This window comes from Peromyscus leucopus, chromosome 13, assembly GCF_004664715.2.
Source record: "Peromyscus leucopus breed LL Stock chromosome 13, UCI_PerLeu_2.1, whole genome shotgun sequence".
Classification (NCBI taxonomy): Eukaryota; Metazoa; Chordata; class Mammalia; order Rodentia; family Cricetidae; genus Peromyscus; species Peromyscus leucopus.
The window spans coordinates 64,131,153-64,193,154 of NC_051074.1; the positions used below are offsets into that span (position 1 = coordinate 64,131,153).

At 41.1% G+C, this 62,002-nt stretch overlaps 1 protein-coding gene and 1 pseudogene across 1 annotated transcript; both read right to left on the reverse strand.

Annotated features, from left to right (window-relative positions):
• Positions 1–5,540: 5,540 nt before the first annotated feature.
• Wdr75 (WD repeat domain 75) lies at positions 5,541–37,044 on the reverse strand. The gene is made up of 21 exons (XM_028887032.2): positions 36,612–37,044; positions 33,536–33,665; positions 31,810–31,875; positions 30,851–30,941; positions 28,789–28,913; positions 27,297–27,367; positions 25,923–26,042; positions 24,972–25,060; positions 22,845–23,003; positions 21,908–21,967; positions 21,712–21,827; positions 20,406–20,581; positions 19,117–19,274; positions 18,306–18,486; positions 17,201–17,295; positions 10,167–10,262; positions 9,424–9,593; positions 8,876–8,935; positions 6,950–7,099; positions 6,568–6,659; positions 5,541–5,876 (listed from the first exon to the last, which is right to left on the reverse strand). Exons 1-21 carry the CDS (start codon positions 36,692–36,694, stop codon positions 5,672–5,674), a joined length of 2,493 nt encoding a protein of 830 aa, XP_028742865.1. The 5' UTR covers positions 36,695–37,044; the 3' UTR covers positions 5,541–5,671.
• Positions 37,045–56,192: 19,148 nt separating this feature from the next.
• Positions 56,193–58,076, reverse strand: LOC114704321 (annotated as a pseudogene).
• Positions 58,077–62,002: the final 3,926 nt, after the last annotated feature.

Consider the following 62,002-nt stretch of genomic DNA (forward strand, 5'->3'; position numbering starts at 1 on the left):
ATTGTACAGAAAGGGCCAGGGCAAAGTCAACCTTCTGACTAGGTTCATGCTCCAGGTGTGCCTTCGAGTTGGGGATGTGTTTAAGAGCCCAGACTCAAGGTAGCAAGAGGTGTGGATGGAGGTTCAGGGAATTCAAACCATAATCTGTTTGGTTTCAGCCCATAACTCCACCAGCAGAGTTCAGGGTGGGAGTCTGAAACATCTCCTTTGCTCTGTCCTGTCAATGGGTTTAAAAATACTAAACACATACACACACACACACAAAACTGGCAAACAGCAAAAATAAAAATAAAACACAACCTAAAGCTGCCATGACTAATCTTTTGGATGATGTTTGTTCAAGAGAAGACATTACCACTGTTAATGGAACCTCACTCCTCATCCTCAGGTACAGTTCCTACTACAATACTCAGAGGTCCTCAAACAATTAGCAAGGCCAGACAGAAGGAAAATAAAGGGACACTGTTACAGACTGGAAGTTGATATTACTTTCAGGTTCATATGTTGAAATCCTACCACAATATGCTGGGATTAGGAAGTAAGGCTGGAGGACTCCATGATGGCTTTCTAGAAGCAAAATAGAGTCCCACAGTGCTTCAGCTGGCACTTTGGCTTTGGACTTCCTGGTTTATGGGAATGCTGGTAGACAGCCACAAAGAGACAAGACAAAGCTGTGGCAATTCATTTTCTCCACAATTGTTGAATGCAAGCAAAGGATCATCCCTGCCTTTTCTTCTTATATGTCTCCTGTGTCATCCAGCCTGCTCCTAAGTCTTTGTTCTCACCTTCCACATGATTTCAGAGGATGGAGTCCATGAAGACTTCTGACTCCAGTCTTGTTCTCTAGGGTACGATCACCATAGCTTTGGGTCAAGCACACGGATCTTGTCTTACTCAGAAATTCAGACTTCAAAGCTGCCCTGTTCTGCACCAAAGGAGGCTGCAATTAAGGATCAAGGCCATCCATAAGTTTTTATAAAAGGCCAGAAACTTTCTGTGGACTTTGGAAAGCCAGAATTTGAGAGTAAAGCGAGGGCAGTTTGAGGATCATCTGGTGAAAATGAAAGTAGAAGAGTTAAAGTCAGGTAGAGCCACAGACTGTCTGTGGCCCAGATGAGCAAGCTGCCTCCTGATCCTTCGTGGAGTTCATTCTGGCGGAGATGCCACTCACTACATCACTGAGCTGGGCAAGTAGGCATAGGTGCCATAAAGGCAGACAGGCATTTTTGAAGGAACAAGATGTTTGCCTTCCTGTGTGGACTAGAGCACACTATCAATATTTGTATTTCAAGTGCTTGTTTTGGGAGCACATATTCATTCACCCTTCCGTTAAGGCAGGCGACGACAGAGTGCCAGGGCTTATCAAAACCCCACGAAACAATAGGAGGAACTGGTGTGCTTTCATGTCTGATTGTTGCGTTTTGTGGACCCAGTGCTCTGATCTCCCAAGGAGTTCCTAAGCCAAAGGTGTGTCATATTTGAGCAGGCTAACTAACCAGAACTGTATTTCCACTTTCTACATTCAGATCACGAATTCAGCATGACAGACCAGTTTATTACTGTGGGGTGGGATGGGAGTGGAGCCATACTGCAGTGCGGTGGTATCTAATTTAACTTTGTGGTCACACAGAAGCAGAACTGCAGTTTAGAGGAAGGAACTGATTCAGAGGCAGTGGCTTGCTCATGGATTTTGGAAAACAAATGGAGCAAAAACAATGATCACTGCTCAGGTCTCTGATCTGCTGCTTGTTTTGACTTTCTTCTAGTCAGGCCCCACTGGGTACACTGTCAACCCTAGCTAGGGCTTTCTGCTTTGTTTTCATCTCAGAGCCATTCTCCGGCGACGATTCTCTTGGGTAGTAAGTCCTTCCCAGGTCTTACCTCTTGCCATTTCAGTTAGCCTCGTAGGATGATACAGAATCCTGTTTTTAAAACGACCTAGATTAAACAAGGGGTTATTAAAGGCTTTGCTCTTGAGTATGTGTGGCTTCCAAAAAATCAGAAGACACCTAATGTGATACTTTCCTTATTGAGCCAATTAGACTTAATGTTTCTAACTAAAAATATTTGATACTATACACATATTCACTTCTGTCATTTGAAATGATCTCAACTACTGTTTCAATTGTTTGAAAGCTGTAAGAAGGCACTGTGATTGACAGAGGGGCTTCAAGGAAGGAAAAGTCTGGAGAGGAAGAAGAGTCACTGTGAAATGCCATTGCAGAGAGCCTGGTAAACCCAGCTTCAGAGGCCCTGCAGGGAGACCTCAGGAGTGCTGCAGGCTGGAAGAGCACCTTCCTGCAGGTGGCTCTCCCTTCATGATGGTCCACTCTGCCCTTTCCTTCTCTTTCATTACTTAATATATTTTTATTTTTAGCTTGCACAAATCAGTTGTTTGTATATGTGGGCATGGTGTAACTTTTCAATACAGAATACATGTATAATGACCAGACTGGGATAACTGATGTATTTATCACCTTGTACGTTTTACTTAAATTTTCTGGGTCTTATTTCTTTTAGGAACATTTTTAAACTATTTGCTGTTTTCAAATTCAACCAACCATTGCCAATCATTGTTATCTGCATGTGCTTTAGAACATTAGATGTTACTCCACCCACCCCAGTTATATCTGTGCCCATTAATCATTCTTTCTGTAAACCTCCACTTTGAGAATTTAATTTGGCGTTACAAGGTAATTTGATCATTTTCTTGGCTCCAAGTAACAGAGTTAAGAAACAAAAACACAGTTTCTAAAAGTTCAAATAAGGTAGCCTTACAGAATAACCAGTGCATCATGAGACTTAGGTTATTTCAACCAGATGGTTATATTTGACTTGGATTCTATGAAAAATTCCTCTGCAGTCATGGTACAAAGACTTGGAAAACATCCACAACATTACAACACACTTTGTAGTTTTTATTTGGGTGCTAGAAAACAAACCCCAAAACAAATCAAACCAAAAAAAATGCAAGAATGGTGTTTCAGCATATTAACAAAAAACTTGTTTTCGTTAATGTGCAACTATCCAAAAGCTTAGATTCTGTTTTAATCACATTTTTTGGTTATTTTCTAGTGCATAATATCATATATTACTTTCCCCTTTCCTATCTGCAACACGATATGACACAACTAATGAGGAGAACAGAGCCATCTGCCTGGGGAGGGGACTCTGTAGACAAAGGGGTCGCAGCTCAGACAGCTTAAAGGACTTCAGCTGGTTCAGAGCCACACGGAGCACTTGTTTTCAGTTGGGATTAGCCCTAAATCTGGGTCACTTTGTTTACTTCACCTCTTTCCCAATGATAGGTGGCTGTTGTGTTTGGAGACAGTTTTATTCTAGAAGTGCTCAGCACTTGGAATTTGTCAGGCATAATTCTTGTGCTTTAATTCCACTTTTGATAGACCAATGATCTAAGTAAGTTAATCTCTGGATCTGGAGCAACCCTCCATCCCGTCAAATTAAGGCAATAGCAGAGACACTGCACTGTAAGCGAAGAGGAGTGTGTGAAGTACATGCCACATGTGTATGTGGTTAGCCTGCGACTCATCCGCCAGCAAGGATCAGGTTCAGTTCACGTACTTCTAGACATGAAAAGCTGTACCTTTCGTCTCAGACACGACAGTGAGAGTGGAGTTCATGCCTTGGTAAAGATGAGCAGAGGAAGGAGTTATTCTTGTGGGCCTTTTATGTGATAGTTAATGCAGGTCCATCAGCTCTAATAAATGTTATCACTGCCAGTAAGTTGATAATTCAGAACTTAACTCATGTGTAGGGGAGGGGAAATTTCTTATTAATCTTTTCCTCGGTTTTACTTTGAACTTAAAGTTGATTAAAAATTATGGCTGGAGAGGTGGCTCAGTGGTTAAGAGTGTGTGCTCTTCTTGCCGAGGGCTCTCGTTCAGCTCAGGCTGCTCACAACCCTATGTGACTCCAGCTCTGGGAGTCAGATCCCCTCTAGTGGCCTCTGTGGGCATTGCATTCGTAGCTCCCTACACCCCAGTAAACACACAATTACTTTTTAAAAAGTCTTAAAACATCAAAGAACAACTTGTTGTCCAAAGGGACATAAGATTAACGGATCAGGCTATGAGCAACGCTCAATGGTACAACTGATTTTTTAGTTTAGTATGGTGGCATTTCAAAGACGTGAAGACGAATGAACAGTACTTCTATGCAAGAAAACTGAACATCACAGAAGGAATGAAGTGCTAATGCCAGCTCTCACACGGAGGACAACGGTCATGCTTGAAAATGTACGACAGGCTCACCTGTTGGCCTGCTCTCCAGCCAGGGAAACAATCTAGGTGACAGGATCAAGGGGCCTGAAACTAACTTCATCCATGAACTAATTCACCAATTAACAGCTGAATGGCCAGTAAGATGAGGCCCAGCTGGAGGGAAGTTACTTGAGGTGTCTTTGAAGGGTGTATCTTGTCCCACACCCTCCTCAGCCAAGTTCTTCTACTTCACCTCAGTTCTGTGGCAAGGGACCCAGCTGGCCATGGACATAGTGAGTCTAAACAAAGTCTTCCATCCTTTCAACCATGCTACAAGGAAGAACAGTAGGTGAAACAAGCCAGTTGCAAGAGCTCACATTGCATGACTCCATCGAGAGGAACGGTTCGTAAGTGGCAAATCTGTCAAGTTAGATTACTGTTGCCCAGCAGGCAGGGTGTGGAGGTTGGAAGAATTGGGTGGGTTTTTTTTTTTTTTTGGTGGGGATGGGGAGATGAAACTGCTCAAAAGTTGGATTCCACGCTGGTGTACAGTTCTGTAAAAATACCAGATCTCATTGAATTGTTCACTTTACATGTGTGAGCGAGGAGTTATATCTCAGTATAATTGGTATTGAGTATTGATTAAAATATAGGCCATTTGTGCTTAATATAACACAATGCTACTGAACTGGGTGGCTTATACTTTGTCTTGAGTGGTAGAGACTGGGAAATTCAACCAAAAAGAATCAAGTCTGGTGTGCGAATAAATCAGTCACATCTGGCAAATCAATGAATTGTGGTGTCAAATTTAAAAGTAACAGCAGCAAAGCCATCTTTTCTTATCTTCAAATTAAAGACGACAGTGTACAGATAAATTACAGTCAGCTCTGTCACCTCACTGAGAAACAATACCTACCAAAGAATAAGGTTCCTCTGTGACTCAAGAGAAACCTGGAGTGATAAAGCATATACCCACAACTGTACAGCCTAACACAAATGGAGTTGGGCCAGTGATTTAGACTACTTGTTTTCCTCACAGAGGACCAGGGTTTGATTCCCACTACCCTTATGATGGCACACAATCATGGGTAACTAGTTCCAGAGGCCTGATGCCCTGATCTGACTTTGGTAGGCACCAGGGAAGCCAGTGGTACACGGACATACATGCAAGGAACACCTTCATACACATAAAGTAAAAAAATCTAAACAAACAGACAAACTTGACCAGACAGGGCAGGCCTATAAACCTACTGACGTGGGAGGCTGAGAGAGTCTCAAGTTCAAAGTTAGCCTAAGCAACTTATTAAGACTCTAAACAAATAAGCAAATAAACAAAAGACTTTTAATATTTTGTCTTAAGAATAAAATAACTTTAAAAATTTTTTTTTGGAGTATTAACAGACAGTAAAAAGTTAAGTACAACATGTCTCTGTGTCATGCATGGCTGCAGCCTACAGAGCAACTAGCCAGCTGTAGTCTACTTTTCTGAACTTTCTCAGCTCTTTCTCTTCAGATTTTGACAGCTGATGTATAACATCTTCCCCCAGATCCGTGATATTTGCTTCCTGGGCTTTTTCAGTAAAATCATTTTCTTCATCTGAGTCATCACTTTCTTTTTTTTCTTCCATATCTACATCATCAGGAATTTCTTCAGTACTTTGACAATAACAGAATAAAATGTAAACACCATTAGATAGTTCTTTTCATTTTTTTTAATTATTAAGAGATTTTCTATTCATTTTACATACCAACCACAGATTCCCCTCTCCTCCCTCCTGCCACCCTCCAGCCTTCCCCCACAACCCACCCCACACTCCCACCTCCTCCAAGGCAAGGTCTCTTATGGGGAGTCAGCAGAGCTTGGTACTCTGGATAGGCGAGACAGGTGATGAGCTTGACCTGCTTAGGGGGCCCCTAACAGTGGGATCGGACCCGTCCCTAGTGCATGAGCCAGCTTTTTGGAGCCTAGTGCCTAAGGTGGGACACTTTGCACAGCCTGGGTGCAGGGAGGAGAGGCTTGGACTTGCCTCAACTCAATGTATCATTAGGTATTTCTAAATAATAACTTTAAGACACTCACATTGAAATACCATATAGAGAAGGTAACTCAACTGAAAACACTGTGATGAGCATCCTCAAGGAGCACGGGCCATGAAAGAGCAAGTGAACTTATGAAACATGTAACTCTCACCACGTCTTTAAGCATGTACAACCTATCTTTTTCAGTTCATCACAAGTATTGAACTTAATAATCTTATGTCATTAGCCACATCTCAAAGCTAAGATACAAATACATTGGACGACATTTCCCAAATGACACAGAAGACAAACCTCTTGGAACTCTTACCTTTTAGTCTCTTTGGACAGCAGCAAGGAGTTCACAAACAGAGAGCACAGGAAAGAAGCCGAGGGCAGTACGTGGGCCGGGGTATGGAGAAGCTGGAGGCAAACGGAGAGGTGGACTTTGTTAGAAAGACCATCCTTCAGCATAGTGTAACTTCACTTCCCAATACCCTTTATTCTAAATGCCAAGCCAAACACAAAAGGCTTCCCTGGAGAAAAACCAAGCCAAAGGAAATAGTCCTTCCAGTTCCCCACACCCGTGCAGGTTCAGGAGAGAATCACCCCACTAAGGTACCATGCTTGTCTGGACGCTACTTGAGACAGTTTACCTGCACTCAGGCGCTCACCGTGCCAACCGTTTCCCGGTCTGCTGCCTGGTCACTCACCTCGTTAATTGCAGGGATGTTCTCCGTTAGGGGGAGCTGCACCAGCTCACTCTCTGAGGTGTCATTTGACCTTGATTCCTGCTGCTGCTGCCTGTGTTTCCCCAATATAGAGGAAAATGGGGTCGTTGGCAGACTTTCTTCTGCCAGCAGCTGTGTGGATGCAAAAGGAAAAGAAAATATTTCAATAAAAAGGTGGAACTTCTTTGACTTAACAGGTCAGTGCTACTGAACCGTAAAATGGCTCTGGTGAAAGGTTAGAAATTACTCAGTTACTCTCATGTCACAAAGCAACTGACACTCGTGTCCCACTTTATACCTGGGAAAGCTAACCACAGACACTGATGAGAGAACCATGGCTTCCTTGCTGGGGGCGTATAAAGATCACAGTGGGCACACACTCCCAAGGGCAGAGTGGGGAAAGGCTACATGGTGACATCCTGGAAGTAAAGCCAAGAAAGCAAGATTCTAAGACAGCTGTGAGAAAAGCAAGGTGTGTGTGTGTGTGTGTGTGTGTGTGTGTGTGTGTGTGTGTGTGTGTGTTTGCTCGTGAGCGCGCGCTCTGTTGTTGATAAACATGAAATAACTGCCTACAGTACAGACACAAAACCCAGGGCAGTTGGGGGTGTGTGGGAGATGGAGTCAGCTCTTCCTGAGTCAGTTCCCTGTTCAAAGCTCTCCACGGACTCCATATCGCATGCAGAGTAAAGATGGCTATAGTCACTAAGGCCGACTTAAAACTGAGACGTACCTCACTCACCCGCCCTGATCTCAACCCTCTCCACTTTCTAAAGTACTCACACTTCACTGACTTGGTACCTGTTGTTTAGCATCTCTATCTTCACAGACAAAGCTGTTTTGCTAACACATCCCAATTGTCTACAATAGTCCCTGGCATATTGATGGTCCACAAATGAAAATTAATGAATAAATTCAATGAGTTTTCAGAAGAAATTAAGCAAGCTATGGCTACGCAATCAAAGATGAGGAATGGCCCTGGATGTCTGGCAACATCAGAAGCTATACGATCTTAAGCCACCATCTTCAAAATGGTTTTCAGTTTACATTTACAGACAACAAGTCAATCAAGTAGGAGAGAATAAAGAATACTGCCCAATCTACAAGGTCCTAACCCCTGCTTCAACAGAACAGGCTTCACCAAAGCAAAGGAGTGACCAAAGGGAGAGAAGTTCTTTGAAAATTCTGAAAGAATTAATTTAATGCTGGAGTAGAATAAGAACAACAAAACAAAAAATAAGCAAATTACAAAAAAGGAGGCAGTCAATAATTCCAGGAGGGGGAAAAAGCTGATCCCAAACATAAAGTATGCGGACTACTTGGCTATGAATACATTTATATCTTAAGATAATATAAACTTTCAGCTTCAAGAACTTCAATAAATTCAACAGATAACTAAATCCATAATCCATAATCTAAACATGTTCTTAGAGATATGAAGTACAAGCATGTAAACAGAACTTTAACCACAATAACAAAAGGTTCTGTAATGATGATGATCAAAGTCCCTTAATGTTCATGGGGGGGGGGGTGTTTCAGAACACAGTGCAGAACAACAGAACCAAGGTCCTCAGTGGAGTGGGCTGGAGTACCATTTAATTATGAGCTCAGCACTTCCACTCATCTACTCTGGCATGTTCCACCCCATCCCAATATTCTTGACCTACCATTGGTTATTCAGCCAATTCCATTTCACAATTAGACATGGCAGGCCATTGACTGCCTACTTAACACACAAGATTATACTTCTCTCCAGTACTCTAAACTGCAGCAGAGCAATACAGTGTCAAAACAGGACACCACTTCACAGGTATTCACTTTACAATTCCTTCTCACAGCTCAGCTAGCCACTGTTGTCACAGCCGAATATAGAAGCTAACTTTCTCCACACGGACAGCAGGGAATGCCTACCTGTTTGCTTGTTGGTGTGAGTTTCTCTTCTGGAGACTTTGTACTGAATGTTAATAAACACTGAAAAGACAGGTCAGTTAATGCAGGAAAATGAATACTATGAGGTACAAATGAAATAAGATGACACGGGTCCTAAAATGTCAAATTTTCATTTTGATATTTAAATCTGCTCACAGAAAAGCTATAAAAGATTTAAATTCGATTAAATGGTCCCGTGAGAGTTACAAGACTATTTTTTGAGAGGCATGTGAGACCTGGTAACAAAATAAATGCCTCCAGTTTCTTCAACAGCAAATCAAATCTTAAAATTAGGAGAAAATGCTAATAAATGCAACAAAGTAATTTTGGTGCTTTTCTTGTGTCAGAGTTAACACAAAGCCTCACAGATGTGGGGTAAAGGGCGAGGACAACCGCATTCACAGCACCGTTGTATTGACATTTGACTACTTCTTTTGGGAAATAAACATTTAATGAGAGTCCTACCTAGAAACAAACTTTCTAAAAGTATGTCTATAAACTGGGCACCCTTTTTTGCGGGAGTCAATTACCTGTGATTTAGTTAGGAAGTAAAACTGGGATCTGTTCAGCCACTGGTGAGCTTCCGAGGTGAATGATTCAGGGACGTCTCGTGGGACAAACACTCCCCACTGGACCTCCTCTCTGGAGACATCCTTTTGAATATACAATGGCCGAGGCTCGCTGGGTTTAAATACAAACACTACAGGGGAAAACAGGAACATGAGGGCATTTAACCTGTGGAGGTTGGTTCTAGCCTCAGGCTGCAGGATCACACTCATCCTGTACCCAGCCCACCAGGTAAATGCACTGCTTAGGATTGTTTCAAATCTCTTGTTGTTTCTGTTTAATCTACCGAGTGCCTGCTATGCACCAAACAGGGTAGGAACGAGGGCTAGAATCTGAAAAAGAAAAGGAATTCTGTCCCAGAGACCAGGGGCATCTGTAGAAGAGATACCAGAATACTGCCCAGTATCAAAAGGAAGATGCAGACACTGTCTTGGAAGCAGACAAAGTCCAGTTAGACATCCAAGGGAGATTTAGAAGGCTGAGTGGACCTGGCCTGTGGAAACGTCAGGGATAAAGCAGGACACTCCTAGCACTAAATGTGAAAGCAGATATTAGAGGTGTTGGGCAAGAGAGGAAGGGCAGGGCCCCGGCAAAGAGCTGCACATGAATTTCTGATTCAAGGAGAGTGCTTCAGCTTACACTAAAGACATTCAAGAGAGGATTTAGGAATCAGGCCTCACGCTATCAGAGCATGGTTAGTACTTACGATCTGAGCCTGTTGCAGACTGAGACACGGCAGCAACGTGGTCTGAGTAAGGGTCGGGTTCCAAAACGCTAACGTTTAACTTCGCACTCCACTGCACTGTGGGAAAGGACACACTTCTGAGAACACATTCACCAAAAGCTCTTCGGTCTTTACAATGAGTGCTCTTCATCTTTCTTGGGACCGCCCCGCACATTATTCTTCTATGGAGTTTATGCTTTCCATAATAATAGACACACAATGACATTTTCTGTAGAGGGGTTTGGTGAAGTGTGCGGGAGAAAGCAGAGCTGCAAAACGAACTTCAGGTCCTTCCACACACTGTGACACAGTCAGGCTCATTCAGACTCTGGAGGTTGCTTTTCTATTCTGACTAACTGTGGGTGAAAGAGGCCACCATACACAGTCATGACAAAATAACATCATACTTTCTCTACATGCAAATCAGTAAAATGCCACCAAAGTCTAATTTTTCAGGAGTACTCTGACAGACTATCAAATCTTACACTGTCTGGGATTCTACATACAACCAACAGAGCTATTCCTCAACTTCTGAAGATGAACATGCAGTCCTGTACTCTGCCTTATTGTTTACAGTATGTAATCTACTTACTACCAGCCCACTGATTCAAAACTTTTGGTCAAGTGAAAAATTACATACTGTGGTAAAGACATGAAAATAGGAGACTTCCTAACCTGTACCTGGAGGAGGACATGAGTCTCTGGGCTCCAGGCTGTACAGTCCTGCTCATGCGGCCATAGCACCCAGGGGCACATCTCATACCCACCTCTCTCCAACCCACCAAAGCCCCAGAGACCGGGCAGCAGCTTCCCCACACCCCCAAACATCCCTGATGCATCAGTGATCACCAGGGCCACAGGCCCCACCTGCATGTGGAGGAAGCGTGACCCCGTAAGTCACAGGCCCATCTGCAGCAAGTGGAAGAATAGGGGCCCCTAAGGAACAGGTCCACCTGCACCAAGTGGAGGAAGAGATGGGTAGACTACAGTGTAAGAATACATTCAACAACATAAAGAGCAATCAGGCACCACCAGAAACTAGTAGTTCTACAACAGCAAGACCTGAACACCCCAGTATAGAAGAAGCAGAAGAAAACAACCTTAAAAATAACTTTATGAAGATGACAGAGGTCCCCAAAAGGAAATGAAATACTCCATTAAAGAAGTAGAGGAGAAAACAAACAAAAAACTATAAGAAATCAATAAATCCCTTAAAGAAAGCCAAGAAAGTCAAGAAAAGAACAATCAAACAGATGAAGGAACAGTTCAAGCCTTGAAAATTGAAATAGAGGCAATAAAGAAAACACAAACTAAGGGAATTCTGGAAATGAAAAATCTGGGAAAACGAACAGGAACTACAGATGCAAGCACAAACAACAGAATACAAGAGAAGAAAGAGAGAATCTCAGGTGTTGAAGATACGATAGAAAAAATAGATTCATCGGTCAAAGAAAATGTTAAATGCAACAAATTCTTAATAAAAAACATCCAGAAAATCTGGGACACCATGAAAAGCCCAAACCTAAGAATAGGGATAGAAGAATTCCAGCTCAAAGGCACAGAAAATATATTCAACAAAATCATGGAAGAAAACTTCCCCAACCTAAAGAGGGATATGCCTATGAAAGTACAAGAAGCTTACAGAACACCAAATAGACTAGACCAAAAAAAGTTCCCTCAACATTAAACATATAGAGTAAAGAAAGAATATTAAGAGCTGCAAAGGAAAAAGGCCAAGTAACATATCAGAATTACAACTAATTTCTCAATGGAGACTTTGAAAGCCAGAAGGTCCTGGAAAAAGACATTCTGCAGACACTAAGAGACATTGGATGCCAGCCCAGACTACTATACCCAGGAAAACTTTCAATCATCATAGACAGAGAAAACAAGATATCCCATGACAAAACCAGATTTAAACAATACCTGTCCACAAATCTTGCCCTCCAGAAAAGTACTAGAAGGAAAACTCCAACCCAAAGATGTTAGCTGCACCCATGAAAGCACAGCCAATAGATAACCTCACACCAACAAACCCCAAAGTAGGGAAACACACAAACATTACCACCACCACCAATAAAACCAAAAATAACAGGAATTAACAATCACTGGTCATTAATATCTCTTAGTATCAATGGACTCAATTTGCCTATAAAAAGACACAGGCTAACCAAATGGGTGTGAAAACAGGATCCATCCTTCTGCTGTATACCAGAAACACACCTCACCCTCAAAGACAGATATTACCTCAGAGTAAAGGGTTCAGAAAAGATTTTCCAATGAAATGAATCTAAGAAACAAACTGGTATATCTATTTTAATATCTAACAAAATAGAATTGAAACTAAAAATTAATCAAAAGAAATGGAGGACACTTCATACTCATCACAGGAAAAATCCATCAAGATGAAGTCTCAATTCTGAACATCTATGCCCCAAATACAAGGGCACCCACATTTGTAAAAGAAACATTATTAAAGCTTAAATCACGCATCAAAACCCACACACTGATAGTCGGAGACTTCAATACTCCACTCTCACCACTGGATATAAAGGCCTTTATAATTTTCCCCAATAAGGTCTGCAGACAGAAACTTAACAGAGAAATAAGGGAACTAATAGATGTTATGACTCAAATGGACTTAAGAGACATCTATAGAACATTTCACCCAAACACAAAAGAATATACCTTCTTTACAACACCTCATGGAACCTTCTCTAAAATTGACCATATACACGGTAACAAAGCAAACCAACAGACACAATACCCCCCTGTATCTTATCATCATGCCTTAAAGTTAGAATTCAACAACACATGTTACAGAAAGTCTACAAACTCATGGAAATTGAACAATGTTCAACTGAATCACTACTGGGTCAAGGAAGAAATAAAAAAAGAAATTAAAGACTTTCTAGAATTTAATGAAAATGAATGGACAACATACCCAAACCTATGGGACACTATGAAATCAGTGCTAAGAGGAAAGTTCATAACACTAAGTACCTATATAAAGATGTTGGAGAAATCTCACACTAGCAACTTAACAGTACACCTGAAAGCTCTAGAACAAAAGAAGCAAATTCACTCAGGAGTAGATGACAGGAAATAAACTGAGGGCTGAAATCAATAAAATAGAAACAAAGAGAACAATACAAGGAATAATGGAACAAAGAGTTGGTTTTTTGAGAAAATCAACAAGATAGACAAACCCTTATCCAAACTAACCAAGACAGAGAGAACATCCAAATTAACAAAAATCAGAAATGAAAAGGGGAATATAACACATGACAATGAAGAAACCTAGAGAATCATTAGGTCATACTTCAAAAATCTGTACTCCATAAAACTGGAAAATCTAAAAGAAATGGACATTTTTCTGGATAGGTACCATATACCAAAATTAAATCAAGAACAGATAAACAATTTAAATATATCTATGACCCTTAAGGAAATAGAAGCAGTCATTAAAAGTCTCCCAATCAAAAAGAGCCCAGGGCCAGATGATTTCAGCACAGAATTCTACCAGAATTTCAAAGAAGAGCTAAATACCAATACTCCTCAAGTTGTTCCACACAACAGGAACAGAAGGAACATTACCAAACTCTTTTTATGAGACTACAGTTACCCTGATATCCAAATCACACAAAGACGTAACTAAGAAAGAAAATTACAGACCAATCTCCCTCATGAACATGGATGCAAAAATATTCAATAAAATACTGGCAAACTGAATTCAAGAAAACATCAGAAAAATCATCCACCATGATCAAGTAGGCTTCATCCCAGAGATGCACGGATAGTTCAACATACAAAAATCTGTAAATGTAATCCACTATATAAACAAACTGAAAGAAAAACACCACATGATCATCTCATTAGATGCTGAAAAAGCCTTTGACAAAATTCAACACCTCTTCATAATAAAGGTCTTGGAGAGATTAGGAATACAAGGAACATACCTAAATATAATAAAGGCAATTTATAGCAAGCCAACAGCCAACATCAAATTAAATGGAGAGAAACTCAAAGCTATTCCACTAACTAAAATCAGGAATAAGACAAGGCTGTCCACTCTCTCCATATCTATTCAACATAGTACCTGAAGTTCTAGCTAGAGCAATAAGACAACAAAAAAAGTTCAAGGGGATACAAATTGGAAAGGAAGAAGTCAAACTTTTGTTATTTGCAGATGATATCATAGTTAGTATACATAAGTGACCCCAAAAATTCTATCAGGGAACTCCTATAGCTGATAAACACTTTTAGTATTGTAGCAGGATATGAGATTAAGTAAAAAAAATCAGCAGCCCTCCTATATACAAATGATAAATGGGGCTGAGAAAGAAATCAGAGAAATATCACCCTTTATAATAGCCACAAACAACATAAAATATTTTGGGATAACTCTAATCAAACAAGTGAAAGACCTGTATGACAAGAATTTTAAGTCTCTGAAGAAAGTACTTGAAGAACATATCAGAAAATGGAAAGATCTCCTGCGTTCTTGGATAGTTAGGAGCAACATAATAAAAATGGCAATCTTACCAAAAGCAATCTACAGATTCAATGCAATCCCCATCAAAACCCCAACACAATTCTCCACAGACCTCGAAAGAATAATACTCAACTACATACGGAAAAACAAAAAAACCCAGGATAGCCAAAACAATACAATATCCTGGACAATTATGGAACTTCTGGAAGCATCACAATCCTTGACCTCAAGCTCTACTATAGAGCTATAGTAATAAACAACAACAACAAAAAAACCAACAGCCTGGTATTGGCATAAAAACACACATGGATCAATGAAACTGAATCAAAGACCCTAATTTTGACATTATTCCAAACACCTATGAATACCTGATTTTTGATAAAGAAGCTAAAATTATACAATGGAAAAAAGAAAACACCTTCAACAAATGGATGTCAACATGTAGAAGAATGCAAATAGATCCATATCTATTCCCCATGCACAAAACTTAAGTCCAAGTGGATCAAAGACCTCAATATAAATCCAGCTACACTGAACCTGATAGAAGAGAAAGTGGGGAGTAGCCTTGAACGCATTGGCACAGGAAGCCACTTCCTGAATATAACACCAGTAGCACAGACACTGAGAGCAGCAATTAATAAATGAGACCTCCTGAAACTGAGAAGCTTCTCTAAGGCAAAGTACATGCTCAACAAGACAAAATGGAAGCCTACAGAATGGGAAAAGATCTTCACCAACCCCACATCTGACAGAGGGCTGATATCCAGAATATATAAAGAACTCAAGAAATTAGACATCAAAATGCCCAACAGCCCAATTAAGAAATGGGCTACAGAGCTAAACAGAGAATTCTCAACAGAGGAAGCTCAAATGGCTGAAAGACATTTAAGGAATTGCTCAACATCCCTAATCATCTGGAAAATGCAAATCAAAACGACTCTGAGATACCATCTTACACCCATCAGAATGGCTAAGATCAAAAACACTGAAGACAGCTTATGCTGGAGAGGATGTGGAGCAAGGGGAACTCTACTGTTGGTAGGAATGCAAGCTTGTACAGCCACTTTGGAAATCAATATGGCTCTTTCTTAGAAAATTGGGAATCAATCTCCCCCAAGACCCAGCTATACCACTCTTGGACATATTCCCAAGGAATGCTCTATCATACCACAAGGGCACATGCTCAGCTATATTCATAGCAGCATTATTTGTAATAGCCAGATCCTGGGAACAACCTAGATGCTCGTCAACTGAAGAATGGATAAAGAAAATGTGGTACATTTACACAATGGAGTATTACTCAGTGGTAAAAAGCAATGACATCATGAAATTTGTAGGCAAATAGATGAAACTAGAAATAATCATCCTGAGTGAGGTAACCCAGACCCAGAAAGAGAAGCATGGCATGTACTTACTCTTAAATGGCTATTAGACGCAAAGCAAAGGATAACCAAGCTACAATCCACAACCCTAAAGAAGCTGGGTAAAAAGGAGGACCCTAGAGGGACACATATGGAGGGGCCCAGGAAGGGAAACTTGTTAGGATCTCCTGGGTAAACTAGGAGGGGCAGGGGATAGAAGGGAAGGATGGGGGATGGCATTAGGAGGGACTGAGATGGCAGAGTAGAGGGAGGGATGGAAAAGAGGTATCTTGGTAGAGGGAACAATTAGGAGAATACGGAGAAACCTGGTGCTGGGGAAATCCCCAGAACTCCACAGGATAACACCAGCCCAGACTCCTAGCAATAGTGGAGAGGGTGCCTGAACTGGCCTTCTGTAATTAGATTAGTGACTACCCTAATTGTCATCATAGGAAGTACATCCGGTAACTGATGGAAGTAGATGCAGAGATCCACAACCAAGCACTGGGCTGAGCTCCTAGACTTCATCTGAAGAGCAGGAGGAGGGATCACAGGAGCAAATGAGGTCAAGATCATGATGGGGAAAACCATGGAGACAGCTGACCTAGGCTGGTGGGAGCTCATGGACTCAGGCTCGTCATCTGGGGAACATGTATGGGACTGAACTAGACCCTCTGAATGTGGGTGACAGTTATGTGGCTAGGGGAGCCCCTGGCAGTGGGACCAGGACCTATCCTAGTACGTGAAATGGCTTTTTGGAACATATTCCCTAGGATGGGATACCTTGCTCAGCCTTGACACAAGGGCTTGGTCCTGCCTCAAGTTAGTATGCCAGACTTTGTTGACTCCCAAAGAGGGGGAGGTCTTACCCTCTGAGGAGTGGATGGGAGGGTGGGGGTGAAAGTGGGAGAAGGGAAGCGAGGGGGAACTGGGATTGGTGTGTAAAATGAAGAAAAAAAGAAAGAAAAGGAAACAGGATCCTTAATTCCTAAAACATCATAGTCTAACTGTAGTGTTCCACATGTGCTCTCCTACGTGACTCAGAGTAAGGCAGCAGTTTACAGACCCACATGTGCCCTCCATGTCACCTCAGAGTAAAGCGGCAGCTTACTGACCCACATGTGCCCTCCATGTCACCTCAGAGTAAAGCGGCAGCTTACGTGAACAACTGAGCAGGTTCCAACAGCAGAGAATGGCATTCTCAGTTGTGCCGAGAAGGTACTTGGAGCACGTCATTCTTCCAAAGCACAGGTGCCTAGGTCGGAACCACACCAGGGTGAGCAGCAGGCAGCATGAGCACATTTACCTACAAACAACTGCAGGCTGTGCCCACAGGGCTTAGTTCTACTTGGTACAGACTTGCAAGCAGGCATGGGTTTTCCTTTTTGTGTTCCTAATTGTTTTGACCTCAATGGAAACGGTACTAAGGCAATACAAAGGGTTATTTAGGTACTTGTATTTCTTAAGGAAACCTTGATGATCAACTCTCTTATATGCAGCATCATGGAGCAATCATCACAGAACACAGAACAATTTATGTAAAATATATAATGACAACAAAACCTTATGTTCTTTACCTACAGGAGGAAATCCGTACTCAGAATTTTAAAGTTTTACAAAGTAAATTCAAAATCAGATATATTTAAAATGAGATGAAATTAGTCACCTGTCAGAATTGTCCTTAGGTCTGGTTTGAGTCTAACATTATGTTTTTAATGGGAACACAGACTGGCACGTCAGGATCAACCAATGCTGGCATAGCTTTAATTGCTACATGACACCCCATTCAATTGTTTACTGTATTGAACAAAGCTGGATGCGATACTCAATGTTAATCCTAGTTTAAGAATGCTTGTAAACTGCTCATGTACTCACAAGTTTCAGTTTTCCAACGTTTTGATTAGCTTTTTACCCTATCCCCTGCAACCTATAGATTACTTCTACTGGGGAAACATACATTATTACTGAAGTTTAAAGGCTTACTTAAATTACAAAGCTATACAAACCCCCCAAGCTAGGAATGGTGGTGCATGGCATGAATCCCAGCACTTGGGAGGCAGAGACAGGCAACTCTGAGTTTGAACCAGCATGGTCTACATAGCAAGTTTAGGAACAGCCAGGGCTATGCAGAAAGATCCATTTTCCACCAAAAATAAAAATAAAAAGGTGGGTGGTGGTGGTGGTGGGCTGGAACACAAAAACGAGCAGTTCTGCAAACAAGCACTCGGTTATTTACCTAGTAGCAATACAAACTAATTTACTTACCTGATTTTCCCAGCTCGTTGGCAAAATGTACATTTTAGTTCCCATGTTTCTGAATCCCATATTGTAACTATTTCTTCAAAACTAACTGCTAGTAAGGAGCCATCTTCAGAGAAACAGCAGTTGGTTGCTTGATACTTATGATAACTACCCACAAAGTCACAAGTCCAGCCAATGGCTTTTTCTGTGGAAAAACAAGCCATAACAAAAATGGCATAAATATTAATAAATAACATTAGAGACATATCATAAGTTGAAAAAGTTAAACATGAAAAATAAAACATAACACAAAGCAGATTCACCAGAACTGTGCTACGTCAAAAGTGTTGCAAAATACTGACTGGTATTTTCCCTTCCTGGAGACCTTGACCTCCCTCTAGTGGAGAAGAGAAAGACCCATCAGCAGCAGCCCTTTGAGCTGCACCAGACACAATGTCATTCATTTACTTCCCCAAGGCACGATTCTGGTGAAAGGGCATGTATATATTTAATACGAAAAAAGCTGTTGAAATTAAGCAATAGTTTATACATTTTTAGAAAACACCTCAAAGAGGATATTGACGATGATACAAATATATCACTTCTGATTTTTTTTTTTTTTTTTTTTGTTTTTGTTTTTCGAGACAGGGTTTCTCTGTGTAGCTTTGCGCCTTTCCTGGAACTCACTTGGTAGCCCAGGCTGGCCTCGAACTCACAGAGATCCGCCTGGCTCTGCCTCCCGAGTGCTGGGATTAAAGGCGTGCGCCACCACCGCCCGGCGATATATCACTTCTTAAAGCTGTAATTTCTCAACACAATCTGTGTGTTAACTTACTATATATATCAGAGTCATCTGCTAACACCCACACTTTGAAGTGGCCGTCTCTGCTAGCTGTGACCAGGGTGGGTTTTTCATGGTTTTCTGCATTATTGAAACGGAGAGCTGTGATGGGGTGATCATGTGGCATGGTGATCTTTGTGTTAAGAACAAACCTAGTAGAAGGAAAATCACAAATTTACTCTCAGAAAAGCACGGCAGGCTCTCTACATCATTCAATACCATCTTTAAAACGGGCCGGTGACGGATTGTCACCCACAATGGCAAAACTTCACACACTCTAACAATCACAGGACAAGTTCTAACGTCACTTGCATCTGGGGTGACTCAAATACTGATTATATACAGTGGCCAGCCTGTTGGTAAAAAGGAACCTAATACAAAACAAACTGAAGGCTTTCATGGCTGAAGGCTACTCCACCGGACTCTGCAGGCTAATGACACAGAACTTAAAAGCCTGGTCTTTTCTAAAAACAGACAAAAGAAAAAAAAAAAAAAAAAGAGGAAAAGAATGGCTCTGAAAGGTTCCACTTATATTTATATTGTGAAAATATGGGATAAAAATGACCTATTCAAACTGCCCCAGTCATGGACACTGCTTGCTCTGTGTCCTTAGAGAGCACCAGAGCAAGCACCTCCAGGAGTAAATGTTACAAGAGAGAACTAGGAAGGATCACTCAGTTCTGGGCTACATTTCTCATCTGGGAAACGTGTGGAATAGGCTCAGGTCACAATGTTTTTAGAAACCCCCCAAGCCAGGAATGGTGGTGCATGGCATGAATCCCAGCACTTGGGAGGCAGAGACAGGCAACTCTGAGTTTGAACCAGCATGGTCTACATAGCAAGTTTAGGAACAGCCAGGGCTATGCAGAGAGATCCATTCTCCACCAAAAATAAAAAATAAAAAGGTGGGTGGTGGTGGTGGTGGTGGGCTGGAACACAAAAACGAGCAGTTCTGCAAACAAGCACTGGGTTATTTACCTAACATGACACATGTCTATACTCCTACTTTGACAGTTAGGGACACATTTGGATTCTAATTCTGGATTTGCCTGGAATGTGTATTAAGTTGTGGGGTTACAATTCTTTCTCATGTTTCATCTCTTCTGTGATGACATAGCATGACCTACATTACACCAATGCTTTCTCAAAACGGAAAGATAAAATAAAGCTTTCTTATTAGACTAATACCCCAAGCCCCATTTCCATGTGTCAAAATGAAACAAGACTTGACCGTTTTAGCTGTAAACAGAAACTCAAATGGGGTGGCCATACAGTAGGATTACCCTTGGGTTTTCTTGCTATAGGTCCACAGCTTCAATTGCAGTTCAAACTCAGTTTCATCTTCTTGCCGTTGTTCAACTGTTGCCAGCCAAGTGCCAGAGCAGTCGAAGGCAGCCTTCGTCAGTTCAATCTGGATTAGGCCGTCATCATTGATGTATTCTTGCTGTATGATATCTAACTGACAAGGTTAAAGAGCCAAATATGTTATTAATATAAGTACCTTTAATTTACATTCATGCTTTTTTTCTAAGGAAACTTCAAGTCTAAATTAAATTCTCTACCACTTTAAGAGAGTAAGAAAGTAAAAAAAGATAAGAAATGCTCTAAGTAGGCTAGCTTTTTATTTATGACTGATCTCTTAATCCCTTAAAATGGGTTGTCTTGTGTTTGCTAAGAAAATTAAGTGTTTCCTTTTGGTTGAACAGCTATAGATCCAAAATGTTTCAGATTTCATTCGATGTTTAGAATGTTTACATAGACATAGGAAGTATTTTGGGGCTAGGATCCAAGTCTACACATAAAATCCATTTGTTTTACGTGCACTTAAGATCTACAGCCAGCCTGTGGGTGATTTTATATAATAGTTTTAGCATTGTGCTGAGATATGTCTTCACATGAAGTCAGGCAAGAGATTTTTCCTTTTGTAGTTTCAGGGAGGTACTCAGAATTTTTAGATCTGGGAACATTTAAGAGTTTGGATTTTGGCCAAGCATGGTGGCGCACACCTTTAAGCCCAGCACCCAGGAGGCAGAGGCAGGTGAATCTCTGGGCTCAAGATTGGCCTGGTCTACAGAGTGAATTTCAGGACAGCCAGAGCTATACAGAGAAACCCTGTCTTGAAAAACAAAAACAAAATGAAAGACTTTGGATTTTGAGACTGGGAATGCTCAAACTGTATTAAGTATAGTAACTGCTCCTTCAGAAGATGTTTATAGGATATGGAAAGAAAGAAAGAAAACGTTAGTTACTATGGCAGTAATGTAGAAAGAGCACTGCACAAAGGTGGGATTGCATCTGTCAGGAATGCAGTGTTCTTGTTTAATGTGCACTGAACTTTAGCATGTGAGTGACAGTTTTACTACACAGCAGACCCCGATCTGTACTGTCAATCCACACAGGCGCATTCCCTTTCACTGTGACTCAAAGCACATGTGTGGGCAGCAACAACTGCACAGAAATTAGACACCATCAGCCGTGTTCAAATACAAAAGCATAGGATCAATACCAGGAGCTTACAAATAACCCCATGACCAGTGGTAAAAGACCATTCACTCGTTTTAAAACTTAGCTTATGGATCAAAATCTTACATTATATAATTGCTTATCACCCTGGAGAGAATAAAATTGCAGGTGACCAGGCTTTCCATTCAGAACTAAAGCTTTGGTTCTTGGGTCAATCATCAAACCAGTAGATATACTCCTATCTGCAAGAGAAGCGACAGACAGTGATTAAACTGGGAGCAGCAGCCAGGTGTAGTCCTACATCCCCTGGAGTCCACCGTACCTTTCACTAGGCCTTGAATTACTGCAGATGCATCGAGATTTCGGTGAATAACTGTTATCTCTATTAAAGCAAGGAGAAAATAATTAAACATAAACAGGTCAGAGTATCAAGGACCAGACATTTACGTCATTTTGAGATATGCTGGAACACAAGACAATCCAGTAAGCTCAACTAAGTCAGTTCTACTAGAAAACCAGGGCTTTATTTTACAAGTTAGTTGAACAATTAGGGATGGGGACAGATGTGCCTGTTGAAGTCTTAACCTTTTCTTTCAAATTATGTGTGTTGATGTGTGTGTGTGTGTGTGTTTGTGTGTGTCTGTCGGGGGGGGGGGGGGGATATGTGCATGGGAGTGCAGGTGCTCAGGGAAGCTATCCAAGAATGCTGGGTATCCCAAAACCGGAGTTACTGGTGGTTGTGAGCTGCCTTATGGGGGTACTTGGAACTGAGTGGGGTTCTGTGTGAGTAGGGGATCTATTATTTGCTTTTATCGATTGTGCTCATGAATAAATGGCAGCTTACAAACTGATCCAGGTGAGAAGGAATGGGAAGAAGAGCTGGTGCTCCTCCTCCTGGTGCTCATTCCCACATTCACCTAGAGCCGCAACAATGGCGCTCACAGCGCTCGTGAAAATGCCATTCCTTATGAAAGTAGGAAGGCCCACTTCAAACCCGCCTTCTATTTCAAAAGATTCTGAAAATATAATTGCCATGGAAATAAACAAACATATTTAGTCTTATGCTTTCATAAAAACAATTTTGAAAGTGATGGATCTGGTGGCATATGAGGCTAAGAGGGTGGAGAAAAGCATAAGAGTGAAGAAAAATCCACGTGTTAATAAAGCTCTCTGCTCTTCACTAGTTTCAGGTCCCTCTGTCTTCTATACAGAAGCTGGTAGCTAACATTACCTCCTCACAGTGAGAAACTCACACTTACTGTTATCAGAGTGAGACGTACAGAGCAAGTCTCCCGCAGGGGAGACGGAGATGTGCTCAATAGTGGATCCTAAGCGAGGGAGAAACTCCTTGTTCTTCTCTGATCCGTCTCGCCACTCTACAAGCACACACTCGCGCCCGCCACTCAGCAGACTAGTGCCTTCACAACCAAAGAAACCAAACGGGCAGAGTGTGGAGGGGAAACAAACAAACAAACAAACAAACAAAGACAAATATAATCAGCATTTAAGTGATTTCTTTGGAAACTTACAAAGTGTCTTCCTATCATTTTAATTTTATTTTTAATTGATATAGCTGTGCAGATATACAGGATATACCATGATGCTTACATATATATATGGTGTAACACTCAAAGAATGTAATTTGAACATCTAGCACCTTGTGATGAAACAATCAAAATCTTCTTTTATAGTTATAATCGTAATAGCTACGGCCACTATATTGTGCAACAGAGGAAACAGAGTAAAGATGACCTACATATAAAACACTTGTCAACCACACATCTGATAAGGGGTTAATATTTATAAGATATAAAGAACTCAAATAATTCAAAAGCATAAAAAAAAATCCTCCCCATCAGTAACTATCAGAAATGCAAACAAACACTCAAAATGAGGCAGAGCCTCACTCTGCCAGCATGTGGAGAAAAGGGATTCTTACACAGTCGTTACAGAAAACAGAGTCTATGCTGTACTTAGCAAGCTCACTCTGGGTATAAACACAAGTGAAATGAAACCAGCATGCTGAAGAAGTAAAGTATCAAACACCAAAACTCGGGCTCAACAATATGAACTAGCTGTGCTCAGCCCAATTAACAATACAGCATCAGCAGCTTTGGGAGGAGATATGATAGGATTTAGTCACCTGAAGTTTATAATGTGTATTATTGTATGTTTGTGATCATTCCTTGCCCTGAGATGGGCAGAGGCCACAGTAGGGAAAGGAATGAAGAGAAAGGATAGGTTAGATTAGCAGAAAACAAAGACATTTCCTGAAACATACAAATAAAATATACACACACATACGCCAGCATACCAAAACCACACAGCACTTAGTTTTTATTTCTGGAGGTGAGTGGGAAAGAGGGTAAAGGTAAACAAACAGTCCACACTTCTTCACCTGTAAGGCTAATTCCTCTTTCTCTTTTATGTCTCAATAATACTCCTGCAGACACTGGCATGGTTCCCCAAGTCCAAAGCTTCAGTAGGCTGACTTTACCTTCTACTTCCTGGCTCTATGGAGCTAACCCTAAGTATACCTCCAGCATCTAGAGAACATGGCACCTAACACCTGCCTGTCAGTCTCCAGGAGGAACAAGTGAAGGACAATCACTTTCCTTCCTGCCCTGCAGGCACATGGGTGTGAGGGCATTAAAATAAAAGACGTAAGGACTTCCTATGTCTGCCTCACATCCAAAACAGGGTCTGAATTTAAAGTAGGGAATACCTGGGCTGGAGAGACAGCTCAGCTGTTAAAGGTTAGGCTCACAACCAAAAATATGAAATAGGGAACACTCACAATCTCTCAATTCAAATACAGGCTTCTAAATTACACCCACGCCCATATTCTACTTACTAGCCATCAGACTTTATGCTAGCTAGTCACCTCCTCAAATCCTCACTTCCTTCATCCATGAAAGGACAATTAATGATGGACTTCACTGGTCCAAAGACAGAGAATGGAAAACACTGGAATTATTTGCATCTGGTAAATAGCAGCAGTTGTTGACTACATCTTTATAATAAGACTATTTAAAAAACTGGCATACACTTTACATAGGTTCTTTATGTTGAGACAAGCACAAATGTATACTCTGGAATCCTGAATGCTAAACTACATACTACTGTGGTGAGTAAAGCCCAACAAAGGGTCATGAAAAGTGTTGACGATTTGACTCCCATAATGTGTTTTTTGTGACAGGGTCTCACTACAAACCTTAGGCAGGCCTTGAACTCATGGTGATCCTCCTGCCTCAGCCTCCCAAGCAAGAGGATTATTGTTGTATACCACATCTGGTGCCTCAATTTTAAATCTATAAATGCTGTGAACCACAACATTTGATACAGATACTTCTAGATTTCCTTTTAGTTATCAAAGTGGTACCCACCTGACACTGTAAAAGCCAAATCCATAACCACATCATGGTGCCAATGCAAACATGTGTATGTGTACTTCTTATCATCATGAAAACTCCTCCTGTTGGAAAAAACAAAATACCTTTTTAACATTTTTTTCCTCACATAATATATCCTGATTATGGTTTTCCCCTCTGTCCACTCTTCCCAGTTCCTCTCCACCTCCCCTCCCATCTAGACCTTTCTGTCTCTGATTAGAATATAAACAGGCTTCTGAGACAGTAATAAAATATAGTAAAACAAAAACTAACACATCAGAATTGGATAAAACAGACAAACAAAGCAGTGTGAAGGAGAAAAGTCTAATAGACAGCACAAGGAACAGAGACCTACTCTCTGGTGCTCAGGAATCCCAAAGAAACATTAAACTGGAAGCCACACTATAGTAAACAGGCAAAGGACATTCTTTCTGCCTCCTCTCCCACAGGGTTCCCTAGCCATGAGCAAAGTGATTTGATGGAGACATGGACGTAGGGCTGAGAAAACAGAATTCTTCACTTGACCTCAGGTGCAGAATAGAAAACAACGGCATGCTAAGTCCAACACATCGCAGTCTGACGTGTTCTGACATCAGTATTTAGAAATACCTTGTTATTCCTAACCAGAACCATGTCTACAGGCAATGTTACTATGGTACCATCATACCACCCACTAGGTACTAAGCGATGTCTCGCTTTCCTGTTCTAGTTAAAAGGCTGAGAGTTAAGTTCTCCAATAAAACGGCTCCGGGTGACACGGAATGCTTCCCTCTCGGAACCCTACACGGCAGCCTGAAGGGAGAGCTCGACAAGGAATGGAGGAGGCAGCCCAGCCCTGCAGCAGCACTGAGCTCGCACTGCCTCCTTTAGGACCTAGAGATGGTGCTGCTCTGCAGGATGAGTGTGAAGCAGTGTGCAAGCGACCCGTTTCCTGAGCTCACTGACCAGAGGCGGATCTTGCCATCCATGTGGCCGGATGCAATGCAGTCTTCCTTTGGGTGGCAGGCTACACAGGTGAACTTGTTATTAGCATTCTTCTTATTTTTGGTTGATGGTAAAGTGAAACTAGGAAAAAGAAAAACAACTTTCCCTTGGTTACGAATCAAGCATTTTGTTTGGTAAACATTTACCAATACACAGTACAAACTATATGTGACTCATATTACAAGACCTGGTCAATGGAAGCCATTACGATTTAAGTCATGAAAACATTCCTTTTAGTTCCTTTTTCTGGCCTGGGGACAGGAGATTCAATTTTCTCTCTGAACCAAAATTTCAGCATAAACTTATGGACATGCTTATTAAGTTCTAACTGAAACAAGTGACCTTATGTGTCCTAAACGGACAATAGAGGGGGACAAATCATTTGTTCTGTCTAGGTTGGTTCCTATTCCACTTCTGAAGAAGTGAGGATCTTTATATAACAAATGATACTAATCTTAGAAGGGTAGCTGGGAGGATGACCGTGACTAGGAAAGACCGACTACACAATGCTCGGCTCAGCACCACAGCCTCTCTAACACGGCATCTTACTTATCCTCACAACTCAGATATCTATCGTCTCTACTTAACATATTAATTTGAAGCACATGGTGGCTGAAATGCACTAGACATTTATATAATATATATATTTATTATATATAAATAAAATTTTTTGTCAACTTGACACAAGATAGGGTCATCCACCAAGAAGAAACCTCAATCGAGACAATGCCTCCAGATGGGCCTCTTGGCAAGACTGTGGGCATTTTCTTGACTGAGATTGATGTGGGAGGCCCAGCCCTCTAGGGGTGATGTTACACTAGGCAAGTGCGTCCTGCAAGTATAAAAAGCAAGTTGAGTGAGCCACAGAGAGCATCAATAAACGGCATTCTCGGCCTCTGCTTTTTCTTCCCTTGAGTTTCTACTCTAACTTCCCTTTATGATGTATTGTGAGATCAAGACGTTAGCAAATATACCCTTTCCTCCCCAGCTGCTTTTGGTAAAGGTGTCTATCACAGCAACAGAACAGCAAACTGCAGCAAAGCCCCAGTAACCCAATGCCTATTTCAGTTCCTACAGCCAATGAGAATCATCAGGCCAAGCCTTGTCAATCTAAACTCGATTTTTATACCAAGTCCACACTTGGTGCATTGTCTACATGGGGTTTGGGATGGAGGAGACCCTGTGCTAAGATCCTCCCGACCACGGTGGGGTTAAAATGTTTGTAGCTGGACACGATGGTCCCACTTCTTGAAACGAGACTCTGGAAACAGGTTTGGACAACACTGTGATAAATGTTCTGGTAACATAATAAACTTAATAAAAGGGAAATCTTACTTGCATGTTTTTTTCTTTTTGAGAAAGTAAACAGATAAGTAAAAGTCCCGCACTGCAGCAATATATTCTCCCTGGTGATTTAAGCAGAAGGTAATATTTAAAAAAAAAAAAATCTTGGACTCATCAATAAATAATGGAGTATTTTTTCCAAATATACCAAGTACAAAAAAAAAAAATCTCTGTAAAACTATATTACTGTGAAATGATATGCTATACTTTGGCCATGGAAAAGATAATCTTACCTTTAAAATTAAGAAGAATTAAGCCCTAAATTCTACACTCTCTAGCTTTAAGTGTAGTGATTTACATTTCCCCCCCATTAGGCATACATATAATACCGTGCCAGGTTTGACTCTGTCTACATAACTGTTCCTTCAACCCAAGAATGTCCCTTCCCCATCTGTCCTTCCTCAAAGTCCCAACTCTCACCAGCAACTGTCATTTTATCATCACAGCTTATCTTACTCTGTACATCGCAACTGTGGCTCAACACTACCCTTCCGAAGTTCACCTTAGGTGTGCTATCAATTTCTTTTCCCTGTTGAGTAGCATTCAGCTGAATAAGTACACCAGAATTCTGTTGTTTAGCTGGTTGGCTCTGGGTTGTAGGTTATGTTTCAGAGCTCTGGAGAAGAGTCGTCACTCCTAGACATACTACTCTGTGGTCATGCTCTGTCTCTGTACACAAGTGGAATCTAGGGCCAGGGGATGTAGCAGAAGTGAAGCGGATTCTAATTATGGTTTGACCCACACTGATGATCAATGAAGCTGAATACTGAACTGACAATAATAAAGCCATCTTCTCTCCTTGAGGCATTAACCATGTCCAGAAGAATGATGAAATAATTCTACAGACCCCAAGGCCAATGCAATAGGTCTTTGGTGGCCTTTTATTTTAAAATAATAAATTATTAACAGGTAGCTAAATAATGGTACAAATATTATAAATTATCTGTCAAAAACATGTTCGCATTCACGAATGTTGCAATACTAAATTGAAAAGAAAAAAATATTTCTGATCCTTCTTCCTTTGGGAACTGTCATCTTCCATGTGTTCAAAAAAAGTCTAGAAAAGTCTTTAAATATCATCACTGGTGAGGCTGAATATTTTCTTTCCTCATTATATTTTTCTGTAGTATCTGAATTTCCTATAATGGGTATGTTAATTATAGATACAGAGCCCATATTGTCTAGAGACAGAAAGCCTAAAATGGAACAATATCAGTGGTTTTTATATGAAACAGGCAAAGAAGAGTACAAATACCAGACATTGTTATTTTGGGGGAGAATTATAAAAGAGCAAAGAACAGAATATATATCATAGGGATGGTTCTAAAAATACACACACCATACTCCAGGAATACTTGTTAAAACGATGTCATAGATTTTTAGTTACTAACGAAAACACAGTACCACAGGATCATCAGTGTTGAGGGAAAACTTTCAGGGAATAGATCTTAACTATAAGCAGAAACTAACAAAACAAATGTACCTCATTTCCGAAGGCAATGCACTTGGGCGATTGGTTTACATAATCCAAAACAAAGGACAGCTCCCTAGCTTCCACGTCCTGGCTTGATGACTTGGGCAGTTTCACAGAAACCAGCTGGAATATGTCTAGCCAGAGGAAGTCATTTGTTACAAAGTTTCTCTAAAGAAGTACATTGAATCAGACAAATCAAATGCCAAGACTGTAAATATAGGTCATCTTAAACGAAATGGACCTAAAGTAACTCTTCCCTTTTTTTGCCCCCTCTGGAGACAAAGTTTCTCTATGTAGCCCTGGCTGTCCTAGAAGAACTTGCTTGGTAGACCAGGCTGGCCTCTGACTCAAGAGATCCATGCTGAACTCTCCATTAAAAAACAAACAAACAAACAAATAAACAAACAGATTTCTCTATTCTTATTTTATGTCTGTGAGTTCTGCCTGCTTGTATAAAGTGTACTTTGTGTACAGCCTGGTGCCCACAGGGGTCCCAGGAGTGGAGTAACAGGAGCTGGAAGCTGCCACTTGGGTGAGGAGAACCAAATCAGGGTCCTCTGCAAAGGCAGCAAATGCTCTTAACTGCTGAACCCTCTCTCTAGTCCCTGGACTCTTCATTTGAATAAAGTCTAAAGCCACAACTCCTTGACACTCCTGGCTATATCTACAGAAATAGAAATCTTACACAGGTATACTTTTGTTCCAAAGGACTAAGCTGAAGTTTAAAATGGGTCTGAGCTGTCACTTGCCTTTAATCCCAGCCCTTTAAGTTGGAGGCAGAGAGAAGCAGGAGGATCTACGTGAGTTTGAGGTCAGTCTGGTCTACACCGTGAGTTCTAGGAAAGCCAGGACTATAAGGACCTTGTCTCAAAAAACAAAACAAAACACCCAACAACTAACTAACTAAGTAAATAAAATGGAACTGAAAATTGAATACACTACTGGTGAATTAAGCAACCAAAAGTAAGAAGCCACCTGAGAACTTCCTGAAATATGTGGCTAGAGAGATGGCTCAGTGGTGCTTGCCATGAATGCATGAAGACCCAAGAGAGGTCTTCACACCAATTACAAAAGCAAGCACAGTGGCGGTTGCCCAGGAGGATCCCTGGGACTTATCGGCACCTAGTCTAGCTGAGTCAGTGAGCTGCAGGTGCAGAGAGAGGTGATGTCTCAAATATTAAGTGTCGAGATACAGAAAACACCTGGAGCTGACCTTTAGTCTGCATGTGCACATTTGGGTACGTGAGTATGTGTATCAGTCAGTTATGTCCTATTACAACATCCACAGATCAGCATAAAACAGGCACACAAACCAAAGAGTTACTGATACTGAACCATAAGCGATTTTAAAGCAATTCTTTGGTATATATATAATTATATCATTTAGTAAAAAATGAAAACCATTTTTATACTAAGGAGATACATGTGCTTGTATTTTACATAAAGAATTAAATCTTGGGCAGTCCAGCTGACTGTCTAGTAACTATATGAAAGCTGCTTTGAACTTCTAATTCTGATACAACTGTATCTTATGGAGTGAGTGGCACTCATGAATTCCAGTATTTGAAATTTTTTTTGGGTAACTCCACATTGGTACTCTGTTATATCAAATTCTATGATGGAGAATAATTATCTGTAATTACTGACAATACTATAGATATTCCTGAAATGCTGATATATGATAGTTTCAATAAAAGCAAATGGAATTAACAATTCATTCACACACTAGTGGTTCTTAATATCAATTTATATTATTTGGTATGACTCAAGATCAACAAATAAAAGGACAGTGATATTAAGAATGACATTAAAACTTAGCAGAAAGACAAATTCTAGCTTGGCTCTAACACTCAGCTCTGAGTGCACTATTAATTAATATATATATGGTAATCACCATCCACTGAAGACCACAGAACAGGAGTCCTCCCCCTGATATAAAGATGACAGAAATTTAAATGCCAACTCAAAGCTGCTATCCTGAGATTAAAACTAGTGTTGAGAAACCTAATTTTGAGAAACTGTAAAGATCCATTTGATGTCCACAAAAACAATGAAGTGCACTATGCTGTACCTGGTTCCTCTTTACTTATTGTAAGGAAGATGGACTCTTCAGCACAGGGAGGAATAAAGAGGGCATGGAGTTTAGGTCCAACAATGTACGTCTGAAAGAGATAAGGAATCACACTATGCACTGTCCAGTTCCTGCAGCAGAACACGGAGCTCAGGGTACAGAGTTCAAGGTCTTCTCAATGCTGTTTCCCTACTGCACGAGAGCACCTGTCTATAGAGGCCATGTACATTATTCGTTGAATAATCTTTTATATGTCTTCCTGACTTTTCAATGATTGCAGTATCTCACTAACTAAACCTATCATAATTGTAACATCAGGGTTATACAGAATTTTTTCCACCATAAATAATTTAAGGACTACAAACATGTATAAGACATTTTCAATGAGAAAATATTTTCTTACAGAGAAAAGTACTGTATCTTTGGTTTTCCTTGCATTGACTGCACATATAAACGCCTCTCTAGACTGTACTCATTACTTGCACTTCTTTCTATAATGTGTATTTTGGCGTGCACGCAGGGAGGCGGGGGAATTAACGACACACACTCTACTATCTGCTTAAATTTACACTTCTAAAATTAATAGGATGGACCATCTCATGGTAACTGGTGCTACTTTTCCTGTTATGTGTAATTCCTAGCTTACGCCTGCCTCCTCTCCCCTTCCTTGAGATGCTGGGACAGAACCCAGGACCTCACACAGACACCCCACCACTGAGCTACATCCTCGGTGTCCATGCTCATTTATTTCCCATCCTGTTGGTCTAACTAGTTGTTTCTTATTGGTGGTTAAAGTATTTTCTCTCGGTGCTTCAATTTGTCTTTTTATGATATAATCTTCAATTTTTACAGTCAAAATCATGCATCTTTTTTAATAATGTAGATTTCTTAACTTGTTCAGGAAGTCCCTTTAAGATTAAGCCTCATACGAGAAGAAAACTAAAGAGTAATACAGGTACCTTTATCAAAATGCCATCCAGATAGTCCCACAGCTTAACTGTGCCGTCAAAGGAGCAGGAGTAGAGCTAGAAGAGTGAACAGCAGGAAACAGATTAAACACTGTTCCAAAGAGGTCAGATGAGTAACTAAGGCCTAGAGGACCGCTTTTTGTTTGCTGTCCATTAGCTCGCTAGCCTTTAAGGGACAGCAGAATTTATAAAATTTGAATATCCCTATTAAAACTTTAAGTGCAAAGCTTCCCGATCCCCAACACAACACTTGAAAAGATTCAGCTTTGGAATTTGGGGCTGTTCAACCAGCAAAGTGAAACAAATGTCCCCAGATTCCAAAGCTCCGGAATCTGAGACACTTCCATCCTCAGTATCTGAGATGAAGGAAACCAACCAGTGCTCTCTGCAGAAAATCTAACTACCGCAACAGCAATTCCAAGTCTCAAGTGGAGACGAAGGAGCAGGAATCAAGCTTCTGTTCTGACATGGGATATGGAACAGTATGAGTAGGAGCGCTCAAGAATTCATTCTGCTTTCTCTAAAGCCCAATTCTTTTTTTTATATTTGTGTCATGGCATTCATCTAACCTAAGTATTTAAAAAAGTTCCTCAAATGACCAGATAACACATCTGTTTTTTTTTTTAACCCAATTCATTAAGAACCAATACTTTCAGAAACACAGTAGGAATTCTTAAGCACTCTTATTCTATGGCAATGCCTCGGTGCCAGCAAGTTCCAGGACTCTGTCTTTGCCGCACATCACCGCAGACGGCACAATAGTGTTAGACCAGTCTGTGGACCCTTCTTGGTGAGTAAAGATCATCTTAATAACACTGAGATTATGACTGCTAAGTAAGCTTAGCTTTATATGGTTACACAGATTTTGTGTTGTAGGTGAAATTAGCTTGTATGAAAGGTTTATAAATAATTTCAATTTGAAAGAAAGTGCCAAATTGACAACTTTTGTGAACTGGGTCATGAATTCAGAGATTAAAAATAAAAAGTATTTGAGTAAGATAGTGTCATCTATTCAGGTAAAATAATTAGGTTAGGTAAAAAATAAATGCCAGTTATTTTATCTAAGAATCATACATATGGATTAGTAGAACAGTTAAAAATATAAGCACTGTCAAAACCACAGAGAACTCTCAGGTTCACACAGTTTTTGTCCCACAGCCTCATCCCAAGCTGATGATAAAGCTGCCCTTGTCTGCCTGGCCCGCAGCAGGTGGGACACACATCGATGGATTATGCAGGCAGCAATTCTCAAAAAAAAAAAAAAAAAAAAAAAGACAAATAAAGTTGGGTGGATCTGGGAGGAGACAGGAGAGGGGTGAAGATGATAAAAATATAATGTATAAAATTCTCAAAGAATTAATAAAATATTTAAAAAAAACTTCTGATTTTATCATTAAGACAAAACTCTTATAAAAATGTGCATATAGTTTTTTGACAAAGGTTAGTAGCACACACTTAATACGTTTTTTATTTTAACTGACAAACACTTTTTTTCATTAAAAGCTTGCAAAGGATGCATACGATGATACAGTTTGTCAAGTTCTTAGAGGACAGGATTAAAAATATACCTGGACCACATGGAAGACTTAGTTGACTGATTTTTAAGAGTAGCTCTCTTAAGAGTGTTACAATCTGTAAAGTAGCCCCTGCAAATTTAACTTAAATGTTACTGTCCACAGAAAGACCAATGCTAGCATGTTCCATTACAGACTGGCACCTGCAGATGGTTGTTGGGGTTGACGAGAATTCCAGACACCAGGTTTCTGTGCCCATGTAGAACGTGCACACACTCTTCTGTGGCAGTGCTATACACCTTAACAAAGTCTCCTGAGACACAGAAGATAAACCTGGAAAAGAGAGAGAAATCTAAGTCTCACATATTACAAAGATGGCATAATCTTTTGGTGGCCTATTATAAAGATAACAACATGCAAATATCTTTTTAAATAGTTTAAGAACTGTACATTCAAATGCATGTGTTGTTAAACTTAGGAGATCAAAGAAGGACTCATCTATTAACACAGAAAAGACTATGACGTAATATGGAATTGTCCCAAAAAACAACTGAATTGTTCCCTTGCTGAATGGCTGCAGACACTGATATCCAATTATTCTTCAGTGGTTCACTGGCGGCATGTGCACCGTGTTCCAAAATGTTCCACAGTTGACTGACTGAAGACATCAGCTCACAAATGTGAGTTAGATGCTCTGTTCTCAATGGTGAGGCCTGGGTTAATCTTATATTCATATCAGTTTCTTTTCCAAATGCTGAAATGCTAATTTTGTTTACACCTTTTGGAGTTATGACTTCCCACAAAGCAGATGCTCCTTCATAATCTTCATATTCATAATAGAACTTATCATAAGGAAAGTTCAGAAAAGAAACTTGCCCTGTGCCAATTATATCTCACGCTTTTCTCACACGGTGGAAGGCTCAAGCCAGCAGGACCAGTCAGACTGTTCCCCATGCTCCCAAAGCACCTGCATATGATATCCTAAGAGGAAATGTGATGCTGAGGAGTTGCTATTATCCTGCTTTATCAAATCTATGACACAGAGTTGCTTACCTGTTCTCATCTTTAAAGCAAGACCGTGGTTCATAATTGATGGTATGTCTATGAACTATTGGCCAACAGGTGGTTCTGTGTGTGATCAGCTCAAGAAAGGGATCAGCACAGAGCACCTACAGTCTTGATCTTCTTAATGCCTAGACCCAGACCTTGAGTATCTTAGTTCAGAGGCTAATGTGTCTAGCCTGGACTACTCCTAAGGTGTTCTTAGCTTCCATGAATGGTTGATACAGTCAGGCTTCATAGTCACATCAAGTTAATTCTGCAAAACGACCTTATCCCTCCTCAAATAAAGATACAATGAAACCAAGTTTTTCCCCTTAACAGCAAAAAAGAACTGGATAATCTCCCTTCCAACCTCATTCTCCTCCAGCTCTCATCACATACCAATGATAACCATACCCATCTCTTCAATACCAACACATTTCTAAGCTGGGCCTCATGGCCCAAGGCTATCACTCCACCCACTTTGGAAGCTGAGGCAGGAGCATCACAATTACAAAGGCTATCTACTACACAGCAAACTCAAAACCAAACAGGGCAACTTAGTGAGACACTGTCTCAAAAGAAAAACAAACAAACAAACAAACAAACAACCCCCCCCCCAAAAAAACCTATCAAAACCAAAAAGTAGGTGTGTACATGCACCTGGTGGGGAGTGCTGGGAGGCAGAGCTCAGTGATAGTGCTCACCTAGCATGTGCAAGCTCCTAGGTCCAATCTGCACAAAGCTACCCTTTTGGATCCTACTGAAAGGGAAGCCTTCCACTCATATCCTCAATAAACAACCTTCTCAGTCTAGCCTAGCATGGTAGTGTCAATGAGAATGGAATGGTTCCCATAGGTTTAGATGTTTAAATACTTGGTCCCCAGTTGGAAGAACTGTTCCTGAAGGATTAGGAGGCATGGCCTTGTTGGAGGAGGTGTCACTGGGAGTAGGCTTGAAGGTTTCAAAAGCCCAAGCCATTCTCAGTTAGCTCTCTGCCTGGGGATGTCTCAGGTACTGCTCCAACACCATGCCTGCCGCCTCCGCCATGCTCTCCACCATGATGGTCATGGACTTCTGGCCCTCTGCAACTGTAAGCCCCAAATTAAACATTTTGTTTTATAAGTTGCTTTGGTCATGGTGTTTTGTAACAGCAACAGAAAAGTATCTATGACACCTAGACAGTAGCCCTCTGTAATCTTCTCCACCTTTCTCTCTATTGAGAAATAGAGTCTTAAAAGCGCCTTGGGTTTGAAACATCTGCTACTAACTCTTCTTCACCGTACAGTGAGTTTCTTGTCTTGTTTTTGTCAGCTCAGCTAGTTGTACACAAAACAGTTGACAAAACAACAAACCGAACCATCAGACTAGGCAAATGAAATGGAACATTCACCTCATTCTAACAGATAAGGTAAAAACTGATCAAGAATGAGTCTGAAGGGGCAGGACTGTGACAACTCCTCTAAGCCCATTTTTCCCCTCTTTAATTCATAAAACAAAGCCAACAAAATCCTTTATATAAAGATTATCTTACAAAAACCCTTGACTTGTGTGTGTTAAGTTCCCTTCATCATGCATGCACTGAACAACCAGCTACCATACACCCATAGGCATGGTATTGCGGGAGAGTACACCGTCCATAAACACCCTTCTAAAATAGAATGGGTTTTTACTAAGAATCTCTAGTCATCGAGCGCTTTGAAGAAATAGATACTAAGTAATAAAAAAAAAAAACTGAGTAAATACTTAGTAGTTACTAGTAGGCATCTCTTCTAGATGATACCATGACATGCAGTGAGCTACTGAGGCCAGACACTGTTGTGGAAGTTGCGTACGTACAGACATTTCATTCTTCCCAAACTGTGTGAGACAGATTACCTCCCATAGCGCTAACATCGGTTTTTATATAAAGTTCCAGGGGAAAAAAAGGCTGGTAATAATGACGTTTTTCTCCGGGAAGAGGGGAGAAGGCGAAATCATTAAAGGTGCAAAGATCTAAAACGTTTCGTCGCAGGAGTCTGGGCCGAACGGTACACAGCCTGGACCTTTTCCAGCCGCGCGGGCCTGGCCGAGTGCAGACACGCGACCTGTCCCCGCACCGCCCATGCCCGGGCAGGTCCGGCGGGGAGCCCAGGCTCACCCGCGCTGCAGCAAGGCCAGGCTCGCACTCGGCCACGGGCCGCGCCTGACAGTGCCCTCCCCGCCCGCGGAGCCCGGTACCCCGGCCGTCCCGCGTACTTAGAATCGGCCGAGAACACGGCTCTCCTGAAGTTCAGCCGGCTGCCGCCGCAGCGGACCACGCGGACGCTCTCCTCCACCATCTTCGCGCAGTCGCAGGAACCGCCGAGCGCCGGCCCCACCGCGAACTTCCTTCCCCAGCCGGCGAGCCTGAGTGTGTAGGCCCGCCGCGGTCCGCCCCGGGCCGCTCTAGCTCCGAGGCTCTATGGTCAGCTCAGCGCCCGCGCCGCCATCTTTACTTTGGGCACTGTCCAATGAAGATGCTTGTAGAAAGAGGGAAGCCAAACAGACACCCATAGAAATTTAAATCATACCAGATGCCGCCAGGGCTATTTAAGACAAAGCGCTTTCTCGTCGGTCTCTTCAACCCGACTCTATAGCCTCGGCCAGAAGCGGAAGTGAGCGCCACTCCGCCTACTGAAGGCCTCGCTATTTCTGTCTCTATGATTGAGCGACAGGGAGATGACGCAATCACCCCGCGCCAAGTTTACATCCATTGCCTTTTTTTGCTGTTGTTGGTAGAACGAGCGCTTTCTTTAGACGCAGTAGTAACTAAAGTGGGCTTTTTAGCTGCCATTCTGTGGCGTTTTTGTGAGCATCGCCAAGTTCCTGCAGCATCTCTGCAACTCTCAGCGCCACGTTCTTTTCTTTGGCGACGGAGTCCAGGATTAAAAGTGGCGCACGCCTTTAATCCCAGTGCTCGGCAGGCAGAGGCAGGCGGGTCTCTGAGCTTGAGGTCAGCCTGGTTTAGAAAGCGAGTTCCAGGACAACCAGGGTTACACAGAGAAACCTCGTCTCAAACCAAACCAAACCACCCCAAACACACACACACACACACACACACACACACACACACACACACACACACACACACACACACAAAACAAAACAAAAAAACAAACAAACAAAAAAAAACGTGCACCCTGGTGTCAGGACTGCTGCAATGATCGTCAGGTTCGCTAAGGTTGTTCAGTTCCTTTGGCTTTAGCCCTGAATTCCGAGGATGCTGATGCCTCTCTAACATTTTTCATATGCATTATGTTCGTGGTTCCTTCATATTAGGGGATGTCTGTATGTTGAGCCGTTCATTTGTCAATAATAGTTCCCATTTGTGTTGGCCACAGATACCTTAATCTTAACAGGAGCAGAGGCTTAGTACATTTGAAATTCACCACAAACTCATGTTTATTCATAGCTAGAAAATACATTCTCAAATGTCAAAACAGCTTTAGGCATGGCAATTGCAAAAAAACAAATTTACTTTTTGTTGGGTTAAACGCATGAGAAACACTAAAATCTTCATTATTTTGGGAGTCAGAGCTACGGAGAGAGACACTGATTATTGAGTTTTATCTCAGATTTAAAGAGTTTCTTTTTTCATAATTTATGATTTACCTTTTCTTAGTGGAAGAGCACAATGAACTTAATGCCGTCATTCCTCCCCCCTACCCCAGCCTCTTGATGTCTGTGTAATAAATCCTTTAAGATTCCTTGGAAACTTTGAAATCTGATATATGTTTATTATATCCTGAGACGATGAAGAAAATAAATGACCAAATCAGTTTTGACTTCAGTTATTTTACTGTATGGTGAGCTTTGTTTAAGTTGCTTAAGAAGAACTAGACATAAAAAAAACCCCAAATAATCCAATTAAAAATGGGGAACAGATCTTAAACAGAGAATTCTCAGCAAAAGAATCTCAAATGGCCAAGAAACACTTAAAGAAATGTTCATTATCCTCAGTCATCAGGAAAATGCAAATTAAAATGACTTCAGATTCCATCTTACACCTGTCAGAATGGCCAAGATCAAAACCACAAGCTTATCCTGGAAAGGATGTGGAGTAAGGGGAACACTCCTTCACCGATGATGGGAGTGAAAACTTGTATAGCCACTTTGGAAATCAAAAGGGTGGTTTCTTAGAAAATTGGGAATTGATCTACCTCAAGACCCAGCTATACCACTCTTGGGCTTATACCCAAAAGATGCTCAATCATACAACAAGGATGCTTGCTCAACTGTGTTCATAGCAACTTTATTTGTAATAGCCAGAACCTGGAAACAACCTAGATGCCCTTCAACTGAAGAATGGATAAAGAAAATGTGGTACATTTACACAATGGAGTATTACTCAGTTGTTTAAAAAATAACATTAAAAAAAAAGATTGCCAGGTGGTGGTGGCACATGCCTTTAATCCCAGCACTTGGGAGGCAGAGGCAGGTGGATCTCTCTGAGTTCGATCCTGGTCTACAGAGTGAGCTCCAGGACAGGCACCAAAAACTACACAGAGAAACACTGTCTCAAAAAAAAAGTAAAAATAAATAAATAAATAAATAACATCGTGAAATTTGAAGGCAAATGGATGGAACTAGAAAAAAAATCATCCTGAGTGAGGTAATCCAGACCCAGAAAGACAAATATGCTATGTACTCACTTATAAGTGGATATTGGCTGTAAAGTAAAGGATAGACATGCTACAATCCACAGGCTAAAAGAGGCTAAATAACAATGAGGGTTCAAACAGGGGAGGACGCCCAGATCTCCCTGGGAAGGAGAAAAAGAAGAGACCTCATGGTTGGGCTATGGGAGGGTGGGGATGGGAACATGAGAGATCAGGTTGGGGGTGGGTGGTGGGGGAGAGTACTGAAAAGAGATGACCAGAAAGAGGACATTTTGGGATCAAGTACAAACCTGGTGCAAGGGAAACTCCCAGGAATCTAAAGCAGATACATAGCCTGAACTGGACATCTCTTGTGATCTGGCAAGACTTCAAGTGGAGTAATTGGGACACCAACCCAGACACAGAACCTTTGATCTACAGTTTTTCCTGCCTAGGGATGTGTTGGGGTAAAGGTGGCACAGAGATTGTGGAAGTGACCAACCAATGACTGGTACAGACTGAGACCCATGCCATGAGAGTGAGCCCACCCCCGGCACTGCCTGGAGTGCCAAGACCCAGAGGCTGGATGGCCCAGAGACATAGGATAGATCCAAACATGATTGGAGAAAAATAAAAAGTCAATGTAATGTTGCTGTCTTTGTTAGGGTTTCTATTGCTGTGAAGAGACACCAAGACCACATCAACTCTATAAACAAAAACATTTAATTGGCTCTCTTACAGTGTCAGAGGTTCAGTCCATTATCATCATGGTGAAGCATGACAGCACAAAGGCAGACCTGGTGCTGGAGTAGTAGCTGAGAGTCCTACATCTTGCAGGCAACACGAAGTTGACTGAGACACTGGGCAGTGTCCTAAGCATAGGAAACCTCAAAGCCCACCCCAAGAGTGACACACTTCCTCCAACCAGGCCACACCCACTACAACAAAGCCACACCTCCTAACAGTGCCACTCCCTGTGAAATAACGGAGGCCAACTACATTGAAACTACCACAGATGGCAAACAATAATCTGCTACAGCCACAGATTGGTGCCCACCCCAGTTGTCATCAGGCTTCATCCAGCAACTGGTGGAAACAGATGTAGAGACCTTCAGCCAAACATTAGGCACAGTTCAGGGAATCTTGCTGAAGAGAAGAAGGAAGGAGTGTACGAACCAGAGGAGTCAAGCACATATCAAGAAAACCCAGAGAATCAGCTAACCTGAACTCATAGGAGCTCACAGAGTCTGAACCAACAACCAGGGAGCCTGCATGGGACTGACCTAGACCCTCTGCATACGTGTGATAGTTATGTAGCTTGGTCTTGTAGAACTCCAAAAAGTGGGAGCAGGGGCTGTTCCCAATGCTTCAGCTGGCTTTTGGGAACCTATTCCTCATACTGAGTTGCCTTGCCCAGCCTTAATACAAGGTGCTTAGTCTTACCACAACTTGATATGCCATGTTTGGTTGATATCCATGGGAGGCCCTCTCTGAAAAGAAATGGAGAAGTGGATGGGGGATGCAGAGGGGAGGTAGGGAGAGGGAATGAGAGGAGGGGAGGGAGGGGAAACTGCAGTCAGAATATAAAATAAATAAATTAATTAATTAAAAATGTTTTTTAAAAATACTGTTTAGGAAGGAATGAGGCTTCCTGACTTGGTGATGGGAACAATTATTGAAAAAGAAAACTAACCCAAAAAAGGCCAACCCACAGACTGTCCAAGGAACTGGGGTGCCTCATAGTACCATCCACAGATTAAGACACTTGCCCTGCCCTTCTCTTGTGTAATACATGTTTCCAGAAAAGGATGACTCTGATTGTCACAGTTACATACAGTGTGTTTAAATATCATGCATTTTTCTGTTCTAGACCTTATGGCCACCGTGCTTTAAACTTTCTTTTCAGTGAAAGAAAAGAGTGCCCTAACTTTCATCTTTTTTTTTTTTTAAATTATTCTCAGTGTTAACAATCAGCTTGTATAATGATGAATAAAATATATAAATGATAATAAAATTGATGTTTTACAAGCGTGTACCTGACTCACATAACATTGATATTACAATAGTTAAACATTTTAGGGCTTTGAACGAAATATAACTGATTTAGGGAAAAAAGAAACAAATGTCTTTTCACAGGTAGCATTCATCACATGTTCTCCTTTGCTTTCCTTATCATGTTGAGAGTGAGCGCTATGCATTATAGTTTCAATGCATATGTTAATGGATCCCTGAAATATGTGTAACATATGATATCCATTAACATTACCTACTAGTTCATGTAACATGGTTATTTATGAAAATTTAGTGGTTATCAAGTTACCTTTCTTCTCTAGTGTGTCATGGTAAGGACTGTAATGATGCACAGAGATAAAACTTGGAGGATAAAGACTGTGTATTCTATCGAATTCCTTATACTGTTCCAGATGTGGCAGATTCAGTGAACCAGACAGTCTCTATTGCTATAAAGACCTCATTATAGTTGTCAAGTCCCAAAGAAACTGGAAACAAAGCTCACTCAGGACCTGTGGCTCCCCCCACTTCTCCTCAGGCTTCTTTTCCACCCCATACTGTAGCTGGAGTTTTCTCTAGTTACGCTCAGGCCCATAGCTGCTCAGACCCAAGTAAACACAGAGAGACCTATATTACTTATAAACTGTATGGCCATGGCAGGTTTCTTGCTATCTAGTTCTTATATCTTAAATTAACTCATTTCTATTAATCTATACCTTGTCACATGGCTTATGGCTTACCAGTATCTTTACATCTTACTTCTCATGGTGGTGGCAGCTGGCAGCATCTCCTGGCTCAGCCTTCTGCTTCCCAGAATTCTCCTCTCTGCTTGTCCCACCTATACTATACTTCCTGCCTGGCTACTGGCCACTCAGCATTTTATTTATCAACCAAATCAGAGCAACACATTCACAGCATACAGAGTGATCGATATCCACAGCATCATACCCTAAACCTCTTTCCAGCCCAGAGGCTGGGATTCCCTTTCCCCAGTTTTTGGTCGCTATATAATCCAGTCACTTTGGCCATAAGCTTTCTTGGCCTATTGATCCTTGGTTCCTCTCTTGGTCCTCCAGTCTTGGCTCCTGGTCCCTTCTCTTGTCCTCACTCCTCTTCTCTCTCTCTTCTCTTCCTCTCTCACTCTCCCCACACCTCAGTCCTGGTTCAGTCTGCCTCTGATTGTACTTTTCCTCACATCTACAATAAAACCCTTCTCAACCATACCTAGGAGTTGTCATGTACTGCTGGGGCATATCTTTCTGTATGCTGTGAATATATGTTGTTCCCATTGGTTAATAAATAAGCTGCTTTGGCCTATGGCAAGGCAGCTTAGAGGCAGGTGGGAAATCCAAGGAGAGAGACAGAAAAGAGAAAGGTGGAGTCTGGAGAGATGCCAGCCTGCCACCCAAGGAGCAACATGCCAGCAGACCCGTAAAGCCACAGAACACATGGCGGTACACAGATTAATAGTTATGGGTTGAGTTATGTTATAAGAGCTAGCTAGCAAGAAGGCTGCCATAAACCATGCAGTTTGCAAACAATATTAAGCCTCTGAATAATTATTTTATAAGTGGCTGCGGGACTGCAGGACTGGGCAGGACTGGAGAAAACTCCGGCTACAATGTACTCATTTTCATTCAATAGTCTTTTTAGTTAAAAAAAAAAAAAAACAGATACAAATGAATAGGAACAATTGGCGTGACACATGTGAAATGATACTATGTGGGAGTGGAACGCTCAAACCCTGATGTAAGTGACAAGGCGAGGGGCGGTAACTTCTATAAAACTCCAGAGAGCAAGTGTTGCTGGCTTGGTGGGTTACATGCAGTCTTCAGCACGTGCTACTCATCGTGAACTTTACAACCATTTAACAAGATGAACGCTCTTACCTTGACGCTTTACAAAAATAATCTAGTAAAGGGCTTAGGTCTATGGACTACACCTATAACTGCTACCCTGGTTATGCCAGGAAAAGTATCAACTAATGTCTAAGAATATTCTAATTGAAACTTTATATTCTTTTTTTTTTTTTTGGTTTTTCCAGACAGGGTTTCTCTGCGTAGCTTTGCGCCTTTCCCAGAGCTCACTTGGTAGCCCAGGCTGGCCTCGAACTCACAGAGATCCGCCTGGCTCTGCCTCCCGAGTGCTGGGATTAAAGGCGTGCGCCACCACCGCCCGGCTGAAACTTTATATTCTTAATTGGCAAGAATAAATTCTTTATTGGTAAGTGTTAATGTCACTAGAAAGACTTACCCTACACACAGTATGTAGGAAGGAAAGAGAAGTTATTTGGCCCGTGGTTCTGGGAAGTTCAAATCCAAGTTACCACCAAGATGTAAGTGCCACTTCCAGGGATATCTTGCTGTGCTGGTCATTGTTGTGGCTCATAGGTATTTCCAAGAACAACAATTAAATGGATCAAAACACAGGTAATTATGCTCAAATTTATGAATTCCTAATGATATAAACAAAGCAAACTCATTGATTATCTTTGGAGGGTTCTAGGAAATGAAGGAATTGTTTCCAAAACTTATTTAAAAAGAAATCAGAATCAAGTATCTATTCTACCTTTTCCATAAAAATTTTCTCTGGGTAAATAAATTTGGTGAAGCAAAGTTCTATTTATACAGCATATAGGTCTTATAGATAATAAGTACAGAAGAGCTGACAGATGATGACATCACTATTTCATCAGTGCCTTGGTCTTGGCTGTTAATATCATAAGGTACATGTAGACACTATGTACTTCCTATAAAGACCTCAAATTCACTTTGTAAAATAAATTTTAAAATCTGGAATTTGATGAAGTCTATATACCACTTAACAGTTTTCAAAAATATGAGGGATGGAGAAGTATGATGATGTTTTAAGAATGTGGTTGAGAAAATCAGATAGAGGGCAATTCCATTGGAGTAAACTTGATTTCTTTAACAAATAAATTTCAGGAAAGTTTAATAAAAGAAAGAGGAATCATAAGTCTATTTTAAGACAACTGGATGACATATTGACTATTTATAATATTTGACCCTTGGTTCTCCCTGGCATAATTAACGCTTAAAAGATTGTGAATCAACTAAGGGCAAAATAGTAGAGTTAGAGTTTACTTAAGAGACAAGCTTCCCATGGGTCTAGTGCCAATGTGATCAATAGACACTGCCTAGTAGAATACAATACTCAGAGTTATTTTAAAAATCAGGTAAATGATTATTATTTGAGGGTCAGACATGCTTATCACTTACTCATGCAACTATATGATAGTGTTAATTCAACAGGTGGAAGAGCACGGTCTACTAGATTTATAGCCATCTGCAAGATCCCATAAGAAAAAGATGAATTCAAACCAAATTAAGCTCAATTGAAAGCAGATAGGAATAGACTTAGAAAAACTGGATCGCTTTAGTCAGAGAGGGAAAATTGAAGAGAGGAAGGCCAGAGAGGCAGACTGTTAATGTGGCAAAATTAGATCGGGCTAAACAATAAACGCACCATCATCATTCTGTCTCCAGCTCTTCCCTTTAAGAGTTTCAGCTCTGTATCGGTTGCTCTCCCCAGACTGATGGTAAGGTCCCATTGCTGAAGACAACACTTGCATAACACACTGAACACAGAGAAGTCAAGCTGGGGCCTGCCTGGAGCCTTCGCCCTTGCTGACTAGTGTTTACGGTACTGGAAGGCCCACCCCACTCTACCAGAGGAGAAATGTGAGCACCAGTCCAGCTACAATGGTGACCTGTCTGCAAGACAGGCTGGCGCAACAGTGCCACAAACGTTGTGGGCGTAACTCTCTAATTGGATTTAGATTTCATTTAACAGCAATGCAGCCTGTTCATTTTAATGTCAAGGGTGTTTGAAGGCTGTGTGATTAGGAACAGCCTGAAAATAGTGCCGGGAACTGGAAACAGTAGTTTCTTGTCCTGATTGCCTGTTTACAAACAATCACTCTGAGGCTTACATTAATTGTAAATGTTCAGCCAATAGCTCAGACTTATTACTAACTAGCTCTTACATTTTAAGTTAACCCACATTCCTTATTTATGCTCTGCCATGTGGTGGTACCTGTAGATGGGGAGGGTGTATCTGTCCCACCAGCAATTCCCAAATACCCAGCAGCCATTTCCCAAATAATTGACTTAGAGGTATAATATTAGTTACAAACTAAGCCGGGCAGTTTGTAACTAAATATATATATTCTACTCCCTGAGGTGGAATCCATGTCTAGTACTGCTTAGGTAGCCAAGAACCTGAGACTACATGGACTGTGGACATAGGAGAAAATCAAATACTACTGTTCTGCTAAAGCAATAGATGATTAACACAGAACAAACTCAATGGTATTTTTAAAGTTTTTTTTTGTCTCATAATACTTTGTTTTGTCACTTACAAGTCTTTTGCTTACTATCCTATGATTTCTGATTTTTGTGTGTTTATGAGACTTAAAGAATGTGCAAATGTGTTGTGTATATGTGTGGGTCTGTGTCTATATATGTTTGTTGTGCTTTTTCTTTGATTCTTTTTTCTGTTTGTTTTGTCCTATTCTGGTTTGTTTAAATCTTTTATTATCATTATTTTTAGATGCCTGTTTCTTTTTCTTTCTTAAAGATTTATTTGTTTTCTGTTTAAGTTCTATCTGCATGTATGCCTTTATGCCAGAAGAGGGCATCAGATCCCACTATAGATGGTTGAGAGTCACCATGTGGTTGCTATATTGAATGCAGGACCTCTGGAAAAATACAGAGCCCTGGGCTGTTTATTTTCTAATGCGAGAGAAAGAAAAGGTGTGAATTTGGATAGAAAGGTGAAGAGGATCTGAGAAGAGTTGGGGGAGGGGAAACCATAATCAGAATACATTGCATTAAAAAAAAAAACAACTGTAGCAGGTCTTTCTTTGGCTTGCCAGCTCTTGAATAATGACATGGAGACTTTTTATTAATTATAAAAGCTTGGTCTTAGCTTAAGCTTGTTCAAATTTAATAACTTAAATTAACCCCTTAATACTAATCTACATTCTACTATGTGGCTTGTTACATTTGCATTCTGCTACCTCTCCTCCATACCTTATGTTCAACTTTCTCCATATCTTGCTGGTGAATCTCCACCTCTCTGGTTCCTTCCAGAGTTCCTATCTCTGCCCAGAAGTCCCGCCTATTCTCTCCTGTTTAGCTATTGACCATTCAGCTCTTTATTAAACCAATCAGAAGGTGACTTGGCAGAGACACATTTTTACAGTGTACAAAAAGATTGTCCCACAACAAAACATTTCCATTAAAACAGAAAGTTTCAGCTGTATGTGCTGGTTGGCTAAAGCAGAGCTGTAGGATGCTCTATCTAAAACCATTACCATGTTTCATCAAGTCTAAGAAATGGCTCCACATGTCTGGTCATATCTTACAATCATGGTATCTTTAATTGATGGCATCTTCATTCAATGTCTTTTAAGATTAGAAGTCATGTTGTTGTTATTGACTGCTTAGGCTGTGTCTTCTGTATTTCCTATAAACCTTTGTTATTTTAGTCAACAAAATTTTCAGTTTAGGAACATATATAATGCTCATTGGCCTGACTAACTTGTTTCAGCTTTCAGTTTAGACCATTAGTTATAATCAAAAGAAAAATATAACTATTGGTGTTTCTGAGGTGAAAGGTGATACAGATGAGTTTGACTCTGGATGTGAGGAAGTTTAAGGAATGTCTTAGATGATTTACTTTTATTGTTTTTCCCCTTTTAATATATGATCATGAAAGTTTAATAAAATCAGATGTGAAGCAGCTGTATATTAAGACTGTGTTGCTTCTGAAGATAGCTGAAGCAAGTCTTTCAATATCATGTGTTTTTTCTTTTCTTGTTTGTTTTTTATAGTAATATGACTAGGAAGTTTTGTCTGAAAGAGCCAGAAACAGGAGTCCTTTCTCATTAATTTTGAATTGAGGTTGGCTGCCTTGATATTTGCTTTCTAGAAAGATTTCATTTTTAGAGGGTCTCATATATAGCACTGACAGCGAATTCCAAATCCTTCTGCCTCAGCCTCCTGTGTGCTGGAATCACAGGTGTGAACATCATGCTCAGATCCTGTGACCTGCTCTGATTAGCATAAGGTCGTATTCCTTTTGAAGCCCATGACATAAGATTTACTTTTCTTCTTTTCTAAGTCAGAAACAATCTCTGGGTTATTCAAATTTTTGACTGATGAGGGGCCACATTAGAAAAGAGACATAAGGGAGAACACAAAGAATCCCATCTAATAGTTAACATCAAGGTCCCAGACATATGACAAGATCATTCCGGATGTTTCATTCTTGTTCAAGAGAATATCACATTTAGCTACTCCAATGCACACATTACAGAGATCTAGAATTATAAGTAAGGTAATGGTTATTATTTTATACCACTGAGATTTGTGGGGAATTGATTTATAGTTTCAGATAACTGAATCCATAATTCAAACAAAAGATTTAAAAGTATCATTGAAGAATATATTTCTTTTTAGTGCTTAAGAAGCAATTCTCTACAATGTAGCTACAGAGCTAAAGATAGTAGATTAAAATATATAAAATATGCTATTTCAATTGCCTTAGTACAGAGCTATTAAACTAAGGGTCAGGAATAATAGGCTTATCAGTAAGAAACAGGATTTTTTTTTAATGCTAAGGTCTAAGTGGAGAGAGTGTGTGACATGGAAGTACAATGGTAATGTGAAGAGGGAGACGGAAGAGCAAAGCAGTAAAGGGCATGCCAGAAAACAGCAGTGCTAATCAACACATTGGCCAAGGGCGGGAAATTCTATGATCTCCGGACCTTTCACACAATAGAAAAACAGTCTTCTGAGCTGTCAGTGGTGCTCTGGCCAATAAGTGAATCTGCAATAACAATGCAATTTCAATGTCAAGGGTTTTTGAAGGACATGTGATTAGGAACAGCCTGAAAATAGTGCTAGGAACCACTGCTATGACCCCTGTGCCTAAAAATTCTCGTTACACTGAGGATGCTTAAAAAAGCCATAAGGAGTATATTATTTTTACCTAAAATTACATATAATATATACAAATGTATGTGTATGATGTATGTATATAGTTTAAGTGAGACTATGCCACTTGAGATAACAACACTACCCCCAAGAGTCATAGACTATCTAACAAAAACGTCAGTGCTATGCACAAGAAATCTCTTTTCAAGTTATTATTGATCAGGGAGTCCAGGAGACTTCCAAAACAACATAGGCTATTGCCATTGCCCTTGGTTGCCTCTTAAAAGTTGGAGGTAAATCCCTGTTGCTATATACATACACCATACACTTGGGGTGGAGGTTACAGAGGAATAAAGCTGGATCTGACACAAAAACCTCCTTCTTAAGGACTAGCTTTTATCACCCCAGACAGTGCTTTGCAAGCTGTCAAGGGGAGGAAAGTATGCAGTAGTCCTAACCAGTTGTAAAGCCTACAAACCACAACAATGACCATCATGCCATCATGGACAGATGAAAGTGCAATAGTGGCCTTACATCTTGGTGGTAACCAACAGCTGTCTCCCAGGACTTAGGGCCCATTCAACAGGAGGAAAATCATGCTGGCACTGTAAACCAAGCCAATCACCCATGGCTGGTGAGGCTTTAGATCTTGGAGGAGTATCTATTACAGTCACTTTCCTAAGCCAGTTTAATTCCTGGTTGCATTCTAAGTACAAGTTATTACATCCATAGATATATGTAGCTCTTCTCCCTCATCAAAGATGCCTCCTTTTGAAGCAGACAGAGACTATTACAGAAAGTCACCTCTGGTCAAAATTCAGAGAACAACTGTGTGTAGAGTTCCTGGTCCCAGCTGATATAGCTTTTAAATGCAACTTTTATACTCAAGGCTCAGAGAACATGATGTGAGAGGGGACAGAAAGATTTAAGAGCCAGAGGATCAGAAAGTCAGCTGCAAGATTGTGTCTTCTAGATATGACAGGGAAGCTATACCCATAAAATCTCAAAAATACAGCTGTCTAAACAAGACCTGAACAATGAAAACACCAGTTGACATTCAATGTTAATGGAGGAAATTACACAGAGCACCTTTCCAGAAGAGCTACAGGCAATTAAAAACTTCTAAGTGAGGGAGAATTAGTTTTCCCAAGAGATGAGCCCCCTAAATGGTTATCCAATTCCAAGTGGTCACCCCTAAAAACTACATGTGAACATCACTAATTGGACACAGAAGGTTGAATTTATACATTTATTAACTTGTATATATGCATGTAACAATAATCATTAAATAATAAGAGGCCATGAATCTGAAAGGGAACAGAGGGGGCACTGGAGGGTTGGAGGAGGAAATGAGGTCATAATGTTTTAATTAAAGAAAAAAATTACAAACTTTTCTTGTATCTGGTGATTTTTTTTCTCTCAGAGATGTACCTGAATCTCCTTTCAGACTGGAAGCCTTTGTTTCCCTACCTTCGCCTATTTTTTTGTTTTCACTTTTCTGAGACAAGGTTTCATATAACCCAGGATAGCCTTGAGCTCACTATGTAACAGAAAATGACTGTAAACTGGTCTTCCGCCTCCATCTCCTGAGAATTGCAGGCATGCATCTGTAGATGTAATGGTCTTATTAAACAAGAAACACAGCCAAATTCAGAGTTGAAGCCCAAGAGGTCAGAGCAGTAGCTAAGAGCTGAGACTTAAAATCGCCTTCTTACCCTTCCTGCCGCTGCTGTCCTTCCCCTCAGCAAGAGACCTACTTCCTGTGTGTCTGTTTATTGACTTTCTGTTCTGCCTTCTTATTGGTTGTAAACCCAACCACATGACCTCCTCATCACTGCCTGTCTCTGTGGTTGGTATAGGAGATTAAAGGCGTGTGTCTCCATGCTGGCTGTATCCTTGAACACACAGAGATCTGCCTGTCATGTGATCAGGATTAAAGGTGTGTGCCACCACTGCCTGGCTTCTGCTATGGCTTGCTATTAGCTCTGACCCCCAGGCAACTTTATTTATTAACATACAAATAAAATCACATTTCAGTACAAATAAAATATCACCATATGCATCACCATGTGTTTAATAGTCTCCTTCTTTGGAATGTCTGAGTTAGATATCTACATCTCAACTCAATTTGGGGCTGGGATAACATTTTTCCACAAAACTTAATTGTCTCATGAGAATTGAAATATTCCTGGGAAATTGAGACATTACCTTGACATTCTTGGACAGGAGAGTTGGGGGTGGGTGAAGTATACTGATATATGATGGGCCACTTTTTATTGTTTTCTTTCTTTTTAATCGAAGGTCAATTTAATTGATTAACTGGCTTATATAATACACATTTTTTTTTTTTTTTTTTTTTTTTTTTTTTTTTTTTTTTTTTTTTTGGTTTTTCGAGACAGGGTTTCTCTGTGTAGCTTTGCGCTCTTCCTGGAACTCACTTGGTAGCCCAGGCTGGCCTCGAACTCACAGAGATCCGCCTGCCTCTGCCTCCCGAGTGCTGGGATTAAAGGCGTGAGCCACCACCGCCCGGCTATAATACACATTTTATATGCTTTTTTTTTTTTTGTTTTTTTTCGAGACAGGGTTTCTCTGTGTAGCTTTGCGCCTTTCCTGGAACTCACGTGGTAGCCCAGGCTGGCCTCGAACTCACAGAAATCTGCCTGGCTCTGCCTCCCAAGTGCTGGGATTAAAGGCGTGAGCCACCACCGCCCAGCTTTATATGCATTTTTTAATTAAAACATTTCTTACAATATATTTCCATCATGCTTTGCCCCACCTAATTCTATGTTCTTTTTCTTTCTCACCCAAAACAACCTCCCACACAACCACAAAAACAAAAAGTCAAACACACAAGTAAAAAACCAGTAACACCAAAAATGCTAATACAAAATTGACAAAACAAAAAGTCCACAAAAAAGTACCATGGGGGTTTGTCTTGTGTTGGCCAACTACTCCTGGGCATAGGGCTTGTCCTGAAATGTAGTCAATATACCCAGTGACACTTCATTGGGGAAAGCTGATTCTTCCTTTGCCAGTGGGCATCAACTGCAAATAGCAGGCCAGATATGTTGAAGAGGCAGAGGCAGGAGGATCACACTTTATTTAGTTTACGTAGAGCAACCTCAAATCAAATTTATCAGTGTCTGTAGTAAATACATTAACGAGCATATTGTAAAGTCTCTGGGCAAAGAAATAATTGAGCATTTTCCCCTTCTGCTCTCAGTATGTGATCTTTCTATGTTAACTTTTTATGGCTGCTCTGTTGGAAACTAGACTGAAAAAAAAAAAAGAATGCCAACTATCTCAACATCCATCACTGGTGTGGTCTGAGTGAAAATGGCCCCCAATAGGCACATAGGGAATGGCACTATTTGAAAGGATTAGGAGATGCGGCCTTGTTGGAGGAAGTATGTCACTGGGGGTGGGTTTTGGGGTTTCAAATGCTCAAGCCAGGCACAGTGTCTCTCTCTTCCTGATGCTTTTGGATCCCAATGTAGAACTCATAGGCTATTCAGGCTACTCCTCCAGCACCATGTCTGCCTGCATGCAACCAGGTTCCCTGCCGTGATGACAATGGGCTAAACCTCTGAAAGTGTAAGCTAGCTCCAATCGAATGTTCTCCTTTTTAAGAGTTGCTGTGGTCATGGTGTCTCTTCACAGCAATGGAGCAATGACTAAGACAGAATTTGGTGTCAGGGAGCAGGGTGTTGCTTTGACAGGCATGACCATGCTTCTTTTTGGCAGAATGTGGACTTTGGGACTTGGGATTAGGAAGCACTGGAAATGCTTTAAGTGGGACTTAATGGGCCATACTTGTAGGATCATGGAAGACAGTGGTGCTGAGGGTGTTTTGAGCTGTGGGGACCCAGCTCAAAATGTTTCAGAGAAGAAGAATATTAGCAAGTGGCCTAGAGGCCATTCTTGTGGTATTTTGGTAGAGAAATTGGCTGCTTTCTGCCCTTGTCCTAAAAGTCTGCCTGAGGTTAAATTGAGGAGTTTTTAGATTAATAGTGTTTGCTGGCAGAGAAAATTTCAAGACAGCCTAGCATTGACTCTGCCATGTGGTTATCAGTGGTCACTCTTATGCAGATCTATAATGAAAAGGAGCAAGCTGAGCAGGAAAAAAAATACAAGATGTACAGTTTGAGAAGAAAATGAGCACCAGGAAGTATAATAGAGCTAAGTCCAGTGGTCAAGACAATAAAAAGATTAAAGAAAAGCCTGATGCTAAATGGGATAAGGGTAGTGGTGACCTCAGGGCAAGATCTTACCTAGCCAAGCTTCCAATTTATGAAAAGGAATTAAAGAAAAGCTTAAGCAGCGAAGGAAACCATCAAAAACAGAAAGCCGGTGAAGATGTAATTGGATGAGGGGCCAAGTTCTAGCCCTAGCAAGCAATAGAACTTGGCAGCTTCTGCCATATGGTTCTAGCTTTAGAGTCAAGGATATAAAAAAGGGTTGCGGGCTCCCCCTCCATGACTAAGGAAAGCTGCTGAGGCTAGGTATGTGGCAGGGGGGCTCCCTGTGTGGAGATTATGATAGACTATGGGGACTTTTAAAGTTGGACAAATTAATTTTTGTGTTATGCTATGGTTACAAGACTATGGGGGCCAGGCAGTGGAATATCATGTCTCTTCATAGCAATAGAACACCAACTGAGACAATAGTATAGTAAAACAACTACTCACTTATAAATTGCATCTGAACAAGGATGCAGCATGAAAACCGCAACATATCTAATGAGGAAGCTGCAATTCTGGCTTTCCTGATTTGTGTTATCTCTTTCATACTTGAGTATGTCCTCCACATGAGCCCAAAAGAAGGAGCTCCAGAGCTCTTTAAGAGAGTACTTCCTGTGCAAGTTAGATAAGACAGATGAGATGAGCAATCAAATCAAACCGAATCAAATTAAATTGATAACTTTCAAATCTCAAGACACCCAGGCAGTATCTCAAAGTGAAATTGTGTGGAAATGTCTGAGAGAAATCCCAAGTAACTGTAGAGGGTTTCCGAAGCCTGGAATCCACCAGAACCTCCCACCTAAGACTTAGGTTACAGGAACTGAACCTACAAGCTACAGTGACTTGTTAACAGATACTGGGTCTGAGTGCTGTGTTTCTTTTCTTTTCTTTTCTTTCTTTTTTTCTTTCTTTCTTTCTTTTTTTTTTTTGATTTTTTGAGACAGGGTTTCTCTGTGTAACAGTCCTAGTTGTCCTGGAACTCAATTTGTAGACCAGGTTGGCTTCAAACACAGAGATCCGCCTGCCTCTGCCTCCCAAGTGCTGGGATTAAAGGTGTGTGCCACCACTGTCTGGTGAGTGCTCTGTTTTTTAAGTGAGGTTACATATGACCTGAGAGAGAAATACCCCTTAGCAGGTTTTATTCACATGAAATAGGTTACAGTTGTCTCTGGGTCTTCTTGGGGTGTAGTTCTAGGATCCCCCTATATATACAACAATCCCTGAGTACTCAAGTTCTCTATATAAAGCATCAGGTAGGAGTCTGAGGCAGGAGGTTCATTTGAGTTTTGCCTATGTATTTAAAAAGACTTTTCTATAAAGGGGATACAGAGCCTGAACCAGCCATCTCCTGTAACTAGGTAAGGCTTCCAGGGGAGTGATTGGGACACCAACTGTGATGGCTATTCTTAGTTGCCATTTTGACTATATCTGGAATGAACTACAATCGAGAAATGGAGGGCACTGTGGTGATATATTGTGTACCCTAATAAAGCTTGCCTGGGGATCAGAGGACAGAGCCAGCCACTAGATTAGACATAGAGACCAGACAGTGGTGGCACACACCCTTAATCCTATCACTGGGGAGGCAGAGATTCTGTGAGTTCATGGCCACACTGGAAACAGAGCCAGGCTGTGTGGCACACACCTTTAATCCCAGTACTGGGAATCACACACACCTTTAATCCTAGGACGTGACATGGCAGGGCAGAGAAAGGTCTATAAGGTGTGAGGAAACAGGAACTAAAGCAGTTCAGCTGAGACCCTTTTGGGTGAGGACTCAGAGGCTTTCAATCTGAGGATTCGTGGAAACAGGATCGGCTGTGGAGTTGGCGAGGTGAGGTTGGCTGTGGCTGGTTCTGCTTCTCTAATCTTTTAGCCTTCACCCTGATATCTGGCTCTGGGTTTTCTATTAATAAGACCATCTAAGATTCAAACAACAGGGCACACTGGTGGTCTGGATCTTGAGGCTGGATGACACAGGCTTTTGATCTGGATCTTGAGATGGGATAACACACCTGTAATCCAGGCCACACCTTGGGCTGGAAGTCTATATAAGGACAGTGGAAGAAGGAAGGTTTCCTCTTTCTTTGCCTGATGCTCTTGCCTTGCCAGCACTTCAGTTCCTTCACTGGCATTGGAGCTTACTTCTTAGGGCTTCCAGTATATACAGAAGACCAGCTGAGACACCCAGCCTTGTGGGACTGAGCAACTACTAGATTCTTGGACTTTCCATTCACAGCTAGCCATTGCTGGATTAGTGGGACTGCACTCTGTACATTTTCCCAATAAATTACACACACACACACACACAAACACACACACACACACACACACACACACTCATTGTATAAGTTCTGTGACTCTGGAGAACCCAGACTAACACACCAACCCAGGCACAAAACCTTTGACCAACAATTTGTCCTGCCTGCAAGATGTGCTGGGGGTAAGGATGGTGCAGAAGTGTGGGAGTGGCCAAAGTCTGGTCCGACTTGAGATCCATGCCACTAGAGGGAGCCCACCCCGAGGGCCAGGATCCAGAGGGTGGGTAGCCTGGAGACCTAGAATAGAACCACATATGACTGGCAAAAAAAGGAGAAGAAAGAAAAAAGGAAGGAAGGAAGGAAAGAGAGAAAGAAAGAGAGAAAGAAAAAAGAAAAGGATGAAATGATTCCTGACACTCTGCAATACTCATAGATAGGAACCTACTATAGTCATCATCAGGGAGGCTTCATCTGGCAACTGATGGGAGCAGAGGCAGAGACCCACAGCCAGACAGCAGGCAGAGCTGAGGGACTACTGAGGGAGAGGGGGAGGAAGTTTTGTAGGGGCCAGAGGGAGTAAGGACAGCACAAGAACATGGTCCACAGAATCAACTAACCAGGGCTCATGGTGGCTTCCAGAGTCTGAATCAGTAATTAGGGAGCCTGCACAGGACTGACCTAGGCCCTCTGCATGTATGTTACAGTTGTGTAGCTTGATCTTCTTGTGGAGCTCCTAACAGTGGGAGCAGGGGGCTGTCTCTGACTCTTTTATCTGCTTTGGGACCCTTTTCCTCCTACTGGGTTGCTTCATCTAGCCTTACTTGATATGAGGGGATGTGCCTAGTCTTATTGTAACTTGTTATGCCGTGTTTGGTTGATATTCCTGGGAGGCCTGCCCTCTTCTGAAGGGAAACAGAGGAGGAGTGGATCTGGGGGAGAGGGAAAGTGTGTGTGTCGGGGACTGGGAGAAGAGGAGGGAGGGGAAACTGAGGTCAGGATATACTATATGAGAGAATAAATAAAAAAGAAAACAAAAAGACTTTTCTGTTTAACATGGCTGTTTCCTTTGGCTAAGCAGTGGCCACTAGGGGGCAAAAGACTTAAAAGAAAATTTCTCAGGCGTTATTTTTCTGCATTTAAAAATATATTTTGATTACATTTTCCCCGTCTACAAACTCTTCACTGTTTCTCCCCACCCACCCAATTTCATGCTTCCTTCCTCCACAAAATATCCCAAAACAGAACAAAAAATGGAAATCAAAATGAAAACCCAGTAAGACAAAAAATATACAAACAAAAAGCACCCTTGGAAACAAACACCCCCCCCAAAACAAACAAACAAACAAACAAACAAACAAACAACCCCTCTCCCCCAAAAACATTCATTTCAATTTATGTTGGCAAATTATTCCTGGGCATGGGCCCCACCCTGGAGTGTGGTTGATACACCCAGAGACACGCAGTTGGGGAAAACTGATTTCCCCTTTGCTAGTAGCTATCAGTCGCAAATAGCTCCTCGGGGCTCTGTCTGGATTGAACCCATTTAGGCTCTTAGAGACTTTTTTTCCCCTAGTTTTAACAGAGAATTTATTCGGAGGTGAAGTTGTTACACAGTAATTCCTATTCCAGGCAGACATGTGGAGTCTTCCAGACTCAAGAAAAAAGTGGCCCTGCTGCTTCTAAAGGGTGGCGCCTATCCACGGCAAGGGGCCCCTGGTAAACTGGCTCAGCCTCTACTTTGTGTGCAGAGCCAGATCTCCATTCTGAGGAGGGCCTTGAGGTTCTCATCAGTCACATGGTCATCTACAATGGCCAGGGCCTTCTCCCCATCATCCTGGTAATGCCTCAGCAGAGCTTCTGCATAATTTATCCACACAGTTAGGACAGCCACTCATATAGCAGTTTCTGGGAGGCTGGAGCTCAGGTGACAGAGAGTCCGGGGTCTTATGAGGTTCTCCAGGGGCAGGGAGGCCTTTGGCTTCTTGTCATCCTTTGCACCCATTTGGAAACCTTCCCTGTGGTCCATCCCCAACTTTCTGCAGCTATCAGAGGCTTGCACTGGAGCATGGTGTCTGTGGAGAACACTGTGTCTTCCTCGGGGAAGACGCTGGCAGCAGTCCCAGCCGGAGAACTGTTGTGTCCCCTGTGAACATGGGATAATCAGTATGACTCTCCAGGAAGCTGGGAAGGCATTGGGAATGTTCAGCCTTCCTAGCACTGGACCAGTGGCTCAACATCCTTCTCAGCCTCCTCACTTGCTGCAGGACCGTAGACAAGTTATTATAGTTCACTTCTGTGTACTGTTTCCCTGTCTGTGAAATGGACATATTGGTTGGTATGAGAAGACATTTAAGGGCCTGGTTCAGTGCCAGGCACTGGGCCTGAGCTCCAGACGACGGCAGGAGGAACAGCTCTAGATCAGACGACTAGATGGATGACTGATCGTGGACAGGACGAGGCGAAGGCCACAGAGCCGGCTGACCCTCACCAGCCAGTTTTAACTAAGCACGTCTCCTCTGACTGTTCTGACTATCTGCACCCTCCTCAGTCCTGCATCTTCCTTCCATCATTTCACAAGAGAAGCTCAAGGGATATCGGGTCACCCCGTTCTCTGTCTTTAACGCCTCAAAGACACTTGGGTCTGACATTCATCCGTGACCCTGGTCACTAACTGGTACTCTTGCGATTGACTTGCCCGCTAACTCGTCTGGGGTCCAAAATTGAAGCAAGCTCTCAGTGAGCACGCTGACCCTGACTCCTCCAAGAGCTGGCTGGCCTCCCAGACTTGGGACACCCCGGCTGTGTTTAAGGCTTCCCGCAACCCAGCTGGGGCACTGCGGCCCACTCGGCCTGCGAGCACTTGCCCAGTGGCAGAACACAGCTCCCACATGACCTCTCCGGACAGGCTCTGCAGCCTTGTTCCCACGGCTGGTGCAGACGCCAAGGCCTTTGAATCGCTCTTAGGGATCTTTAAGGTGGCAGGAAGCAGTTAGTCGGAGGGCTGTGTGCCCTTCTGAAGAGCGATGGATGGGAGCCCTGCTTTCATCACGATTAGTCAACTCTGGGCCTACAGCATTACAGTGAGGAAAACAAGTTCAGTGGCAGTGTGAGCCTTCACTGCTCTTTTTAGAATTGTCATTTTCTCTATGTGTGAATTTCCGGTCACTCCACGTGTGTGAGGACTGAGGAGCTGTTTGTTATTAAGCCTCACTTTACAGATTCTTTACTCTTTGTGGTGTTCCATGACTCCATTAAAAAAAATGGCAGCCAATAAAATCTAGCCCACATTAAGTGATTAAAATTATCAATCATTTTTTGAGAACAGAGATCAAGTTCTGGAGGGTCATGTTTGCCTCTGAGACTCACTCCCCTGGCAGCAGGCCGGAGTCTTCAGCCCTTTGCATAACCCTGAATTTCCCTGATGATTACAGTAGAGCTTGTGTTGAAACTGTGTGAGGCTGAGTTTCTTTGCTTTCTGTGAAGTTCTCACTCTCAAAGTGCGCTTCATCAGAACAGAATGCCTCAGCAAAACACCAAGAGAAGGTTTCTCATCTGTGCAAACTCCATTTTGTTCTTCTAGATGTCTATTTAATTTTTCTCCTGGAGACATGGTCATTGGCTGATTTTGATTTCAGGGCTCTGTAGTTTTAAGTTATCTCGCCAGAGTAAAATGTTAGAGGACATGGCCTACTAGGTTATTTCTAGTTTTGGAGATAAATTATTTTCATGCAAATTCATACCCATGTGAATGAGGGAGTAGGTCTACCTTGGAACAAATGCATGCTGCTTGACTATGAGTAGGGTAATAGACTTAATTAAGGCCCATTGCCTTGGCGATAAGAACCTGCCATAAACTATTTTGATTTACCTTTGTAATGTCTTTTCTTTTTTTGATTAATGAGTTTCTATGATGATTCAAGATGTCTACTTTTATTTAGCAACTTGTAGTGCTCTCTTCAGCTTTCCAGTATGTGCATGGCTTCTCAGTTCTCTTCTGTGAATGTTTCTATGAGCCTTCCTAGTTTCTGCTCACAACACTGAAATACTTTCAACGAGTGGTAACCCATTGCCATCCAATTTGACAGTAAATCTTGAATTGCTACACATTAATACTCTATTTACTCATGTTTTGACACAAGATAATATGTGCTGTTGGCTCCTATTTACTATTAATTTATTAATTGTTTTTTTACTATAAAATTATCTGTGAATAGATCCTATGTTCTTCAAGTCCTTAGCAGTCCTTTCCTATCTGAAGTCTGAGGTGACAAAAATGTGAATTAAATATGAAGCTATTGTTTAAAAAACTTGAACTACAACTGTAGAAATATAAGACTACCACATGAGGGCAGTAGAGGCACATCATTGTGTTGGAAGGTTTGCATATCTGTATCTACCAGAAATGATCTGATTATCAAGCTGAAAAGTATGATTATTTACCCAATTTATAAACAAACTTGATGAAATAAAATAGACTTGGAATTTCTTAGTCTAAAGTAATGAATAAAGATATTTTGTTTTAAAATCCTCTTTCTAGAGAAAAGTATCTTAAATTCTAGAACGTCTCCATATTGTAACCATATTCCTCTCCTTTTCTTTCTCTACTATAAAAATTTCATGAGAGTTAGGAAGATGTTTGTGACATTTGGATTTTTAGGGTGGGGTCATTGGTGGCTCACAGGATATTATGCTCTGTAGGAGGTGGACATACCAATTCCAGCTGTAGATGCATCTCTTCTGCAGACAGGCTGAGTTTTCGGCATGGTGCCTGGGTTTAATTTCCATGTGCAATGTCATACTTCAACTATGTAAACTGAAACAGATGTTAGTGCTCTGAGAATGCATTTGGCTCATGAAGGAATCATTCCCTAGCCTCTTCCTCCACTCCCACTTCATTTTGAAAGACCTTTTGAATAGAAAAGGCCTCCAGAGAACCATCTAGTGTGTTTGACCTCATTATTGTGAAGCAATTCATCCCTGGGAAACAGTTGCCCCAAATAAATGTTGGAATCTGTTTGAAACATCCTTAATACCAATATGGCTTTCTTTCCATCTCCATAAACTTTTGGCTGTATCTAGTTTTTATTTAGGAAACCTAGTAATGCAAGTTTTATTAAAACACAAACTGAATCTTTCTGATTTTGTCACTTTTAAGAACTCTGATTCCTATTTCCCAATGCTTAGTTTGAATAGGTGTTTATCAATATGTACATGACTTAACTGCTCCCATCGCAAATATTAAGGACTTATATTGGTATGTGTATTTTACTATATTTTGATGATGATCAATATAAATACATTTCTAATCTTGTGATGATTTATATTTCCAGTAATTTTCCCCCAAAAGAAAAATTATTGGAACTAGTATGTTAGGGTACTGGAGAATGAAGGAGGGTCACAGGCACACTTAGCAGGAGCTCCACCACTGAGGTCTATCCTCGGCCCCTTCTTTGCCTTTACTCTGAGACAAGGTCTCACCGAGGTAACTAGGTTCATCTTAACTGATGCTGGTGCCCAGGTGGGCCCAGAACTTGTGATCTGCCAGACTCAGGACCTGCTTGACTCAGCCTCTGAAGAGCTGGGATGGCAGACCTGAGCCACCAGCTTGACTACCTACCTATCTTCTTTTCTCTCGGTTTCCTTCTCTTCTTCCTGTTCCCCCCCTTCCATTCTCTTTTCAGAGATATTTGTTGAGATATGCACCTCATGGACTATGCTGGTAGAAGCTTTTTGGGAGGCTGCCAACAATGTGAGTTCAAAACCTATTTGAACAATGTAATGAAACTCTGTCTTAAATAAGGATACTCAGTGGTAGGGTATTTGCCTACAAATTGGAAATCCTAGGGTCAGTCTTCAGTCTGGTAAAAGAAAGGTAATTAAAGGTTCTTACTCTTTTTAAAATTTTTGCATTTTTTGAAAATTTCATACATGAGTACTATATTTGTGTTATTTCCACACTCCCTCTGTCCCCTCCACTCCAAAATGTCCACTCATTGCCTTGAACATTCATAACATCTTCTGCAATTATTATTGTTATATATGTGAGTATGCATGTATGTGTGTATATGAATGTATGTATGCATGTGTATGTGTGAGTGTGTGTGACCTTTAGTGTTGCTCCAATGTATGTGTGCTTAGGGCTGACCCTTGGGTTGGAGAAAAGTTTCTCATTCTTAAAGAATATTAAATGTAGCAATTATGAAACACAGGCAATGAACTACAGTTCAAATCTCGGACAGCAGAGAAGCAGCAGCCCATAATTCTGAGGGACTGAGAAGCGTGAACAGAGCAAGTGATGCTGTGGTCAGGCTTTGGAAGAGGTTGATGCTGCCTTGGGAGCTGAAAGGGCAGCATATTTTCCAAGTAGACGAATGGAATGTGCAGGAGCTTGTGGAACACAGATGGAGCTCTGATATGGTTCCCTAAAGCTCTGAGGGCTCCACAGAGATTGGGTGATAAGAGCAGAAAGACAGATGAGGCCAAGAGTCATGCTGAAAAAGATTGGAAATAGGAAGATAAAACTTTCTTTAATTAAAAACAAAGAACTATGACTTTGAAGTACTTTGATTTATATTATTTTAAGATGATAATGTAGGGTTTTCCAAAATGAAAATTTAAATATTTTTTATTAATAAGGAGTTACTTTCTGATTTAGACATTATCATGTGTATTAACAGAAGTTTTGTGTTGTTATACACTTCATCATATCCCAAAGTCTGAGAAATGGCTGTTTTGTTATATAAACATTGAAAACAACATTCATTTATAATTAGTCATTCACATTCATATTTATCTTAATCAAGAAGCTAAGCTTTAGTAAAAGACATTGCAGGTACTCAGTGATAATGCTCTATTAGTGATTAATTGACCATTTGACCTTTCTAAATGTCCGGTTTGATGAGTACATTGTAATGCTTGCATATATTAACCACAACTGAGGAACATTTTGATTACTCAGACAGAGTGTTCCTTGCAAAGTAAAACCAAGTTCAAAATGTTCAAAAATAAATTGTATTAATTTGGTTAGATTTTAGATTCACCAATGGAATGTACCATTTGCTCTGTAAATTTAAACTTAGGTTTTTTATTGCTTGTTTTGTATTTATTTCAGTCTCAAATCACGTATCTTTTGGTCTTGAATACATGAAAGAAAAACAAGTTATTGTTTGGGATCCGTCTGAGCATCTTTAAAAGCACTGGGAACCCATCCTTATGTTATTGTATATAGTCACTCCTAAGACAGAAAAGGAAGCATGCATTTGCTCAGTTTCATTTTGTGCCTGATAGTGAATGTGGTTTAGCTTTTGTATTTTCTGCTTGAATTATAATTACAAAATAAACCTACTCTATACACCCTTGCCATTTCAAAGTTTCAAGTTTCCATAAAACTGTGGTTTGGAGTGGAGAGAAAATGATTTTAAAATTCTTTAGGTTTTCTATTCTGTTTCAGTGATTTCATAACCACTAAAGTTTCAATTAATTTATTAAAGCCTCTTAAAAAGTAATTGGTTAATTAAGTCATCTTGTACAAATTCA

Excerpts from the sequence above, each read along its gene's own strand:
- Wdr75 (XM_028887032.2), bottom strand. The coding sequence starts at position 36,694 with ATGGTGGAGGAGAGCGTCCGCGTGGTCCGCTGCGGCGGCAGCCGGCTG. Across the intron at positions 19,275-20,405 it reads TATAGCAAGAAAACCCAAGG|GTTTGTTCTTAACACAAAGA; the intron begins GTAATCCTACTG and ends TCCTTCTACTAG. Across the intron at positions 10,263-17,200 it reads GAACCTGCTCAGTTGTTCAC|TGCAGTGGAGTGCGAAGTTA; the intron begins GTAAGCTGCCGC and ends CCTTTCCCACAG.